Source organism: Tenrec ecaudatus, chromosome 1 (assembly GCF_050624435.1).
Source record: "Tenrec ecaudatus isolate mTenEca1 chromosome 1, mTenEca1.hap1, whole genome shotgun sequence".
NCBI classification, from domain to species: Eukaryota; Metazoa; Chordata; class Mammalia; order Afrosoricida; family Tenrecidae; genus Tenrec; species Tenrec ecaudatus.
This window is the reverse complement of record NC_134530.1, coordinates 47,294,949-47,355,896: the sequence shown is the minus strand read 5'-3', so window position 1 is coordinate 47,355,896 and position 60,948 is coordinate 47,294,949. Positions and strand designations below refer to the sequence as shown.

Here is a 60,948-nt window from a genome sequence, read left to right as displayed (position 1 = left end):
GGCCTCAGTCTCCCTCTCTGCCCCACTGATGAAAGAACCTCTGTCCCACATAGGGCAGCTGTTCTCAACCTGTGGTTTGCAACCCCTGTGGGGGTCAAAAGACCCTTTCACAGGGGTCACCCGATTCATCACAGTAGCAAAATGACAGTGATGAAGTAGCAACGAAAACAATTGTACGGTTGGGGGTCACTACCACATGAGGAACTATATGAGGAAGGTTGAGAACCACTGCCCTAGAGGGTGCTGGAGGGACCGCATGGGGAGCGATGGCAGGCGGAGGGGGGCTCACCATGCCCCTCGGCCCTGGCAGGTTCTCGTCCTTGTGGCCATGACTCTCCCTCACAGCCCTGGAAGCGCGGGGGAGCCCCGGCGACCCCAGACCATGGAGGTCTGCAGGGTGGAGCACCGCCTGGAGGAGGAGCAGTCGGAGCAGCGCCAGCAGAGCCTGCACATGGGCTCTTCCCTGCAGAGGAGGACCTTCCACAGCGGGTAGGTGTCAGGTAGGGACCCTAGCCCAGCCCTGCTCTGCCCCTGGGGCTCCGAATCCGAGACGGGCATGCAAGCTTGTACTCTGATGGCCCCAGTCTGAGGGGGGAGGCACGGCCCTGGCTAGCGCCCTGCGAGGGAGTGTCCGCATGCCGCTAGGCTTCTGGCGCCCAGAGAGCCGGCAGCCCTGCAGGAGCCGCTGGCTCACCCTCTTCTCCCGGAGCAGTGAAGAAGAGTATCAGTTCAGCGCTGCAGACTACTCCCTTGCTGCAGCCCTGGCTCTGACAGCCACCTCACAGATGTCTGGGTAAGTCAGGTAACCTTTCCAGAGAGCCCCTCCTCCCTGCTGGGCTCGCCAGAGTCACCCGCCCACAATGGCGTGCCTAGAATAAGGGGCTAGCATGATTCAGGCCCAGGGCTGAAGTAAAGCCCACCCTTGGTGCAGGCCCACGGGCAGTAGTGAGGGACCATATGCCCATAGGGAACTGGTGTGGTCCCCCAACTCACTAAGTGGCCTCATGTGTTGGGGAGGGGCCCGAAAAGTGGGAAGAAGGACAAATACTCAGGCCCAAGACCTTGGAAGATGCCGGCCGCTGGCTTTGGGCAGGGCCTTGGGCAAGGAGGCCTGCTGGAGGATGCAAGTCAGAGTGCCTCAGTCTTCCGCCCTGTAAAATGGGCACGGCGATGTCTGTGCACTTGGCTGTAGGGAAGCTGGACGGCAAAGGCTGGCAGTAGCCCTCTGCAAGCTGTTACCCCAGCCAAGTACTTGTAACATAGGCCTCTTTCTGGGGGTTTGGGGGCCCAGAGAGCATTCAGAGCTGCTCATGTCCTTAAGAAGCGGGCATTACTAGAGCTGGGCATGTGCCTCAGCCCCCAGGTCCTGCCCAGCCCCTAACGGCTTCTGTTGCCCACAGGGAGGCCTGGCTGAGGCGCCAGGTGTCCTCCGTGGAGCTGGAGGAGCGCGGGCAGAAGCGGGTGGGCTTCGACAATGGCTTGGAGAAGACAGAGATCGCCTTCCTGCAGACGCGCAGGCTGCTGCGCCAGAGACGGGACAGGAAGGCCCTGCAGCGGAGGGTGAGGGAGCCTGGCCCTGGGCTGGCTCCACGCCCCCACCTCTTCCCCACCCGCTTCTCAAGAGGCAGCTGGACATGTCTATGAGAGCCGGCCCAAGCCTGGGTTCCCTCAGCTGTAGAAATAGCGGGGTTTGGACCAAATCTGTGTGGAGGTGGGGATTCAAGGAGGTTGTGTTTGTCAAATCACCTCACGCTCACCCCACCCCCACCCAAGGCTCAGGACACAAAAGTCCCTCTGGCTCTGCTGTTCCTAACCACGTCAGGGAGCTGAGGGCCCTCTCCGTACCCTTCCCCAGCACAGGACCGAACCCCTGCCCCGGGGCTTACAGTACCCAGCCTGTGTTGAATGTTCTCCTGGCACTGACACACTGAGAGCCTCCCGGCAACTCCACAAGGGAGAGATAAAGAAACGGAGGCACGGCGTTATCAGGCAACCTGCTCTGGTCACACAGCAACTGGCTCCAACGCCCACCCCCTGCCCACTGAGCCACTCTGTCGCCCCATGGGCGGCAAAAGGGAGCTCCTGAGCCCGGGTAGCATCAGGTGGGCGAGGTGGCAGCATAGCTAGGGGAGAGGTGGTCCCTGACTCAGCGGAGTCACAGGCCACCTGGTGCTCCAGACAGAGGAGAAGATCCGCGAGGCCAAGGAGCTGAGGGCGCTGTGCTCGGGCCGGGGGCCCTGGTTCTGGATCCCCCTGCGCTCCCATGCCGTGTGGGAGCACACCACGGTCCTGCTCACCTGCACTGTCAAAGCTTCCCCGCCACCTCAGGTCACCTGGTAAGTGACAGTGCAGGAGGGAGAGGTCCTTACCTGGACTCCACCACTGGGGTCACGTGCCCCTTCTTGCGGGGCCCTTCCCTCTCCCCCTCCAGCATTCCTTCCCCAGGAGTGGGTAGCTGCAAACCCTCAGGAGCCTGCCCTCCCCCAGCTCAGCCCACTCCCACATGGAGCAGCAGCTGCTGAAGGGACTCAGGTCTGGTTATTCTTAGCCACCTCCCTGCTCCCGGGGCTGCAAGGCTGGGCCCTGGAGAGCCAGCGCTTGTTAAAGCTCAATCTGGTGGCCCTAGAAGGCAGCTGCTCTGAACATGTCCCCAGGGTTGGAGGATGCCAGGAGGCAGGAGGGGGGTGGGGGAGCAAGAGAAGAGGCAGGAGAGCCGGAGGCCTACAGAAAGAAGACGCTCAGGACTGGGGTGCGACCTCTACCCTCCCCTTCTAGCCCAGGGTATGGGCTCAGTCCTGCCTCGGTTTCCTTCTCTGTGAAATGGGTTGAACCAGCTTGGCCTTGGTGGAGATTTAGAGCCGCGGACACTTGGGCCCCTTGTAAAGGATGGGGAAGGGGGAGATGCTCCCTGGGCATGCAACCAAGGCAGAACCTCAGGGGCGAGGCCCTGCTGGCAAAGGGGAGCCTCCTGAAATGGCATGGGGGTGGGGGTGGGGGTGAGGAAGCGTACATTCATACAACTGATTCTCCCGGGTCTAAACCCCATGGGCAGGCACCTTGGCAGATGAGGTGGTGGAGGGGGGTGCAGCAGGTAGGCCAGAGCAGAACTGCCCCCCTCAGGTTTCCTGGGCTCTCGTCTTCCTGGGAGCAGGTCACCAGGTGTTTTCTACCACGGGACCTCTGGTGGGCTCGAGGTGTACCAAGCACTTAACCAACGTTCCCCCAGGGCGCCTTGGCAGGTCAGGAAGGGGTTTCTAAATAAGTTCTTACCAAGCACGCCCTCTGTCTTAGGCCCTGTGTAGGGGGGCACAGGGACAGTGCAGACTCAACCTCGCTCCCCAAGCAGCTCTCAGCGCAGAGAGGATGATATGCCGGTGACAGCTGAGACCAGGGACTAAGGGCAGAGAGGAGGCAGCAGCTTTCCGCTGAAAGGTCTGAGAAGAGAGCGTGACATGTGAGCCCAGGGTTGATGTCAAGAAGACAAACTCACTGAGCGCCCTGCCCTTGAAGGAGAAGCACTGTCTTCTCATGGAGTCCACCATACAGTGAGCTGTGAGGAGGCTCGAAACGTTGTAGTGAGTTTGGAGTTTGGTTTTCCAACAACGGACCAGAAGGCCTGGTGGTGCAGTGGGCCGTGTGGTGAGCTGCTAACCAGAAAGCCAACAGCAGCGCTGCACCTCAGAGGAACGAGGAGGCCGTCTGGTCTTGTGAAGATCAGTTCTGCCCTGTCCTCCTGGGCCACAGTGAGTCAAGATTGACTTGACACAGTGAGCGCACCCACCACTTCCTCACTGGGGTTCCAGATAGAGATGGAGTGCTCCTGTCTCACAGGGGCGACCATGAGGGCTCAGAGAGGCGGTGTGGTTTGTCTGGGGACGCACAGCCACTGGCAGGCTGGAGTCAGAGACCACAGGGCTGTTTAAAGAGCAGGGAGGCCAGGAGCAGGCGCCCGTCATCACCACTGGGTGCCAGGAACGGCGCTCAGCGCCAGGACTCCATTAGAGGGCTGCTCCTGGTGCCTGGCCCGGGCTAATTGAGGGCCAGCACCTCAGCTGTTCTGGCCCGAGCTGCCCTGGCGTCGAAAAGTCCAAAGCATTCCAAGAAGGCTGTGGGAGGGGCTCTTGTTTTCACCCTTGCCAACAAGGTTGCCACAACAGTGGCCCACACCAAGGCCAGCCCTGCTCTGGTCAGAGGGACTCAGGGGGCCTGGGTTTTCCTCCGGGGGTCCAACCTTGCAGCGCACGCTGGGCCCTTCCTGAATGTGTGGGCACTGAGAAGACGAAACTCACAGAGTGCCCCAGCTGCTCAGACTGCAGCGAGGTAGCCCGAGGCCCACGCATGACCCTGAACTGAGGGGCTCCAATTAGTGTCCCTGAGAGAGCTGGACAGTGGATTCCTGACTCAGCAACCCTATAGGACAGGGTGGAACTGCCCCGTGAGTCAGCTTCTGAGACTAACTCTGTGGGTTTCCTGTCTTTCTTCCTTGGCGCACCTGGTGGTTTTGAACTGCCAACCTTGCGAATCACAGCCAAAGGCATAACCACTACTCTCAACCAGGGCTCCTAGTGGAGAGGGCCGAGGAGGAGCTTATTCCTGTGGTGGGCAGGCTTCATGAAGGAGGAGGAGCCCTCAGGGGTCTGTCCAGGGCTCCAGGAGAGACAGGCAGGAGCGTGCTGGAACAGTGGATCAGGCTCAGATGGGGTGGCCCTGAGTGCCGAGCCAGGGAATCCTAGAGCTATGGACCCTCATGCAGGACTCCAAGGCCCAAGGCCCTTCCCTCCAGGGACAGGGGGGATGCGAGGGTGCTGCTGCATGCCCACTCGGGGAAACTGCTGAAGAAGGAGTGAGAAACCCAGTGTCCTGGCTTCTAGCTCGCTGGCCAACATCGGGGCAAATTCAGCACGGACCAACCTGGCCACAGAGTCACTAGCTGACGCAACTATTTAACGGATGTGCAGGCTGCTAACTGAAAGGTGGGAGGTTCAAAGAACCTTGAAGACTTGGTGATCTACTCCCAAAACATCCGTCTCTGGAAACGCAGTGCTGCTCTGAGAACTGACTGGACAGTGACTGCTGGGGGTGCCGACTGGCCCTGCCACAGCACAGCAACGGGTCCTGGGCATGAGTCTAACTCAGCTGTTCTCAACCTGTGGGTCGAGACCCCTTTGGGGGTGAAACGACCCCTTCACAGGAGTTGTCTGATTCATAGCAGTAGCAAAATGACAGTGATGAAGTAGCAATGAAAATAATATTATGGTTGGGGGTCACCACCACACAAGGAGCTGTGTTGAAAAGGTCCCCGCACGAGGAAGGTGGAGAACCAGATGCCAGTTAGGTGACTCTGTCAGGCCCAGCGTCCTTCAAAGCACCAAGAAATGTGACACGGGCGGCAGGGAGGTGTCTAGGAGACTTCTCTGAGTCAGACACTGGGCTGGGCTCACCTGGGTCGGTGCGTTTTTCTTTATTACTATCGGCTGCCACGTACCGCCAACAGCCAGTCACCCACGCAGCAGGCATCTCCACGGGCCTGTCTGGGGCCCAGAGAAAGGGCAGGATTGCACTGAGCTAGCTGCCCTGGTCACGTCCACAGCTGCTGCTGCTGCTGCTTTTTCTAGGAAGGGCAGAGGCTGGCCAGGCTGAGGGATCCGGAATATTCCTAGCAGGTGTGGGGTGGGGAGGAGCTGGAGAGCTTGGCCATTCAGAGGTGGGGGGCCACCCGCCCCCTGAGAAATTTTCAAAGAGGCTGCAGCCTGAGAGCTGGGGGGGAGGAGGGGAGGAGCATGGGCGTGGCTGTTTGGTAGCAGTGGAGACCAGCAGGGGTGGGGCGAGCCAGGTCTAAGGATTGAGGCTGGAGCGCCCTCTGTAGGCCCAGGTCTCCTCTCCACCCTCAGGCACACCTGGGGCAGAGAGAGCCCCATTTCCTTCCAGGGCTCCCATCCACGCCCTCCTGCTGGGGAGCGCAGAGGCGCCGGGAGGGGAGCAACTCACCAGGGTGGGCAGCACATAACCCAGGCCCGCTGCCTCCTTGGCCCTCCGGGACTCCCACCCACCTGCTGGCCTGGGGACAAGGACAGGACCACCTCACTGCCCAGTCTGCTCAGGAGGGAGGAGACTCAGTTTGTCAAAATCAAAGGGAGTGACCAGGGTCCCCTCTTCAGAAGCACGTGGTGGAGGTTCCTTAAATCCGGCTCCCTGGGACCCACCCCAGAGCTGACTGACTCTCCCTGGGAGGCAGCAGGACTGGACAGTTGAAGAGACTCCTCAGAGATTCGCAGGGAGCTGAGAGGGGAGCTGCTATCCTGAGGGGTCAGTACGGAAGGGGGCCGATTGGAAGCCATTCTCTGGCACCACCCCATAGCGAGAAGGGAAAAGCTGGGGCTTGATGTCCAGAGGACCCCAGGGATCGATTACCTGTGGGGGGTGGGGGATACTCAAATGATGAAACCCCCTTCTCTGTCCTGTTCAACATCCACAGAGTACAGAGCACCAGGGGGTGCGGCATTTGTACCCCATCTGTGGGCCGGGGCCACTACCACTCCCATTTTACAGATGAGGAAAACGGAGGTTCAGAGCCGTGACCGTGCAGCCCTGGCCCTCACAGGCTAGTGAACAGCACAAAGGGGAGGATAGAATCCAGGTCTTGGAAGAACCTTCCTCCTTCCCGCTCAGAACCGCCTCACCTGCCTGAGACCTCTGTCCCCACAGGTACAAAAATGACATGCACATCGACCCACGCCTCTTTCCCGCCGGGAAGTACCGAATCAAGAACAACTACGGGCTGCTGACCCTGGAGATTAGGAGGTGAGAAACAGGGACTCCGAGGCTCCCACTGAGTGAGGCGTGTGGAGGGAGGGTCTGATGGGGGAGAGAACGCATGAGCGTGTGGACACACAGACAAGCGTGTGCACAGAGACACAGGTGTGGCAGACACATGTGTGCACACAGATACATTTGTGTGCGTGCATGCAAGGAGAAGCAGGGAGGGGGGGTTCACTAAGGAGACAAAAACCCAGGCCCATTCTTGAGTCAATCCTAACTCATGATGACCTCATGGGTGACGGAGTAGAGACCTGCAGGGTTTTCTTGGCTGAATCTTTCAGTGAGCAGATCGCCAGGCCTTTCTTCCATGGCACTGCTAGTGGGTTTAACCACCAAGGAGCCCAGTGCAAACCATTTGCACCACCCCAGACTTCGCTGGGGGAGCTTCTGGGAACAACACTTGTTGCTGGAGTGGGTCAGAGTGGAACTGTGCTTTGTAGGGTTCTCAATGGCTGGCTTCTCCAAAGCGGGTCACCAGGCCTCCATCCAAGGTGTCCCTGGGCAAACTCCCACTTCGAACCTGCGGTGAGCAGCTAAGCCCGTGCTGTCTGCACCACCCTAGGCCTTGGAGGGTTGTGAGACAGGGCCTTCAGGAGAGCGTGCATCTTCACCATGGTTTCATAGGGTGCGTGGAGAGAGGTCAGATGAGAATATGAAAGTGTAACACTCCCGAAAGTGTGTGTTATTAATATAAACTGCCAGGTGCTGACTTCCTACCAGGTGCCACGCCCTGTGCTAGGTGCATTATGGGTAATCTCAATAATCCCCACCACTGACTGTACTTCCAGGGAAGTAGAAGTATGCCCTTGCTACAGGTGAGGAAACAGAGACTGCATTGGGGAACTCACAGAGCGAGGAAGCTAGTACAGGGCAGGGCCTGGGTGGGTCTGAGCCCCAGACACAGAGACGGGTCCTTTTTAAGATACCACGCCCTCTGTCTCAGCCACTTTGCCTTCAGAAATGCAAAGACGGGTGGGACATCGACCCTACCCTTCTGAAATAAAACGGGGTGCGTGGACATGCACACCTGACTGTACCAGGGTGGCGCTCCATGGGCTACACGGCCAGGAACAACTCAAGAACAGGGGGCCTGGCCCCGAACCACGAGTGACGCACCCACATTCGTAACAGCAGTGTCTGGTTATCTGGGTGATCCACCATCAAAGGAACGAATCTCGCATCCATATGAACCCACAGATGAGCTTTGGAAACATTATGCTCAGTGAAGTTAAAAACAAAAGCAAAACTCACTACCATCGAGTCAATGCCAACTTACAGGGACCCGCCAGGTGCGGGTGAAAGTACTTCTATAAGATTCAGAGACCAGAGCTCTTTACAGGAGCCCCTCCTTCCCTCCTGGGGAGCGACAAGCTGCAGGCCTTCTCAAAGTTAGCAGCCCAATGCATAACCACTAGGCCAGTGAAGTAAATCTGAGAGGAAGGGGTGAATAGGGTCCGTTCTCATGTCCAGGAAGGAGGGCAGTGGGGTGTGGGGAGAGTGGGGAGTCCCTGTTCACCGGCTGCAGCTTCTGTCGGACACACTTTGGACACAGATGGCGGTGATGTGTGAAAGTGCCGACATTGTGAAAGCGATTCATTCATGTGACTGCGCACTTGTAAAGATGACGGGGCCGATCCTTCATAGCATGTACTCGACATCAGTGAACACAAAGCAAGCAGACGAGCAAAGCAAGAGCTGTCCTCCCCCAGGGGCACCCTACCCCACAAGCTGCTCTCATCGTCACCTGGGGTAGGGTCTCCTTTTCTGCCATCCCATAGGCCCGTGGCACCCTGGAGATGGAGCCAGCCCCACCTCGACCTGGCTGGCGGTGAGACCCAAGCCTGAGAACAAGAACACCTGGGCAGCTGGCCCGGTTCCGCCACAGCCTGGCAGTGTACCTTGGGCACGCCCATGCCCTTGCACAGCTGTGAGAGCAGGAGGGTTCTGATTTGGAAGGCTGGAGGGGATAGGGGGCAGGGATTGTGCCTGGAAGCGGGCTCATCACCTGGAAGCAGACTAGAATTCAGTTGCTGTGGGATTCTGGGCAAGCACTTGACCCCTCTGATCCTGCAAGAGGCAGCAAGCGAAATGCATGGTGGGGCATCACACTGTCGGCCTGAAGAGGTTTGAGCTGGTGAGTCCCCAGGTCTTCAGAGAAGGAGCAGAGAGCAGAGAGAGGACAGTCTAAAGTCACCCAGCTCTTCAGGAGTGGGCCTGAGCCAGAGCCCTTGCCCACCTTTAGGCTTTGCTATCAGCCCCAGCCTTTTCCACCTTCAGCCGGGGACTTGAGTTTGCCACAGCACCAGCAATCTTGGGGAACCCCCACCCCCACCTCTCTCTCCTGATCAGATGCACCACAGAGGACTCAGCCACCTACACTGTAATGGTGAAGAATGCCTACGGCCAAGCCTCCTCCTACGCCAAAGTCCTCGTCCGCAGTGAGTCCTCCTGCCCCGGCCAGCCCAGGCCAGGCTAGTCACAGCACACCCAGGACAGGTCAGCAGTCAGGCTGCAGGAAGGGCCCTTGGCCTCAAGGGGTGGTTGGCCTGAGGTCAGGTGACCAGAGCAGCCAGCCGGGAAGACTCATTTTCTCCAGGGGCCTTTGGAGTGGGTGGGGTGACAGCCTACTCCCTCAGACTGGTGTGGCCACCAGCTTTGTGGGCCGACTCACGAAAGGAGGCCTGGTGGAGGAGGGATCACCAGGCCCTGTGGGTGGGCATCAGAGGAGAGGGAAAGGGGGACTGATGTTTTTGGCCATCTGCATATTTCATTTCATCATGAGCTAGCAAGGGGAAGGGTGTCACAAGCATAAGTGGCCACCGTGGGTAGACGGATGGATTTGAAAAAGGGCCCTTCCCTCCCGGCAGATGTAGGCTCTGTGACACAGTGTACAGCTTCACAGTGTACAGCTTCACAAACAGAAAACAGACCAGATGCCGGTTACCACTTATGCTCATGGGGCACAACTCACACCACTGTGCAAGGCAACCTTCCCTGCCTGCCCCCGGCACATACCATCAGGTGGAAGGCTCGGAGCCCCTGGGGAGCAGTCTGGCCCTGCCAGCCCTGCTGAGGGGTCTTCAGGGACCAACTCCCCACCCCGTCCCCACTGCCTCATTTATACTCTCTGCTCGATTGCCTTGTGGGTGTCTGGAATCACTGCGCCAGACGGGGAGCAGCTCCGGAGTCAGGGAGATGCCAGTCATGATGCAGATCAGGTGGAGTGTGGTAGGCTCTGAGGAAAGATTGACCCCTCCCCTTCTGGACAGCCAGGGTGGAGCACTTCCCAGGAGGTCACACCCCAGACACTACACCTTGCCCTTAACCTGGGAAAGGACAGACCCTACTCCCAGGCAGAGAGAAATCCTAGGGTGTAAGTGGGCACACACACACACGCTCCCCAAGCAGCTGTCCGGGGCAGCTGTCCTGGGCCCTGCCAAACCCTCCCTGCCTCTCATTAGACCTTGTTAAACTGTCCTTCACAGTGCAGTTCCTTGCCCTGTGCCCCAAATAACTTGGGAGGCAGTCTGGCCAGGACAGATCCTCAGTGTGGAAATGCGAGCTGTTCCATAGGCTGGGCCCACACTCAAGCCCAAGGTCAGGCATTAGCCCTGTCTCCTTCTCTCTTGCCACCCTTCCCATCGCTCTAGCCAGATGCCTACCCCTCCTGCCATCAACGCTGGCAACCCCACGACCTACCAGGCATCTTCTTGGCCACTGGGTTCCAGACAACTTCTTGTTGAGAGTACCTAGTCCCTGCCCCTGCCACCCACCCTCTGCCCTCATGTCCATAGTAACTTTGGTGGTACCAGTGGAAGGCCCTGGGGTGTGGCAAGGTCAGAGTTCTGCATCCTCATCCTGAGTCCTCCACAGATGCTCTGTGTGACCTTGGGCAGACACTGTCCCTCTCTGGACCTCATTCATGAGGGTCCTTTCCCTAGAGTCACGTTGTTGGGGTGTTAGTTGGTGGCCAGGCCTCAGTTTCCTCCTCTGCTGCAAGGAGAACAAAGTGCTGGCAGAGCTGGGACGAGGATCCCATGGGTGACCAGGAAGCACAGGGTCAGCACCCCTTGAGCAGTCGCTGACCTTGTCATCCCTGTGGCTCTGTGTCCGTCTTACCTGGGATTTTCCCTGCAGGCCTCCAGCCATTCACTGAGCACTGCGCACCCACCCCTCTACCCCCACTTCCTGCTCCCACCAGAAACCCAGGCAGCTCCAGGCTGAGCTTCTGGGTTGATAGCAAGTTTGAACAAAGGAAGGAAAACCGCCACCATTTATCGAGCTCCTGCTATGCACTGGGCTCCTGCTGCCGACTTCCTTCCTGTGGACCCATGTCATCTTACCCCACCACTGAGACAGGAACTGAGGCCCGAAGGGGGGGGAGGGGAAGGAACGCACCCAAAGCTGTAGCATGAAGCCCCAATAGGCCAGGATTTGACCCCTCCTACCCCAAGCCTGCGCCTCCAAAATCCATCGACCTGGGAACCTTCTCCAACTCCATGTGCTTTGAATTTTCAGCGTACCTGGGGAAGGAGGCCGGCTTTGATTCCGAGCTCTATAAACGTAAGGAGACTTGCTCACCGGAGCGGGGTGGGAGAGGGGAGGGGGAACAGAAGAGGGGCTTCTGGGGCTCCTTGTCCACGCCTCCCCTGACCACTTTAGAAGGCAGCCGTCTATAGCTCACGACGGTGCCCATCTGAGGGCGGCCCATCCACGGCCGGATTAAGCAAACTGCCTTCTGAGGGTCCCACAGCACCTACAGCTGCTCCCGGCTGCTGAGCAAACTGAGTCAGAAAGGCCAACCCATGGCCCCAGTGGCCTTCAGGAGTCTCCCCTGGGACCAGGGTCCTCTCCGGCCTGCCAAGCCCATCTCGGCCATGGGGGCTTAGAGGAATTGGGGTGACCCAGGCCTGATGTGCTCCAAAGACGTCTGCTCCCAGAAGTGTCGTCCTGTCATGTCGTCCTCCCAGGAGCAATGTTTGGCCCCACCGTGGATTTCACGTCGGTGCTGAAGCCTGTCTTTGCCCGAGAGAAGGACCCCTTTGCCCTGTCCTGCTCCTTTTCCGGTGATGTGGAAGACGTTGCGCTCGTCCAGTGGTTCCAAGGCGGTGAGGATCCCCACCCCCACCCCCAGTCCCTTAGCCAACTCAGAGTCAGAGAGGACCCAGAGCCCTGACCCCCCACCCAGAGCCCTAGAACCCCTGGTAAAGGGAGAGACCCGGATGTGACCCCGAACCTGAAGACAAATGGGTCCTGCGTGTGACGAGGCAGGAGCACAGCTGGGTGGGGGTCAGATCAAGTCACCCTTCAAGTGGCCACCCAATAGTATGGTGGCGTGGTAAGATGGGGAGACACAGCCCAGCCCTCCAGAGCAGGGGTCCTCAAACTTTTTTAAAAGGGGGCTAGTTCACTGTCTCTCAGATCCGTTGGAGGGCCAGACTATAGTTTAAGAAAAAACTATGAACAAATTCCTATGTACACTACACATATCTTATTTTGAAGTAAAAAAACAAACGGGGATAAAATACCGAGCGGGCCAGATAAATGTCCTCAGTGGGCCACATATGGCCCGCGGGCCCTAGTTTGAGGACCCCTGCTGCAGAGAGCCTCCGCCCAGAAGGAGAGAAGAGCTGGGGTGGAGCTGCTGCATATGGGTTGGCCCTGCTCAGCCCTCCTCCTGTATCCTCTGTGGGATCCTCCCTCAGACTTACACATGAGTTCTGGGAAACGAGAACTCAGAGGAAAAAACAGGGTGCGCAGGGCAGGCTGTGCCAGGCCCCCCGGGTTCTTTCAGATCCTGGCTAGAGGTGGTACGGGCATCAGTTCCGGGCCTGGGAGACCCCTGGGGATACAAGCGAGGCCTGGGGAGGCCCATCAGCTGACGCAGGAAGAGGTGGCTCAGCAAGCAAAGAGGAAAGCGGCTAGACGTCCGTGACCAGGCCCGCAGCCAAAGGACAGGGAGGACAGCCCAGTGCTGAGCCCGAGGGGGCTGCACCTGCTGCAAGGAGGAGCCAGGAGCCAGCAGAGCCCCGAGGAACAGCTGCAATGCCAAGACTGATGTTTCCCGAAAGCTGTAGATCTTCCAGAATAGGGGCTGCTGACAGGAGGGCCAGCAGGGTGACCTCAGGGCACAACTGCTCCCTGCGCCCCTGAGAATCTTTCTCTGTTCAGTCCCATCGCATCACTCAGCCCTCACACCCTTCATTAAATCCCACCCCGACCCCTTGCCAAGCTCCACCCCTCCATGAGCCCCACCCCCTCATTGAGACCCCATCGCTCACTGAGCCCCCACCCCTCACTAATTTCCACTCTCTCAGTAATCAAAGCCCTTTAGGTCACCACCCCAACCCGAACCCCACGCGCAGTGGGTCCTCAAGCTATGGCCTTGCCACCCCAACCACCTGCCTAGCCAGGCCTCCAGAACCCACGAGAGGGGATCCCCCTTCCCTCCGCAGGGAGCCTGCTGAGGTCCTCGGGGCGCCGGCAGATCCTGAATGCACACCGCCAGGCGTCGGTGAAGGTGTCTTGCGCCTACAAGGAGGATGAGGGGTTCTACACGATCCACGTCCCCTCGCCATTTGGGGCCCGGGAGCAGAGCACCTACGTGTTCGTCAGAGGTGAGACTGGGAAGGGGCAGGGGCGACCGGGCTCTGCCCTAGACTGGCAGCAGCGTGACCTGGTCTCCACTCTGCTTCTCTGCTCTACATGGGCTGCCGGCTCCGATCCTCTGAGAACCCCTATGGCTCCCTCTGACCGCCCAAAATGCAGAGCCAAGAACCTGGGGCGTGGGGTCTGGGAGGCAGGCTGAGCCTGTGCATGGAGCAGGATTCTGGTCCCTGGAGGAGGTCTGCCTCTTGATCTTTGAACCTGATCTGGGTTCAAGCCCTAGCTTTGTCACTTCTCTTGCTGGCTGACTTTGGGCAAGTCACGTCACCTTTTGAGGGCTTGATTTCCTCGTTGACACAAACAGGTGCTGCTCTGGGGCCCAGAGACTAGTGATGCTGGTTGTGTAGCTGCATGGAGTTGGGGGCCCCTAATAAATGGTACCCCGTTGCTATTTAGGGGCAGGGGGCTGTCCCTCAGGTCCTCCTCTAGAGAGGGGAGAGCTGTGGGAGAGGGGCTTGTTGCTGAGGGAACATTGAGTGACAGTCTCTCCCTTCCCCTGCTCCCCGCCCCCCCTGCTTTCAGATGCTGTGGCTGAGAAGCCAGGGGCCCCGGGCTCCCCACTCAACGTCCAGTGTTGGAATGTGAACCGAGACTGCCTCATCCTGACCTGGACCCCGCCTAGTGACACTCGGGGCAGCCCCATCACTGGCTACACCATCGAGCGGTGCGTGGGTCTCCTGAAGGGTGGAGTCCCCAGGCATAGGAAACAGGAAGCCCCCCCCCTGGCCTGGGAGACCCCCCTCCCCCCAGCTGCTTGAGAGAGGGCAGGGATAGCCTGTGTTGTATAGTGTGGGGACAACAGAAGGGCATCCACACCCCCAGCCCTGTCACACTGCCACCTGGAATTCCGCTGCTGGCACCCCCATGGCTTCTGGGTGCCTCAGCAGTAGGAGCTGACCCTGGGCAAGGGGGAACATGAGTAAGTGCTTGCAACCCGAGCCCTGGGCTCTTTTCCTCCCCAAGGACAGTAACAGGCCTGACCCCAGAGTGGGGAGGCCCCTGGGAAGGGAAGAAGGACCGGGGGAGGGAGAGAACAGCCCTGTCTCCTTTGTGGGGGTGCCCTGGCTGTCCTGACACTCTGGGCACGCTGCACCTCACTTAGTGCCCCCCACACCCCTATCAAAGGGAGGCCTCTTCCACGCCCCATTCTCACTCACTGCCCGCTCACGGTGACCCTGTGGGACAGAGGACTGCTCCTGTGAGTTCCCAGATTCCAGCTGGTTGCAGGAAGAGAAAGTCTAGTCTTTCTCCCAAGGAGCAGCAGGTGGGTTAGAACTGCTGACCTTGGGGTTTGCAGCCCAACGCAAGCCACGCTACCACCGGGGCTCCTCGGCCTCCTTCTGCAGAGGAGGAAACTGAGATTCATGGGGAGATGACTCTGCCCAGGGGTGCTGGCCCATTCGCAGCATAGCCAGAACTTGAGCCACGCATGTTCATGGCACCATCCAGCAGGCTGTATGCTGTCATACTGCTGAGGGGATCCATCTGGACGTGCACCCACTTAGGCATGCCCGGGCCTGAGGTGAACCCCTGACTCGGCCACTCACTTGCCATGTGACCTTGGGCAAGTCCCTTCTCTGTGCCGAGACCCCCCCTTTGCTGACAGCACACAGTCACAGCCTGCTCCTGAGTGGAAGGGCACCACTCAGCTCCACGCTCATGACAAAGGTCCAGAGAAGAAGACCCCAACCAACCCCATGCCCCAAGTCAGTTGCAGCTCCCGGCCACCCGACATGGGATTTTCCACACTGGAAATCGTTATGGGCATAAGAACAACAGCCTCTTTGTTCTTCTTGGGAGCAGCTGGTGGGTTTGAACGACCAATATTGTGGGTTAGCAGCCTGATGGCTAACCTATAGCACCGCCAGGGCTCCATCCAGAAAAGGAAGAAGCAGCTCTTTCCATTAGGATCACAGTCATGAGAGACAAAAGGGGCTCCTGGGGCCCTGAGGTTGGAGCCAAGCTCTTCAATGGAAGAGAAGAATTGTAATGGGGAGTGGGCAGGGCTTGGGGGAGATGTGGTGAGGCGGGATAGGTAGCAGCTGGGGTGTTGGGGAAAGTACACCTTGCCAAGGTACAAAGTGGAAGGCCTAAGTCATGACCTCTCGCCCACAGGTGCCAGGGTGGGTCTGGGGATTGGGTGCCCTGCCACAAGGCACCCGGAGGGACCTGTCGGTGCCCAATCCAGGGCCTTGTGGAAGGCCAGAGCTATCAGTTCCGGGTGAGAGCCATCAACCGAGCAGGAAGCAGCGTCCCTTCCAAGGCTTCTGAGCTGGTTGTCATGGGAGAACTTGCGGAAGCCCAGCGGAAGACAGGTGGGCGCAGAGGGAGGCCCTGAGAGATATTCCTGAGTTTCCCTCAGGCATGTGGCTCCCCCATCCAGACGCAGAAACGCCTAGTGTGATGGGGAAGACAGCCCTGTCCTGAGGATCCTGCCTAAGGAGGCATGTGCATTCTGTCCTAGGCTGGTGGAGGAGACACAGATCTGAGGGGGGCATAAAACCTGCTTGGGATGAACTTCCTCTGCTAGGGAGAAACATCCCTGCCCATGGGGTCCCCAGCCTGACAGTGGGGTGCAACCTTCTAATGCCCTTAGAACTCACCCAGACTTTGAGTTTCCCCTGAGACTCATCGAGGATCCCCAGTGGCCTCCAGATAGCCCACTCCCTCCCTGTACCCATTTGTCCCAAGAGTACACAGCAGCATCCACTGGACCCCCGAGGAACAGGCCAAGGCCACACAGGCTGTAGACATACCGAGGGCCACACTTCAAGGGGCCACAGGGCCAGGACCGGGAACCGTGGGCTGTTCAGAACCCCAGTAGGGCGAGTCCTGCCTTGACTCCTGCTCTTGATCCAGCACCCCTTTCCTGCCCACCCCCCACCCTCTGACTACCCTTCCCCATGTGTTTCTCTCTGACTCTAGAGATCCCCTTCGATCTGGGAAACAAGATCACAGTCAACAGAGATGATTTTGAAGGTGTGTGAAATCTTCTGAACATTTCTCCCTTGAGATTCCAGCATCTCTATGGTCTGGAAACCCCAACCCAAGCCAGCAAAGAGGCAGACTCTGTCCATGTGCATGGTGGTCAGGGCCTACCTGGAGAGGGCCAGGGTTCCCAAGGCGGCTGTGGCTCATCTCCCTGAGCCCCCCATGGAGGAGGTAGCGTGCTGGGGAAAGTCCTGGGCAGGGTGACAGGGTGACCTAGACTCTGGCCCCCGGTCTGCCCTGCCTTGCTGGGTGACCTGAAGCTAATCCCTGGCCCTCATCAGGCCCCAGTTTCCTCCTCCATGCAATGAGGGGCTGAGATGAAGGCTCGGAGACCCCCCATCTTGGCCTCGCAACAACTCTGATTCCAGACTTCGTCACCATCCCTTCGGCCCCAACCAATGTCCACGCCATGGAGATCCGAGAGAACTATGTGGTTCTGGGCTGGGAGGAGCCCAGCCCCCGAGGCAAAGCCCCGCTGGCATATGCCCTGGAAAAGGTATGGAGACACCAAGGGCCCCCTGCAAGGTTGTCTGAGAAATAGGCATGCCGGGACACTTGGGTTTGGGAGGGCTGGGAAATGCTGAGAGAACCCAGGCCAGGTCCCCTGCAGGGGGGTTGCGGGTCGGGGGTGGGCTTCAGAGAATAAAAGAGAATGCCCACCTGAAAGGACCTAAGTGTCTCCCTGCCACAGGGCTGGGGTCACCTCCAGCCAAGTATGAACAGGGACTGGACTCAGTAGCAGTCAGCAACAGAGAGCCTAATGGGTAAACCTCAGAGTCAGCCTGTTCGTGTTCAAATCCTGTCTCTGCGGCTTATTAGCCATGCATCTTGGGCAAGCTAGCCAGCTTCTCTGCTCTCTTTGAGGCAGTCATAGGACACATCTTGTAAAGTGGCTGTAAGGGGTAATTTCATTGAAGCACACAAACCCTTGGCACGGGGCCTGGCACACAGCAGGTGCTCCTTGACTTGTACATTGAAGGCCGCTGACAGTCAGGTGGGCTTGGGAGAGAGTGGACAGGGAGGGCAGGGCCAGTGCATCTCTCCCCCCCCCCCCCCCCCCGTGTGTCTAGGTCCTAGCTCCCACACTCAGACTCAGCAGAAATAGTCTCTGGGAGCCCGGGTGGCTTCTGTTCCCCTTGGCCCTTCATCCACTCTCCCCCAGAGTACCAGAATTGACTGCTGCCATTTGCACCCCTGGCACTATGGAGAGTGGGCAGTTTGGGGGCACCCGTGCCTGTGCTCTGCCAGACTTCAGAGCCATGACCTCCGGCCTCTTTCCTCATCAGTCGGTGAAACAGGCAAATCTTGGCCTCTCAGAACTGCCCATTGGGAAGTCCATTCGCTAGTGGCCGGTGCTCTGGAGAAGGGTCACCGAGAATGGACAGGGCCGTGTAGGGCCAGGGAGGAGCTGTGTTAGTCTGGGTGGACTAGAGAAACAAACCCATGGACACACATATGTGTATAAGAAAGAGCTTTATATACAAGAGCAATTGAACATTGAGACTACATCTCAGCCCAGTCCAGATCAAGTCCATAGGTCTGATATTAGCCCATATGTCCGATACCAATCTATAAAGTCCTCTTCAGACTCACGAAACACATGCAATGACGCCTAATGCAGAAGATCACAGGCCAGTGGGTAGAAAGTCTTTGGATCCAGTGTCATTGGAAACATCTCAGCGCTGGCGGGGGTCTCTCTGTGGCTTCTCCGGCTTCTCCAGTTTCCAAGGTCTGGTTGCGTCCATGTGGCTTGTCTTCTGCAATGTCTCCCAGGGAGTAGCAGAGAGAGAGAGAGAGAGAGGTGTCTTCCACCTCCAAGGAGGAAGTCCCAGATTTCCCAGAATTCTCAGGAGAAGGCCATGCCCACATAGAAGTATCCTTGGCTATCTCCAGATTGACAGCCTAGACTCCACCCCTACACTCTTAAATTGACACCAGATTCGGTGACGCCCACAGGAGCCGCTTACATTTTACCTGGGGTGGCCCAGAAATGTCTCCTTGAAAAAGTGAGTTTTAAGGAAAGAGTTGAGGAAGTAAAGCCATGAAGAACCAGTCAAGAGATTTGGGGGGGAAGGCCGTTCCAGGCAGAGGGACCCACACATTCAAAGGCAGAGGTGGTGTGGCCCTGGCAGCGCCGGGGAAGAGCTCGGAAGCGCTGAGACGTGGTGTGGGCAAAGCAAGAGGTGAAACTCGGTTAGAGAGGAAGCAGGGTCAGGTCACCGAGAGGCTTGTTGGCCTGAGAGAGGAGGGCAGCGTGGGCGGCTCCAGGCAGAGGACGCACATGACCTGGCTTGTGTTTGGAAAGGACCCTGTGACTGCCATTTTCAGAAGAGACTGTAGGTGGTAAAGGTAAAAACCAGTCAAGGGGCCATTACAGACATTGAGGTGGCCGGTGGGGTGGCTCTAATCAGTGTGGGAGAGCAGAAGGCATGGCTGGGTTCTGCACTAAGTTTGAAGGGAGTGCCAACTGGATTGTCGCAGGACCGCGGGCGGAGTGTGAGGGAAAGAGAGATGTCAAGCAAGGCTCTGTGTCGTGAGCCAAGCAAGAAAGATGGGTGTCATTAGCTCCAGGTAGGTGGTACATCCCAGAGGTGAGTGCTGGACCGCTGAACGTACGATGCCTATCGGACACCCAGGTGGAGTTAGAGAGGAGCAAGGAGATCTATCGCTCCAGCGAGCTGGAGATAGAAGTTACTAGAACATGTATGCAGAGTGCCCAGCACAAAGTGCAGTCCATGCAGCTGAGTGGCCAACCGAGCTTCTCCCCTTTGGTACAGTCCGTCATCGGGAGCGGCACCTGGGAGGCCATCGGCTCGGAGACCCCTGTGAAGTCCCCACAGTTCGCCCTCTTGGATCTGGAGAAAGGAAAGTCCTATGTCTTCAGGGTGCGAGCCATGAACCAATACGGCATGAGCGACCCCTCGGAGCCCAGCGAGCCCATCGCCTTGGGGCGTCAACCAGGTACCTGTGTGGGTGGGGAGATGGGGATGGGCAGGCCAGGCCAGGCTGCCAATACCCACACACAAATCCACGCCCCTTTCCTTGCCTCTGACCCGTCTATCTGTGGTGAAGAAAAAGAATGCGTTGTCGGGCTTATGAAGTTGAGGACACCAGAGATTCCAGTTCTGTGGGCAGGGGGCTTGTGGGAGGTCAGACGATTCTTCCGGATCAACTGTTCATAGGCTAGGAGGCTAGGTGGGTCCAGCGCAAGGGCCGACTGTGAGAGGTGACCCCTCAGTTCTAAAGGTCTCTTACCAGCCCTCCAGATCCTGCCTCCTGTCACCAGGCCTTCTGAAGGAGCATGCCTTCCCAGCAGGCCCCCTGGCCCCTCCCTGGTTCTGGCTGAGCCCTGGCTTGGGCAAGTCATTCCCAGGCTACGGGAGGGGTGAGCAAATGGCAAGGGGGCCATATCTGCCCTCCGAGGGTTCCACACGGAGGAGGAGACTCCGACTCCAACTCCTCCTCAGTCTACTGCCACGAGGAGGAGGAGGTCGGGCATGCCTGCCCCTCCATCCTCTGATCCCACCCCACCCTCCCATGGCACCCTGCTTCTCGGCTGGTTTGGTCATCCATTGCATTGGCCTACACAACTCACAGGAAGGGATTGAATTGGAGAAGTTACCAGGTTACTAAGCAGTAAGGATACACTCATTGATCCCCAGCAGCACCTCTTCTCGGCCAGCAGCCAAGTGTCCGCCGCTCGAGTCCTGAAGCCTCTAAGCCATACTGGACCCTTGGCCTCTGCCGCCGTGGGCCAAGAAGCCAGGCCGAGTCTCTGCCCCAGTCTCAGTCTCAGCCTGCTCCTCCGCTCTGTCTCGGGGCCTCCTTGCCGCCACCTCTGGTGCCCTTGTGGCATGGTCTTTGCCTCTGCCCCTTCACGCTGGGGGTCTCCAACATGCTCCCCCGGGGGCTCTTCTTCCATGCTGGTCCCTGGATTTCTCTCTGCTTCCACACGATGGTTCTTGTACACAGAGGAGTGGCTTGGATGGAGGGGTGCTTTATGTGGTGACTCGATTTTACACCCTCTCGTAAGGGGGAGGCTCAGCAGATATTCCTCCTGACTCCTGTTCGTTAGCATACTGAGAATGCCCGTCAAATGGCTAGGTAACCACAGGCACAGAGGCAGCTTTTAGCGTCCACGCCATAGGGGACGATGGCTAGAAGGGCCTTATTAGTCAACGTCTCAGGTGGGGGTCTCATCTGCCCAATGCACTCGTTGGGGACAGGCCCTGGTGAATGCCCCTCCTTCTTCTCCTTCCCAAGTCTCCACCCTGGGCCCTCATTCCCAGGGCCCACCCTCTCTCCTCAGGCCTTAGAATCCTGGGGCTGTTTCTTCAGTCACCCCTACATAGCCTTTCTAAGAGCCCCGGCTACAGGGCTGCCCAGCCTAGGTAACGTCTGGCGTGGTGGGGGTCCCGTGTGGAGAAGATGCCAAAGGCCCAGGAGAGTGGCTGGGCCTCGTTACTGTGGGGGGGGGAGGGGGATGAGGGGGCTTGTCCTCATGGCACCAATGAATGGGTCAGTGATGGTCCAGGTACCCCTTGGGCTTTGTTCAGGGACCGGCCGGTGAGTGGATTGGGACTGAGGGGGAGACAGTGCTGGGCCCCAAGTCCGTCTCTGGGCAAGGTTTAGCTGGAGTTCTGAGAGTACCTTTATGTATTTATTTACTCTCTATATAAATGTGTTGTATAAAATGGGAAGATATTTGTAAAAGAACTATTTTAGCAGCAAAAAGGAAGGAGAATAAGGAGGGAGGACGGGGAAAAAAACCCTGGCCCCTCCGAGCCCACCGCCCAGGGATGGCCACTGTGAGCATTTGGGTGCCTGACTTTCTGTACTTTTAACCACGCCCAGGAGGGCATCCAGTTGAAAGTACAATCTATGTGGAGCCTTGTCTTTTACTTTTAAAACGTAGCCTTCTGTCACCACCATTGCCTCGGGTGGTAAAAGCCACCTTGAAAATCACACCTCCTGGATCAGAGACTGCTTAGCTTGTCTGGGCTAGAATCTGGTTCTCTTGGGCACCTGGCATCTCCCACCATCCTGCCTGCACCCACCACCACACTGCCGTGAGTCTTTGAGGGTGAAGGAGCTGGCAGGACATTCCTGTTTCTCAGCACCCACCCTGGGCCCCGGCTGGCCCAGAGTAAACACTAGTGGATGTTTACTGGATTCATGCTGGCCGGATGCTGAGGTGGATCCCACTCCCCCTCCCCAACCATTGATTTCGGGAGACCACACAAAAGCCCGGGCAGCTGTCCACAGGGCAGTAGAAGGTGGAGCACTGGGACGCAGGAGAGCGAGCAGGGCTGGAGATGAGGCCCCTGCAGGGAGATGGAAGCATGGGAATAAGCAAGGCCCCACAGATGAGAGGAGGGGGGGAAGTGGAGCAAGCTGAGGAATAGAAGCGCAGAGGAGTCACTCGTGTGTGGACAGAGAGAGATGAGGAGCCCAAAGGCTGTGTAAGGAGCTTAAGACGTAAAAGGAAAGGCCGGCAGGTTCTCAGGGTCACTGGGGGCAGGGCCAGGGCATGAACTGAACCCCTGCACTGCTGTGGGCTGACACCAAAATGACCCAGTGTCTGTGGTAGAGGCGTCAGCAGGCTAGTCATGCGCTGCAGAGGGAGAGGTGGCCCAGGCAGGGGCCTCAAAAGACACTTGGTGTCACCAGTCACCCAGAATGGTAGCTGGCCTTATCCTTTCGCTCCCCCATCACCTATCAGTCAGGCTACAGGCGGGAGGGACCTCGAAGCACCTGCAATTGGGCAGACAGGAGAATCTCCACTTTGGCCAATGGGAAGGAGCTGGGGGAACTGGAAGGGCGGGGCCTGGAGGGGTGTGCCTTACCACAGTGCTCAGGAATGGGGCCAGGTCACTGTCTCCACTAGTGGATGGTTTGTTAGCAGACCAACCAATCTGTCTCTCTGCTTATCCATCTGTCTGTCCATCCAACCATACATAGTCCATCCATTCAGCCATCTGACCATTCATCAAGCCATCTATATCTCTGTCTACCTATCCATCCATCTACCCATCTGTCCCTTTGGTCCTCTGTCCAAACATCCATCTGTCCATCTATCCATCCATTCATCCATTTGTCCATCTGTCTATCTATGTGTCCCTCTGTCTATCCATCCCTCTGTCCTTCTGTTCATCTATCTGCCCATCTTTCTTCTATCCTCCCTTCATCTAGTCTCTGTCCATTCATTCAACCCTTTACACAGCCGTCCATTTAACAAATCATGGCAGTCCCATATCAAGGAGCTTAGTCTCGGGGAGTCATGACAAACAGAAATAGCATTTTCTAGAGCTTGAAGAAAAGAGTTATGTTGTTGGGCTGCTAACCCCAAGGTCAGCAGTTTGAACCCACCAAACACTGTGAGGCTGTCTGCTCCCATCAAGATGTACAGCCTCAGAAACACAAAGGGGCAGTTCTGCTCAGAGTCAGCTCAATGACAGCGAGTTGGGTTTTTTGTTTTATTAGCGATTGAAGATAAGTATTTCGGAAGGCTGTCTGACTTGGCGGCTTCTGCTGAGAGGTCCACTTGTAAGGATGAATAAATGGACGGGGCTCCCAGTGAGGAAGCAGAGCTTTCCAGTGTAGAAATAAAGACGGAGAGAAGTGGTGGCACCAGAGTCGGGGCGCACCTCTGCCCCAGGACATGCCTGGCAGCCAACTCCCGGCTTTGGAGGCCCCCCTGTCTCTCCCCGCTCCTCCCCCCACCCCCCAGAGCCTGTCACGCTCAGCTCAGCATCCTCACTCAGCCTGCCTCTCTGGGTTTTAGCTACTCTGCCCCCTCCCACTCAAGTTCAAGCTTTCCGAGACACGAAGACCTCCGTCTCCCTGACCTGGGATCCCGTGAAAGGTGGCCCAGAGCTCCTGGGCTACTACATCTACTCCAGGAAGGTGGGGTCTTCGGAGTGGCAAACGGTCAACAACAAGCCCATCCAGGACCACCGGTAAGTAGCTCCCGCCCCTTCCTAAACCAGGACCTCCTCGGCTCTCTCCGTATGCACTCAGCTCTTTTCATAGGTAAAGTCATTCACTCCGCACGGCAGCCGTGTGGAGCCCCCGGATGGTGCACACACTTAAGCACTCAACAAGTTGAACCCACCCAGAGGTGCCTCAGAAGAACGGCCTGGTGATCTGCTTCCAAAAGGAACCCCCGGGCAGCCGCAGGTGTGGTGTTTGGTGAGGGTTCTCTGTTCAAGGTCAGAGGTCAAAGCCCGGCACCAAGCCAGTCAGTGGCCACCTTCCCCAGCCTGTTTGCATTGTCATGGTGAGCGCCAGAAGAACACACGCGCACACACACACACACACACACACACACACACACACACAATTGGCATCCGGTCAGTCCCCACTGGGCAGCCCTGAGTGTGGCAGGGCCGAGCGGCTCCATATGGTGTGTTCTTTGCTGCTAGTCCTTCCGTGGCGCTGCAGGCTCTATGCAAGCCACCCACCTTCCAGTCAGTGACCGAGCACACTTCGATTCCTCCTTGAGAACTTCAGGAGGGGCTCCTCCAGGCTGGCACTGCAGGCGCCTTTATTAAAGGTCTTCAATCCTTTTAGACCAAAAACCAGCCCAGAGCCCTCACTGTCTCCAGGCACGCTGGTGGCCGCGTGTCCCACAGGGTCGGAATGTCCCTATGGGTGTGGAGTGACCCTTAAGGACTGCCTCCATCCCTCCCAGGTTCACGGTTCCCGGCCTGGTGACGGGGAAGGACTACGAGTTTTGTGTCAGTTCAGTCAGCGAGGCGGGGGTAGGTGAGAAGTCAGCAGCCACCAAGCCCACCAGGGTCAAGCAGGCTCTGGGTAAGTTCAAGGACAAGCCTCTGGGGCTTCCCTGTGGCAGAGGTCACAGCCTGGGAGCTATTCCCAGAGGCCCAAGGGGCCAACACCCACTGAGGAGCATGAGGGCGGACTTCCCTTTCCACTGGGGAGGGCAGCAGTGGCCTGAGGCTATGGACGATGCGTGGCCAGCTCTGGGGTGAAGAGCCCGGGTGTCCCCCAGGGGGCAGTCAGGGTTAACGCAGACCCTACTGGCTGAGCAAGGAGCCCCCCCACCCCCACCCCAAGCAATCTGCAGCCTCCTGGAGGGAACAGCCACCCTCACTTCCTGACCTCCCCATAGCGCCCCCCTCTGCCCCCTACGATTTCACCCTGCTGAACTGCGGGAGGAACGACATGGTCATTGGGTGGAAAGCCCCCAAGCGTGGCGGAGGCGGCAAGATCCTGGGCTACTACCTGGACCAGCACGACTCAGACGAGCTGGATTGGCATCCCGTCAACCAGCAGCCCGTGCCAGCCCGGGTCTGCAAGGTAAGGTGGAGTGGGCCAGCACCTTCAGGGCTGGTGCAGGGGGAGACCCTGGGAGGCCCTGAGGCTGGAGGGGGCTCATTTTCAAGCCCGGGCACACCGACCCCGCCTTCCTGCCCTGCACTCTGGGCCACACCTCCTCCCCTGCCCCGCCCAGCCGCCACCTCCAAGGCGTGTGCTTCTGCCCTTCCAGATCAGCAACCTCCAAGAGGGCCACTTCTATGAGTTCCGGGCCCGCGCAGCCAACTGGGCAGGGGTCGGCGAGCTGTCAGCACCCAGCAGCCTGTTTGAGTGCAAAGAGTGGACGATGCCCCAACCAGGTGAGAGGCCTAGAGCCCTGGCGTCCAGCGCCTGCTCTTGCTCCCACCCAGCAAGTCGAGCCAAGGGCTTCACAATGCAAAGCCCTGCATGCATTCAAGCTGGCTCTGCAGGTCCCTGTCCCAGGCCCCAGCCCCCATAAACGGGCACTGACTGAGTCGTCACCCTGCCTTAGAGGGCCTCGACCTTGGCCCCAGACTAACTCTATACCCTCCACACAAACTAGCCCCCACGTGACACACCATCTGAGCTGTGGTTCTGACCACGGAGAGACCTTGAACTCCAAAGTCTAAGGTGAACACCTCCCAGTTGACCCCAGGACTTTCCCAGCTTTTTACCGAAAGCCCCACTTCGCAGAAATCCCCCCCAGTTCTAGACAAACAGGGATGGTTGCTCTCCCTACATGCCGCCCCTCTAACCCCATTCGCTTTCTCACAATGAGACCCTCACCTCCACCCAGGTGAGCCCTCACCACAGACCCCATCACCTGCATGTGTCCGCCTCCAGCATGTCACGCTGCTCTGCTCCATCCCATTTTCTGGACAAAACCTTTTCCTCAACGGCGGCTCGTTACAGTGTGGAAGCTTGCGCAGCTCCCATCGGGATAACAACTGCTCTGTGCTCTTAGTAGGTATTCACCCTGTGTCAGACCAGACAGACAGAGCCCATTGACACGGAATAGCACTGCCCCAAGGAGTGGCCAAGCCTGTCAATCATCATGGAAGCAGACTGCCACATCCTTCTCCCTTGGCGCAGCCAGTGGGATCAAACCACTAACCTCTCAGTTAGCAGGCAAATATGCAACTGCCACCACAAAAGACCCCTGTGTTTCAGACATCCCCTAAATGAGCTCATTCAAGTTCACAATAGCATTATATGAACTCTTATTCTGCCCAGTTTTCAGCAAAGGAGGCAAGCATACAGGGATAAGTCATGTGCCAGTGCAGCTGGGACCTGACCCCTGGCCTTCTGGCTCCAGAGATCGCCCCTTACCCCACACATTGAATACAGAAATGACAAGGACATCAGGAGAATTAGCTGCCTGGGATGGGGCTGGCAAGGCTCAGAGAAGTTCTGGAAGAAGGTGATACTGAGTGCATTTAGAGAATTAACCCTACCCTAGGCCCAGAGCCAAGCTTTGACACGAAGCCAAGACCAGCCAGGTCCCCACTGTGCCCAGAGCAGGTGCTCTGAGGCCTGGCTGTGACTGACAGATTGACAGTCTCATCGACTGACCATCCAGCTCAGTGCCCAGTTGGCTGGCTGGCTGGCTGCCAGCCTTCCTGACTCCCTCTCTGCTCCATCTCCCACAGGCCCCCCCTACAATGTGCGGGCATCCGAGGTGCAGGCCTCCTCCCTAATGTTGCAGTGGGAGCCCCCGCTGTACACGGGCGCTGGACCAGTCACAGGCTTCTGCATCAGTTACCAGGAGGAAGGCTCTGAGCAATGGAAGCCAGTCACCCCAGACCCCATCTCTGGCACCCATCTAAGGGTGAGTCCCTGCTCCTTTGTCCCCTCACTGATCCAAAATATTCCCTGCCACTGGGCAGAGCAGGACCATAGACATCAGAATGGAATGACCCTCAGAGGTCCCTGCCTTCACTCATGGCAGCAGAGGCCCAGAGAGGCTAAGTCATTTACCCCAGTCACACAGCCAGCTGGCAGCCAGTGGGGCCCAGGCCTCCTGGCTCTGACAGGGTGTCCCATGCTGGTCTGGCTCCTCCCTAAAAATTCACTTGATTATCAGACTCTAACATGTAGTGCAAAGAATAAGGTAGCTCAAGGAGGGAGTTAATAAGGAGTAGCAATAGTTGACAATGTACAGAATGAGGTAAATCTGTATGCGTGCATTGGCATGAAAATATAACCATTGTTGTGAAGAAAGAAAAAGCAGGATGTTTATGTTAGAATATCATATGTACGTGTGTGGGTGGATGTTCATATATGTATATGCATATAGCTACCAAACCAAACCAAACTCACTGCCATCGAGTTGATGCCAACTCACAGTGACCTTTAGGACAGTGTAGAACCGCCTTTTTGGGTCTCCAAGACGGCAACTCTTTCAGAGAAGAAAGCACTGTCTTTCTTTTGCATATAAACTATACTACTAGGCCGTTTCAAAAAAGTTCATGGGAAATGGAATGAAACAATAGTGTCATTTTCCCATGAACTTTATGAAGCCCCTCTTCCAGTTGCCATCCATTTGAGCCTGACTCATGGCGCCCCATGTGTGTCGGAGTAGAAGTGCGCTCCATGGGGCTTCCAATGGCTGATTTTTGAAGTAGATCGCTCACCAGCCTTCTTCAGAGGCACCTGTGGGTTGACTTGAACCGTTACCCTTTCCTTTCGTAGCCCCATCTGTTTGTTAACAGTTTGCACCTGTCCCCACACATAGACATTTTATTGTTTGTCTTAATAAGAAGCAAGCTGCAAGCCCTTTGGATAAATAAGAACCCTAACAGAATCATTGGTTTTAATCATTTGTGGCGGTGGTGATTTAGCTCACACACACACACACACACACACACACACACACACACACACACGGAAAAACAGGAAGTGAAAACCATCTGCATCAGGTAGGACAAAGACAACTCACAAAGACTGATCCATTTCCTCCAACAAGGCCGCCCACCAAAGCATCCTGAGTAGATACAAATTACCAACGTAAACTGCATCGCCAGAGGCCGCTCCCACCACCTCAGCGGCCATCGCTGGAGCCAGTGGGCCCCCTGTGGGCCAGTCACGTCTGCAAGGGCAGCTCTGTGGGGCAGGTTAGGAAGTTCCTCGGGGTGTCTGTCGCCAGCAGGCAGGAGGTGCACCGTTCTGCAGACCACACCTGAGCATGCCCTGAGTTAGCCCAGAAGAAACGAAGACAGAGGCAGGAACCCAGAACTCCAGTACAGAAAGCCGGGGAGAGACCACCAATGCACATGCCGAGACGTGCCCACAGCTGGGGTCCATGTAAATTCAACGGAGGGGTGGGGCGGGAAAGGAGGGAAGGAAGGACCCCAGTCGGCATGAAGCTCTAACCTTCTGCGGTTCTCCACCCACCGCCCAACTCCCCACAAGGTCTGCAAGGATTTCACAGGCTCCCCAGACACAAACAGGGCCCGGGCCTACGCTTGTTTTTAAGTCGCATGTGGTTGACATAAGTCAGGACACTTGGCTTTGGTTTGTGTCTAATGGCAGTGAGTCAGCGCATCGTGTATGATGTACTTTTCTATGCGTAAGAATTAAAGACACACTGAAATGCCTTGAACGCAATGCTACAATAATAATAATGTTTGATACGCATCACAGATTAGCACTGGTTTGGTAGTCCTCCAATGGTTTGTATAAAGGGCTTCACAGGGTTGATGGGTCTGTAACTATGGGTTGCACATAGTTAGACTCCCCAGGGACTGCGTGTACTAACAGACAGTATAGACATGTCACTTGTCTACATGCTTTGTGCGCTTACAAAGTCTCGATTGCTCTTTCTGAGCCTCTCTGGGGATGGCACTGCAGGGGTGCAGGGGTCCAGCCCCCACAGCCCAATGGATCCAAGGGGTGGTTGTGTGATTGAAGGGCAAATTAAAGGAACAACGCAGTTGCTAACTTTGAGGTGAGGCATGTAACTGCGCCCTCTTCCACGGCAACGGGAGCCGGGATGCGGCAGTGGTGTGTTCTTTAACAAGCTTCTATCATCTCGGGCACGCAGGTCCTGGTAAGTGCGGGCAGAACAGGAAGGGGTCGGATGGGAGGCATACAACAAGCAGGATGGAGGCAAGCTCGGGGTAGACACGCAATAGGAAAGGGGGGTGCTCGAGGCTTGTATATAACAAGATGGGCGGGTTCTGGGGTTAAGATGGCGGCCCAACCTTGTTCTTCTCTGAGCTGGCTTGACCTTGAGTGTCCCTGAGCTCTTCTTCTCCAGGGAAACCATCAAGGATCCTTATCGGAAGGGCGTGGGCGGTACTTAGGATTAGATGGTCTGGCTGACAGACAGCCTTTAGACAGATAGCCTTCAAGATTATAGCAGGCAACCCCGTGTTTGCAAGTAGCACCTTAAAATTGCCATTATTTCAGGGAACGTCGTAGGAATAGTTTTACTCAGGAGAATGTGAGTGGGACTCATCTCCAACCCAGAAGGTCCCCCTCCACAGGAGCCTTGGCCTCCCAGACTCTTACTGGTTCTCAGTTTCCTACACAGGGGGATATTAATCCTCCCATTTCAATCTGTTTCTATGCTTTAAATCATTCCCCCAAGCCATGTATTTCTTGTACGCAATTTGGCATGGTTTCATTTGGAATAAAATAAAAGACGGATTAGAGAGGAGCAGCCTTCGCCAGCAAAGGACACTGAGATTCTCCATCTTCTGGATCCACGGGCCTGGAAGCCCCACAATAGAGTCAGCCAGTGCTGGACAGCTGCCCAAGAGAGCCACAGCCCATAGATGGTCCCTCCACCTCCCCACACAGGCTCACGGTTGGCCCAGGCCAGGCCAGTACAGACGTCAGGGACTTGGCACCAGTTTCTGCACCTGGCTGTCATTCACTCAGTCATTCATTTATAAAATGCTTCTTGACACCTGCGTGGTGCCAAGTCTGGAACCAGGGCCTAGACATAAAAAGCTAATTAAGTCATGGTTGTTGACCTCAGAAATTCATGACCTGGTGAAAGAGAGAGACGGGCAAAGGCAATAACAACACTATTTGATGACTGCTACCACCGACGAGAGCTCAAGGAATACTGGGAATTCAGAGGAGGAAAATCAGAGAATCTCCCGGAAGCCTGCATGTTTGCTCAAGATGAGTGGTGAAGGGTGAATTGGAGTTAGCCAAGTAAAGAGTGGAGGGCCTAGCCAACAGAGAGCTCAGTAAGGGCAACGGGAAAGAGATGTGAGATGACATGATGAACTCAGAGACCTTAAAGGAGACGTTTAAGGAGAATGAGGACAGAGGCTAAGCCCAGACTGGAAAGCCTGTAGATACCAAGCATGGGCCGTGAACGGTTTAGGCATAGTGAGATTGGCGTCTCGGAGAGCTTGGCAGAGGGCAAGAGAGGCTGCGGAGGAAGGGTCTAGGGATGGAGGAGATGCCCTTTCGGAAACTGTTGGAGTAGTGTAGGGTGAGACAAGATAATAGTCTCCATCCAGGGCATGAGGGGACATGGGTGAAAGATGCCACGTCTCAGCATTAAGGAAATAAAATGAGCAGGGCGTGGTGGTTAAGTGAGGAGGGTTCCTGAAAGGGATGCACACATGGCTCCCAGGCTTCTCTCTGGTTCTTGTTGTTAGGCTTCCATCGAGTTGGTTCTGACCCATAGCGAGCCTGTGCACAATGCGCGGTCCTTCGCCATTGGTCCTAAACAATCGCTCCCATGCCTGAGCCCAGTGCTGCAGCCCCAGTATCAATCCATCTCATTTGGCCTTCCTCTCTTTCACTACCTCTCCACTTCTCCAAGCAGGATGGCCTTCTCCAGGGACTGCTCTCTCCGGACAACACGTCCACAACGTGTGAGACTGAGTCTTGCCGTCCTTGCCTCTAAGGAGCACTCCAGCCTTACTTCTTCCAGCACAGATCAGTCTGTCCTTTTAGCAGTCTGTGGTATTTTCAACATTCTTCTCCAGTTCCACAGTTCAAATACATCGATTCTTCTGCAGTCTTTCTTATTCAACGTCCCACTTTCACACGCACAGGAGGTGATGAAACATACCATGGTTTGGGTCAGGCACAGCCAGTCCTCAGCGTATCACCCTTGCTTCCCAATACTCTCAAAACGTCTGTGCAGCACGCTTACCCAATGCAGCTCGCCTTTTGCTCTCCTGACTGCTGCTTCCATGAGCACTGATTGTGGATCCGAGCCAGACAAACTCCTTGATAAAGTTCTTCAGCCTTTCTCCATTTAGCATGATGGTACCTATCGATCCAGTTGTAGGAGTTCGGTCTTCTTCACACTGAGTTGTCATCCAGGCTGAAGGCTGCTGCCATCCTTGATCTTCACCAGCCAGCCCTTCAAGTCCTCCTCGCGATCAGCAAGCAAGGTTGCGCATCGGTATTAAGCAGGCTGTTCATAAGCCTGCCTCCGATCCTGAGGCCACATTCTTCACATTAGCCAGCTCTCTGCTGATTCGCTCATCGTATAGATTGAGCAAGTATGGAGAGAGGATACAACCCTGATATATACGCCTCTCCTGATTTTAGACCATGCAGTATGTCCTTGTCCTGTGTGCACAACGGCCTCTTGCTCCATGTGCAGGTTCCCCATGAGTACAATGAAGTGTTCTGGGATCCCCATTCTCCTCAAGGTCATGCGCAGTTCATTATAATGCACACAGTTGAATGCCTTGGCATAGTCAATAAAGCACATGTCTGTCTGGCAGTCTCTGCTTTGAGCCAAGATTCATCTGACATCAGCAATGATATCTCTTGTTCCACATTCTCTTCTGAATCCAGTCTGAGTCTCTGGCAGTTCCTTATCAATGTACTACTGCAACCATTGTTGGAGGATCGTCAGCAAACATTTATTTGAGTGCAATATCAAAGATGTGATTTTACAGCTAAGTATTCTGTTGAGTCCCCTCTCTTTAGAGTGGGCACATATCCCTTCCAGTCAGCCAGTCAAGTAGTTAAGTTTCAAATTTCCTGGCAGAGACAAGTGAGTGCTTCCAGCGCTTCATCAGCTTGTTGAGAATTTTCTATTGATATTCCATCAACTCCGAGATCCTTGTTTTTGGCTAATGCATTAAAGTCAGCTTCAACTACTTCCGTCAGCACCATTGGTTCTTTCTAATATGCTACCTCCTGAAGTGGTGGACTCTCAGCTAGCTCTTTTTGATACAGTGACTCTGGGTTTTCTTTCCATCTTCACTTGGTGCTTCCTGCATCGTTCAATATTTTGCCCATCGAATCTTTCAGGATTGCAACCGAAGGCTTGACTTTTTTCTTGAGTTCTTCCAGTTTCAGATGTGCCAAGTGTGTTGTTCCCTTTTTATTTTCCAGATCTAGGTCCTTGCACGTTTCATTATAATATTTTACTTTGTCTTTTGAAATTTTCTATTCAGCTCCTTGACTTCATCCTTTCTTCCATGTGCTTTAGTTACTCTTATGATTGAGAGCAAGTTTCAGCATCCCTTCTGACATCCACGTTGATCTTTTCTTTCTCTCCCTATGTTTTTAATGACCTCTTGCTTTCTTCATGAATGATAGTCCTCCCACAGCTCATTGGTCTCCTGTCATTAGTGTTCAGTGAGTCAAATCTGTTCTTGAGATGTTATCTAAATCCAAGTGGGATAGACTCAAGGCTGTATTTTGACTCCCATGGATTTTTTCCCTTCAGCTCTATCCTGAACTTACATATGAACATTGATAGTCTGTTCCACAGTCACCTGGGTCTGGTTTTAGTTGCTGATAATAAGCTTCTCCATCATGTCTTTCCACATATGTTGTTACTCTGGATTCCATCTGGAGAAGCTCACGTGTGTAATCGCCATTTGTGTTGTTTGAAAAAGGCATTTACAATGAACAAGTTGGTGGTCTTCCAAAAGTATATCGAGATCTTCCAGCTTCATTTCTATCACTCAGTCCATATTTCCCAACTATTTACCTTTCTCTTTGTTTCCAACTTTTGCTTTCCAATCACCAGTAATTATCATTGCATCTCAATTTCCACCTGAAGTCATGGGTAGAATTCTTCAATTTCATCATCACTAGCTTTTGTGATTGCTGCGTACATTTTAATAATAGTTGTATGGATCGGATTTCCTTGGAGGTAGACAGATGTACTCCGATCACAGACAGCCTTGTACTTCATGATGGATTTTGCGATGTCTTTTCTAGCCATGAGTGCCAGGCCATTCCTCTTGATTGTGTTATTCCCAGCACAGTAAATCATATGATTTACTGACTCAAGATAGCCAATGCCCGTCCATTTCAGCTCACTAATGCCTCCAACATCTATCTGTGTGCATTCCAGCTCCTTGTGGATGACTTCCACTCTTCCTGGATTCAGACGTGGCACAGTCCAAGTTCAGCATGAGTAGTTTTGCAGCTGTTTCTCCTTTCCTTCAGTCGCGCCCCATCAGCAAATGAAGATCCCAAATGTTCTGCTCCCACAGGCTTGAACCTGACTCACATCCACATGGCCAACTCCACTCCGAGCACTCAGTTCTCCTCGATCAAAATTCGAGTGCCTTTGGACCTCACGGCCCCGTTTTCCCACCCTGTCTCAAGGTTCTGTTTCCATCTGTTAGGCCTTCCGTGTCTGACAATGTTTCGAAGCTGGGCATAAGGTTTTCGGCAGTTCTTTCCTTCAAAGGGACGCTGGGTCCTTCTCAGTCTGGAAGCTCTGTTCCTGTTGGGGACCCTGCTGGCATTTGAAATACCAGTGACATAGCTTCCAGCATCACAGCGACACACAAGCCACCACAGTGTGATAGGCTGACAGACAAATGCGGCAAGTAGCCCCTTAAAACAGGGAGGACGGGGGAGGGAGGGGAAAAAGGAGGAGCTGATAGCAAGGGCCCAAGTAGAAAGAAAACGCTTTGAAAATGATGATGGCAATAAATGTACAAATGTGCTTGACATGATGGATGAATGTATGGATTGTGAGAAGAGCCCCCAATAAAAGTATTTAATTAAAAAATCCAGCTTGAAAATGATTAGGGCAAAGAATGTACGGATGTGCTTTATACAATTGATGCATGTATATGTATGGATTGTGATAAGAGTTGTATGAGCCCCTAATAAAATGTTTTAAATAAATAAATAATCCAGCTTAGGGCACTAATCTCTCCAATAGCTGCTAGCCCCTCATCTTTCTATCCTCCCTCCCTGGAAATAACTGCTCACATGTCACTCTTGGGTGACAGAATAGATGGAGGCAAGGCGATAGGAAGAGAAAAGGTCTTCTTATTGGCAGATTATAAGTTAAGTTCCAACAGTAAATTTCTGTTTATGTGGTGAACAGATTTGGCAATGAAGCTGGTGGTGGCTGCGCAATGTGGTTGATGTGATGAATGTAATGTGTTACATCACGGAGTCAACTCCGACTCACAGGACTGCGCACAACAGAACCAAGCACCGGTACCCAGGCCCGCACCATCCTCACACCCGGTGTTCTGTTTCAGCTCGTTGTTGCATCCACTGTATCGATCTATCGCTTTTTAAATTTTATTTTACATATCATTTTATTGGGGACTCTTACAACTCTTGTTACAATTCACACATTGATTGTATCAGGCATGTTTGTACATATGTTGCTGTCATTCATTTCTAGACATTTACTTACTATTGAGCCCTTGGCATCAGCTCCTCTTTTTTTTCCCCTCCCTGCCACCCTCATAACCCCTTGATGGATTACAAATTATTATTATTGTTTTCATATCTTACACCGACTGCTGTTTCCCTTCCCCTGTGTTTTCTGTGGTTCTTCCCCCTGGAGAGGGGTGTATGGTTATGTGTTCATCACTGTAATCAGTTTTCCCTCTTTCTCCCTTCCTCTCCCCTGCTTCTCCCTACCCTTCTGGTATTGCTATTCCCACTCCTGTTCCTGGATTCCGTGTGTCGTGAGCCCCCATCTCTTTTCTATACCTGTGTACAAACTCCGGTCTACTCTTAATTGAGAAGCAGCACTGGGGGCATGATAGTGGGGGGCGAGTAAGCTTCAAGGAACCAGAGGAGCATTGTGTGTTTCATCCATGCTTTACTGCATCCTGGTTGACTCATCCTTTCCCTGTGGCTCCTCTGTTGGGGGATTGTTCCATTGTCTACAGATGGGCTTTGGGTCTCTGCTCCGCCCCCCTCATTCTCAACAATATGTTTTTGTTTGTTTGTTATGTGTCCGCTGATGCCTATCACCTGGTCCCGATGACACCTCAGGCTCCCACTGGCAGTGCGCTCCTTCCATGTGGACTTGTTGCTTCTGTACTGAATGGCCTCTGGTTTAACTTCAAGCCTTTAAGACCCCAGACGCTGTATCTTTTTATAACTGGCCACCATCCACCTTATTCTCCACATTTGCTTATGCACCCGTTTGTCTTCAGCGATTATCTCGAGAGGGTGAACATCTCAGACTGAGGGTTGGCTAGAGCAAAGTGTTCTTGTATTGAGGGAGGGGTTGAGCAGAGGCCCGAAGTCCATCCACGACCTCAGTGTATTGCCATAAAAATATATGTACATAGGCCAGTACCCCTATTTTTGTGGATTAATGCATTTGTATCCGTATACACCTATGCTTATACCTCTACCCATTCCTTTGCTTCCTAAATCCTTCCTGTTTCCTTTTACCTTCCTCCTGCCCCAACATCACTTTCCCCCTATTTCCTCCTCTTCGAACTTCCTTAGCTAGATTGCGGTTGCTTCGACACCTCCAGGATCCCTGTTTCCTCCTTGTTGTTGACTCTAATTCCCTAGTTGTTCCCCTGTCTATGGCGCTGCCTGCTCACCACACCCTTTCCCTGTCACCCTCTCCCTCCAAGTGCCTTTGGGACCATTGGTCCCACTGCTTTCTCCTCGGGCTTGCTTCCCATGCCTGTCTTACATAAGTAGGCAAACCGACTGTGACATAGACCAAACAAAAAGAAAACAAAAGATTTAAAGAAGAAAAGGAGAGAAAAAAACATACATAATTCCAGGTCTGTTGACTGACCTTCATGACTATCTCCCCACAGGTCCGAGGGGATCTCTGGGAGCTGTCCCTCCCAGCCTGAAGTCCATTTTGGGGCCTCTTCAGGGGTGTTGTAGCTTTGCTTTACTCCAGTTGCTGATCTGTTATGTTCCTTTCTTGGTTTGCCCCAATGTGGGGGGTTCAGACCATACTACCTCCCCGCCTTGTGACCCCAGAATTGTCCTCTGTTGCAGTCTGCTCCATCGAGGGGACAACATGACACAAGCTGCTGGTGGCCCCACAGTCCCCTCTGTGTCCCAGCCACTCCCCACAGGAATGTTGCTTTCTGGGCCTGGTGTGCCAGTATGGGGCCCAGACCGACCATCCCTTTCTCTTCTTCTTTCCTGATCTGCTTCCGTGTGGGCATGGCATGCTGGCCCCTCTCCCCAACCTGTAGGTTTAGTGTTGTTCACTGTCACCCTTATTTCTAGGGAGGGGTCAGATGGACTCTGTTTGGGGCCAGCCCTGTAGCCGTCTCTCTTCATGCATGCCTCCACGCGGCCACATTGCCCTCATGGTTTGGTGCCCCGTGGTGGGGTCTGCATGGCCACTCCCAATTCTGTGGAGACAAAACCAGTACTCTCCCCCTGGGTGGGTTAGTGTCCTTCCCACCCCCATCATCGTCTCACTTTCATGCCCCCTTTTCTCTCTCCCTCCCCTCCCCACATTCCCCTTCTTTGGGTTAAACCTACATGTACTTCCTTGGATTTGGTCTAACCTCCTCCCGACTCCCAAATAGTGTGATATAGGTGGCTTCTCTCTACACCTACTGTGCTGCCAATCTGCTCTCGAAGAGTCTTCTTTTTCAAGGACTCTCTGTGACCGAGCGTGATGTCCTTCTCAGCAACTGGTCCCTCCTGGTAGCCTGTGCACAGTACCTGAGATGAAGCCTCGTCGCTCTCAGCTCTAAGAAGCATCCTGGCTGTGCCTCGTGAAAGCAAGGGTTGCTTTTCCTCCCACAAGGCCAGGGCAGAGTGACTATTCATTGCCAACATCATAATTCAAAGGCATCTTCAGTCTTAGTCACCATCCTGCCTTCACATTCACGCGAGTAGTGGGAAATGCCACAGATTGGGTCTGGTCGGACACCGTAGTCTTCAAAGTTACATCTTTGCTTTTTAACACTTTCCAAAGATATTTTTGCAGCAGATGTACCCAATGTACCCCATTGTTGTTCCACGGATAGCGGCTCTAAGTAAAACGAGTTGCTTGACCATGTCGATATTTTCCCGTTTGTGATGGCGCTGCTTTTCAGTGCCGTGGCGAGGATGCTTGCTTTCTTTGTGTAGAGGCAGGGCCCATGACGAGGCGATAGTCTTTGGTCTTCAACAAATGCTCCACGTCCACTTCCGTTTCAGCAAACAAGGTCATGTTATATGCAGCTCACAGATTGCTTGTCAATCTCCCTCCTAACCTGATGTTGCATTTATCATCCGAAGTTTCTGGGATGATTTGCTCCGCATGCAGATTGAATACGTATGATAAAAGGATCCAACGCTGACGCACTGTCCTGACTTTAACCAGGTGGCATTCCCCTGTCCTACTCCAACAACCGCCTTCGTCTTGCAACATTCTGTCCTAAAGTCTTGCAGGTCATCGATTTATCACTCAGGCCATGTTGTCCAACTGCTGAGCATTCTTCATTGTTTCCAAAAAAGCTAGAAAAATGGGTTCCATTTCTTCAACTTTGCCATCAGTGGTTGGTGTGTAAATGTTAATCACCGTCATATTAGCTGGTCTTTCTTGTAGGCATGTGGACATCATCCAGTTACTGGCAGTGTTGTACTTCTGAACAGATCTTGGAATGTCCTTGATCCTGAATGTGCCCATTCTTCTTCAGTGTGTCGTTTCCAGCACAGGAAACCATCCAGTAGCCCAATCAATCTGGCCAATCCCAGTTCAGCTCAGCTCACTAATGCCTCGGATATTGATCTTCAGGGGTTCCATTGAGTTTCCCAGCTTCCATTGTCTGTAGAGTCATACTGCGCAAACTCTATGTCTGATCATTATTGGATTTCTGCAGCAGTTTCAACTGACTTTGATCCGGACCATGTCACCACATGGTGGCCCTAAAGCTTGGCTCGATCCATACGGTCAACTCTGCTTTGAGGAGGTGTCTATCGCCATATTTTGAGTGGCTTCAACCTGGGCGGTTCTCCGCGACGCTGGATCAGACAATGTTCCACCACTATTCACGGTCGCTTGGCAAGTAGACAGCCATGCCCTGCTTCAGTGGCAACTTTGCTGAACCCTGCTCACCACGGGTGACCCTGCTGGTATTGGAAATGTCAGTGGCATCCCTTGGAGTACCCCGGCAATGTAGTAGGACAAGCTTACACGCAGTGCTATAATCGGTTACTGCCATTAATGAAATTGGTGTCACCAAATTGTACACACGAAGAATGATGAATCCGCGGATGTTATGTTACATGTGTGTTTTGTACAACTCGAGAATGGAAGGAAGAGAGAGACGAACGAGAAAAGAGAGGGAGGAACGATCTTTGAGACAAGGAATGACAGGTGTCACACCTGGGAAATGATCCAGGTGGAGAGGTCATTAGGAAACTAGAACTCAGGCTCTGGAACCCAGGACAGCAGCATGCCCTGCTTGCTCTTACCCCTCCGGGCAGCCTGAGATCCCTGCACCTGTGGCAGGGAGGGTGCATCCTCCCTTGTGCTCAGTGCTCACTCTCATCCCCCGCCTCCCTCAGGTGTCTGACTTGCAGCCAGGGAAGAGTTATGCATTCCGGGTACAGGCTGTGAATTCAGCTGGTTTGGGGCAACCGTCAATGCCTACCGACCCTGTGCTCCTGGAGGACAAGCCAGGTAGGATGGGTTGGGACGGGGGATGGGGAGAGTATCATGTGCCTCTGCCCAACAGAGGACCAGGTAGACCTTAGAGCAGTGGTTCTCAACCTGTGGGTCGCGACCCCAGTGGGGGGGTCAAACGACCCTTTCACAGGGGTCACCTGATTCATCACAGTAGCAAAATACAGTGATGAAGTAGCAATGAAAATAATTTTATAGTTGGGGGGTCACCACCATATGAGGAACTGTATGAAAGGGTCGCGGCCTGAGGAAGATTGAGAACCACTGCCTTAGAGGGAGCTGGGTAAGGAGCTGCAGGTCAGGACTTCAAGCGTGCTGAGGACCCTCCTTCCACTGGCCCCTCCACCTCTTGCCTGCTTTCTCCCCCGGTGCCCCTGCAGTTATTTTGGTGGGACCCCTAGACACGAGCATGTCTTCGCTGGTTGGTTGGATGGTCCCTCCCATGTTTTCCACAGAGCATCACCACTCCTCCTGGCTGTTTGTCTGTCCTGCAGTCACCACAGCTGGGCTCTCCTCCTGCTCTACCCACCAGGCAGCACTGAGTCCTCACGGCCTCTCCTTTCCCAGCAAGCCTGGAGTGAGGGACCATGGCCCTCCTTTTAGAATCCACTCAGAGATCACAAGTGAACAGGTCACCGAGCTAATGTATGATGACCAAACTACTTGGCTCTCTGAACTACACAACATGCTCTCTACTCTGCGAGCTATCCATTCCTGCACCAACCACCGGGCGGTGCCACTTTGCACACAGCAAGCAGTGGGAAAGGGAGGTCAAAGCCCCGGTATGCGTGGGCAGGGGAGGGAGCAGGTGAATGAATGCTTCAAGAAGAGTTTGCAATGGCGACAGGTGTTGCCAAGGAACTACAAGTGTGTGGTGTGTTTGGATGGGGATGACCGTAGCCGGGTGGTCAGAGCGGGCTTTCTGGAGGAGAGGGCATTTGAAATGAGAAAGAACCACCGTGAGAGGAGTAGTTTGTTTCTGTTTTTTGTCCAAGTGGCTTGTTGTTTATGAATGCCTGCTCCTTCCATTGGCTCCTACCCTAAGATGCCCGGAACATTGAAGTTGGCGTGGATGAAGAGGGCTCCATCTATTTGGCCTTTGAAGCCCCCGAGGCCCCTGAACCCTCCGAGTTCCAGTGGTCCAAGGACTACAAGGGCCCTCCAGACCCGCAGAGAGTTACAATTGAGGATAAAGCTGACAAGTAAGAGAAGGCGCAACTGCTGGGCAGGTACTATGGTTGGTGAGTTGGCAGCTCCAAAGAGAGTCAGTGGCGGGGACTCACCATAATGGGCTCAAAGGGAACTTCTGCGGGACCTTACAAGGATGTGACTGGAGCCTTAGGGAGACCCGAGGGGGGTGCATTGATGGGCCTGAAAGGCAACATTCATTTGGAGATGATTTTTCTCTAAAGCACTGCGTGTTCCCCTGCCTCGGAGCATCTGAGAAAACAAATGCTCAGGACCGCCACTTGATGTCTGGCCCAGCTTCTTTCTACCAGGCTCTTTGGGATCAGTTTTCTCATCTGTAAAACAGGAGCATGGAACCAGATGACCACAGAGGGCCCTGTCAAAATGCCCCCATCCCTCACTCCTCTCCCAGCAGCTCGCTCAGCCTCAAGCCCTCAGAAGAGAGGGCAGGGCAGTATATCATCCAGCAGACCTTGTGCCAGAGACGCCGGCTACTGGGGGACATAGAAGGTTCCAGGCCAGAGCTTCCCAGGGCAGAGGGCCCCATGGTGCCCAGGGCCTGAGGGTTGGATGCAGGGGCTCTGGGGCCAACAGAGTCTCCCTGGCCTGCACCACACAAACCTCCACCCTCCTCCCTCTGCCAGGTCCAAGATCATCCTGAAGGAACCCAGCCTTGAGGATCTGGGCATCTACTCAGTGGTGGTCGCCGATGCTGATGAAGATATCTCAGCAAGCCACACCCTGACCGAGGAAGGTAATCCCGGGGGTTAGCACTGGGGCTCAGAAAGCAGTCGCCCAGAGAGGTCTGGGAGGTGTTAGTCACCTATCAGAGGAGGGCAGTCATGTACTCCCCACTGCACTGTGTGGGGACCAGGGGGACAGTGCAGAGGTGGCACGTGGGTGCTTCTGAGGAGGTGGGACTAGATCTAGGCCTGAGCAAGAATAAGCCATCCCCGCGTGCCCAGCAGCAGCCCCACTCCCTCGGTGACCCAGGGCCAGCATTGCCAGTGATCATTGTGTACACCTGTGTAGCCATGTGACCGCCAGCAAGGAAGGGAAGATCTTAGGGCATCAGGGGAGGGTCTTTCACCCAGCACAGAGCCCAGGCAAGGCTCCCAAGAGCCTTACTAGCCCCAAGAATTCATTCTCTCTGGTTTCTTCCATGTTCCTTCCTGTCCCAGAGCTGGACAAGCTGAAGAAGTTGAGTCACGAGATTAAAAACCCAGGTAAGCAACCCAGCCTGGGGCTGCTCCCACAGGGCCGTGCAGGGCGGAGCACAGGGAGGAGGCAAAGGGAGAGGGTCAGGAGAGAGGAGGAACCAGATCTTGGGAGGGGCCAAGGCCAGCAGTCTGCTGCAGTGAAAGGGAAAGGGGCAGACATCAGGCTAGACCTTGGGAGAGAAGGAAACGTGGATGGTCCCTTCTTCTCGGCCCTGTTGTTGGCTCTTTTCTCCTTCGGATTCTGGATCATCGCACCTTGGCTTCCCTCTGCCAGCAAAGGCAGCGTGTAGTCCCTAAGCAGGCCTGGGCGCTTTAAGTGGACGTAAGCAAAGAACCGTGACTGGTTCCAGCAGACCCTGCAGGACCCAAAGGCAGCCAGGTCCAGGAAGCCTCTGCCCGAGACCTGGAGGGTCTTGGCTGAGATAAAGTCCAAGGGTCCTGGCGGCATCCCTCCTCGGGCTGCTCCGGGCTGGTCCCCTTCCAGCACTCCAAAAAGCTTGCCTGAGCAGAAGACAACGAGGGAAGGCAGAGTGGAGACCCAAAGCCCATCTGTGGACAACTGGACCTCCCCTTACAGAAGGGTCTCAGGGAGGAGACGAGCCAGTCAGGGTGCAGTGTCGCACTGACAAACATACAACGTTCCTCTAGTTGTTTAATGCTTCCTCCCCCCCCCCAATATTATGACCTCAATTCTACCTTACAAATCCAACTAGATCAGAGGATGTACATGGGTACAGATAAGAGCTGGAAACACAGGCAATCCAGGACAGATTAAACCCCTCAGGACCAATAATGAGAGTAGTGATACCAGGAGGGGAAGGAGAAGGTGGGGGAAGAAGGGGGAGAAAGAAACTGATCACAATGATCGGTGTACATCCCCACCCCCACCCCAGGGGACGAACAACAGAAATGCGGGTGAAGGGAGACAGTGGACGGTGTAAAATATGAAAAATTAAAATAATTTATTATTTATTAAGGGTTCACCAGGGTGGGAGAGTGGAGGAGGGAGGGGAAAAAAGAGGAGCTGATACCAAGGGCTCAAGTAGAAAGAAAATGTCTTGGAAATGATGATGTCAATATTCGTACAAACGTGCTGGATACAATTGATTGTTATAAGAGCTGTAAGAGCTCCCAGTAAAAATGAGTTATTAAAATTAAAACCAAAAACAAGCTTGCCTGCTGGAAATGGGAGGCCAAGGGTCAGGGGGTAGAATGTCACATTTCCTGACCGGTGCCCGCAGTGATCAAGCTGATCTCCGGCTGGAACGTGGAGGTGCTGGAGCGCGGAGAGGTGCGCCTGTGGCTGGAAGTGGAGAAGCTGTCTCCTGCCGCCGAGTTACACCTCATCTTCAACGAGAAGGAGATCTTCAGCTCCCCGGTACTGCACGCTCCGAGCGGGGGTTTCGGGTCCCAGGGCTAGCCTCTCGGGCAGTGGGGCTCCAGGGCCAGTACCGCCCCTGGCCAGCCCTGCAGGTGCAGCGAAGGTGCGCAGGCTGCCACAGGGACCGGGTGGAGACACGTTAGATGTCACCCCGCGTAGGACCCTCCAACAATTTCCCACGCGTGCCTCCAGCTTCTGATTTTCCAGTCAGACAATCTTTATTAGGATGATTATTTGTTACGGCGACAGTACGCACATCGAAACGCTCGCCAGCCCGCATTTACAGCTCAGTGGCGCGCGCTACAATGTCCGCGTCATAAATGCAGGTGGTAAAGTGAGCATCAGAAAGCGTGTGCTGTTGAGGATCAGTGTGGCCTGGCAGTCGGGGGAAAGGGCTAGCGTTAATACCCAGCCCCTGTCAGTGATGTGAACACAGGAAGGGTTCTTCGTCTCGCTGTGCCTCGGCTTCTGCGTCTGTGTAGTGGGGATCGCCGTCCCTGGATCAATGGGAACAAATGAGGAAATACACGTGAAAGTTCTGTGTGAATAGTAAGCATGACCTTAGCACGACACAGAGTTTGCGTGACGAAGGATGAGCTCTAGTCACAGAGCCGGGACGGGTGGTGGCCGCTACACAAAGTACCATGGCTCCTTCCAATCATCCCTAAAATAAAACTAGCAGGAGTCCGGGCCTACCTGTGGACAATGACACGTTTCAAACGGCTAGAAGGACAGACAGGAACAGCGTGCTACAGGGCTTGTTCTGAAGCCGACACAGAAGGTCGGTAACATTGACCACACCAAACATCTTCGAGACATGAGCATTTTTGGAAAGTCCCCAGGCGTTCCAAGAAACAGCCAGTTTGAGGACCACTGCCCAAGAGTGAAGTGGATTTTAAAGAAAGGAATTGACTGGAAAAAGACAAAGATACAAAGACAGCAGGCTGCCTATTTCGGAACTCCACATCAGCTCTATGCCCTAAAAGAACATCGGAAGATCTGTCCCAGCTGTCCCTGCAGCTATGTTTGTAGTAGCAAGAAATGAACAGGCATCCTGTAAATATCCATCTTAGGGAATTGGTTAAACAAATACAGAGTTGTAAAATGGAATTATTATTCTGTGATGCAAACTGGATGGATTGCATTTCTACACTTCAACAGCATCATGTTTGAGAGAAAAAAGCAAGTTAAAAAAGAAATCATAAGACTCTCTTTACAGCGATCATAAAAGATGTAGGAAGGCATGCATATCTTGTTTATGGATCCTGTGTTTGTCCTAAGAATAAATACACGAGTCAGGTGCTCACCAAGAGGGGTTGCTCCTTGGGATGAGACAAAGGAACAATAGTGGAGAGAAGGGGAAATTCAGGACTTCCACTGGATCTACCAACTTCTCCCCCTCCCCCCTCCCCTCCCCCTCCTCTCCCTTTCCCCCTCCTCCCCCTCTCCCTCCCCTTCCTCCTCTCCCTCCTCCTCCTCTCCCTTCTCCCCCCCCACCCCATGGAGTTGATTGGACTCACAGAGACCCCATGGGGTAGAGCAGAGAACTAACTGCCCCTGTGGGTTCTGAGACTGTAACTCTCCTGGAGTAGAAAACTTGGAAGCCTTTTTTCCCCCAAAAGGAAATCTGAAGCAAATATGAGGGGATATGTTTTTAAATATTCATGGAAAACAAAATGGAAAGATAATGGATTTTTTTCCCACAAACTTTTTGAAGCCCCCTCCAGTGAGAAAAATAAAAAGTTAAGAAGTCAATGGGTGTTGGCTTGGGAGAGCAAGTACACAAACTTTCTATGTCATCCTTTAGCTTTCTATGAGAGTTGGGTTTTTCTCTATTAATTTTTAAAGAAGTAGGAAATAATAAAGTGCAGCACAGCAGGTACTGGCAGCAGTGTTCATTGTAACTGGTGGTGAGCTCTCCTGGCGGGAGTTGGGGTGCGGTGGGAGGGTAATTCCGGTCTCTGTAAGCAGTGGCGGGGCACCCAGGGCCCCTCCCCAGCCTCTGAGGGTTGGGAACGGTCCTCCGCCCCCACTAGGCCCTGATTCGTGCTCCACAGCAAAGGCCCTGAAAACAGGAAACAAGAAAAGCTTTCTGGATGTTTTCCTCTCCAGAGTCGCAAAATCAACTTCGAGCGGGAGAAGGGCCTGGTGGAAGTGATCATTGAGAACTTGTCTGAGGAAGACAAAGGGTCCTACACGGCTCAGCTCCAGGATGGAAAAGCCAAAAACCAGATCACCCTGGCGCTGGTGGATGACGGTCAGCGGCCGGCTCTGCACCCCACCTCCCTGAGGGCTCCCTGCCTCTGGTCTGGGGGTGCTGCTGAGCATGCCCCCCCCCCGCCCCGTGGGCTTTCACCCGCCTTGATGCCCCTTCCCTGGGCCTGCGCTCCTCCTCCCGACTCATGTCAGCCCCTCCTTGTGTCCACAGAGTTTGACAAACTTCTGCGGAAGGCAGATGCTCAGAGAAGAGACTGGAAGAGAAAGCAAGGTCAGAGCTGGGGGGGGGGGGGGGCAGGGGTTGTTCCCGTGTGGTCAGTGGAGGGAAACTAGATAGCGAGTGCCTGGCACAGAGTGAGACCCTCCTTAGATCATGCGCCCAAGGTACCTCCCTTGCCTCCCCCGAGCCCCTGCCCTCCCCTGCCCTCCCCTGCCTCTTCTCACAAGCTGCCCTCATGGAGTCCTGTAGTGGCTTACACGTGGCACAGCGAGTCACAGGGTCAGCAGTTTGAAACCACCAGCTGCCCCTGGGAGGAGATATGAGGCTTTCTGCCCCCATAAAGATTGACAGTCTTGGAAACCCACAGGGGCAGCTCCTCTGCTCTGCTCCACGGAGTCCCTAGCATTTGGGGTGGGCTGACTTCCCCTATCCCACCGCCAGGTGGCCCCCTGCCCCAGCAGGGTGCTCTAAGCAGGTGGGCGCATCTGTGTGTGCCTCCACAGGTCCCTACTTCGAGGAGTTCCTGCAGTGGAAGGTCACCGAGGATTGTCAAGTGCTGCTGACCTGCAAGGCAAATCCCTGCCCTGCCCCCGCTCCTGCTCCTGCTCCCCGAGCCCTGTGCCCACCCCTGCCCGGCCCCAAATTCTATACTCATTTGAAAGTAGCCCTGCATTAGACACCGCCCCCCCCACCCCCCGCCAAAAAAAAAAAGGAAGGTCCTCCTGGCGAGCCCCAAAGCCTATTTAAGTTATGTCATCTTTACACTAGATTCCCGGCTGCTCTCTACAGGGCTTCTGTGGGGTAGGAAGTGGGGGCTGTGAGTGAGGGGGATTACCAGTCCTACCAAACCAAACTCGCTGCCATTGGCAGGCAGAGCAGCCCTAGGGGACCCTATAGGTGAAGAGCTGGCCCTGCAGTCAGGAGCCACTCCACGGAGCCTGAAGGGGAGGTGGGGAGGGGCAGTCACCCACAATCAACCAGCAGACTCAGGGCACCACCTGGCCCCAGGCACGCGGGGATGGACGGGTGTCTCTTTAGACCCTCAGGAGACCATATTCCAGGGCAGGCTCTTTGGGGAGCCAGAAGCAGCACCCTCATGCTGTGATAGAGACATGTGCAGGGATTTAATCCAACCCAGCTACAAAGAGGCACTCAGAGTAGGCATGTGGGGGCGGGGAGGGGGAGGAAGGCCCAAGAGGCCGAGGGAGCACTGGTACCAGAACTCCAGGGTCCAGCGGTCATCAGAAGAGACCGTGGTGTGGGAAGGCGTCCATCCAGAGGGCCCCGGAGTATGTGTCTGGGGAGCAGGGAGCATGCGAGGGCGTCATGTGCTGTAAGCCGGAAGGTCTGATGAGCTGAGCTTTGTCTCAAAGGAGGAGCCTGATGGCCGCTTCTCTTTCGCCACCGCCCTCAGGTCACCAACACCAAGAAGGAGACCTGCTTTCAGTGGTTCTTCCAGAAGAAAGAGAGGCCGGATGCTCAGTTTGACCCACAGACGGGAGCAGGGCGTCTCTACATCAAAGAGGTCAGTGTAGTGGCCGGGGCTCGGCCTGCCAGCCATGAGCAGGGCAGCCCAGAGCTGTGGGCCCGGAGTCAGCTGCCAAACCAGGACTAGCACGAGGCCAGGGGACCCCTCACTCAGGCAGGGGCGCAATTTAAGGAGGCACCAAAATCACTTAGTCATCAAGATAGAGACTATTCTATTGCGGGATTAGGGACACTTTCAAAATTACAAATGCCACAAAGAAACACGTGCCAGCATTTTAAATAAAGACAGAATTGGCACTACTGGTTTTGCCCTTCAGTCTCGTTCCATTATGGCTCCACACAGAGCCAGACTTGGCACCGGTACTGACTCTCTGTGGGGCCTCGGGCTAGGGTCTGCCCCACGGTGCCCTCTGCTTCCTCTGCAGCGTGAGCAGGTCAGAGAGGGGCTCTCTTGAAGAGTCTGCCCCACTTGGGAGTCCACTACAGGACAGGGAGTTACGCCTCTCTGCCAGGCAGGTCTGGGTGGGACAAAGTAGTGCCTGGCGCCTAATGCTGGCCAGGACTTGGGGAGAGTGTGGTCCGTTAAGAGAGGAATGCAAGGCTTATTCTTAAAACGTCAGCGACTTTCTGCCCGACACTGGTTTCTGAATACCAGGCAGGTCTGCAGCAAATGAGATTTCACGGTCTTCTCCCACATCCTGGCCAGGACGGTGAAAGGCCGGGGTTTTCCCACCATGGAAGCTTGGTATCAAGCAGACGCTACATGCATTGATGGATGGACCAGTCTTGCCATCTTCTATCCCCCTGATACCAAACTTTCTGGTTTCCAGAGGATTCCCCCCCCCCACCCCCCATTGATCTTCGCAGTCCCTTGGTAGGGCAAGGGTTAGGTCACCATTTTTCAGATGAGCAGATTGAGGCTCAGAAGGTTCAAGTGCAAAGACACAAAGCAAGAGAGCCAAGTCCGAAATCCCTCTCATCGCCTGTCTCTGGCCTTGGCTGGGACTGTTGGGGCTCAGCTCCTGGAGCTCTGGGTTCAGGGCTGACTCTGCCTTGGATCCTGGGCAGGGAATGTGGTGGGCTTTGCGGGCACCCAGAGGCCAATCTTATTCCTGGGCCTGCAGAAGGAACCACATAAGGAGGACCAAAGGGCCTCCAGGCTTTGTTTGAAAAACACTCGCCCATCTTTCCTTTGCTGAGTGGTGGCTCAGGATCCATCGATCTGACAAGCGCCGTGCCAGAGAGGAGCCCATGTCCTGGGTGAAAGAAAGCACAATGCTTCTGGGGACGTGCAGGGGCGTCCCGTCCACCAGGACCAGAGTGCAGGGCAGCTCCGGCTGCATGTGGGGCCTGCTCCCGGGGGTGGCCGAGGAGAGCTGGACTTGGAGCAGCTGCTGGAATCAGTCCCCTCTCCTCCCCGACAGCCCCCGGCACAGGCTCAGCCCCAGTCCCAGCCCCAGGCTTAGGTCCAGGCCCAGCCAGGTTCTGAGCTTGAATCCAAGCACCCTGGAGCTAGAGAGAGCTCCAGAGACCATCCAGCCCGGCCCCTCTCACCACAGTGGGGAAACTGAGGCCCAGAGGGTCTCTGGGGACTTGCTCCTTATGGAAGCCTTGCTAACGCCCCCATCTCTCATCCCTCTTGCCAGTTCTGCAAAGAGGACAAAGGAGTGTACAGGGCGGTGGTTTCGGATGATCGAGGGGAAGACGACACCATCCTGGACCTCACCAGTGAAGGTGGGAGCTGGCAATGTTAGAGACCGGCCGAGGGGCACAGGGGGCACATGGGTAACAGAGACAGATGTGTCTGCTCAGGTCAAATGTATAGGGGCCTCATGCCACTTAGGGAAACTGAGACACAGAGAAGGTAAATGCCTGGGCCTGGTTAGCCAGTGCCTGGTCTTTGTGGCCCTGAGGTCCATATTCACTGCATAGACCGCAGTGAGCCCCGAAGTCTGATCTTACTCAGAAGGCCATGGCCCCAAGTCCTCATCAGAGGGCTCAGCGCAGCCTTCTAGGCCGCGTTCCGGTTGACCTATCTGTCCTCCACCCATGGTGCTCCTGCGCCAGACCAGTCACGGAGTGCCTGGATGTCCCCCCACGCCCATCACCCACTGACAAACCAGAGTCAGCCTGCAGAGCCATTATACCCCAAAGTGGCACATGCGCTCCACACGGTCCCAGTGTGTCCTTGCAGCCCCACCTACTGACCTTTCCCTGTCCCCTTCCAGCTCTGGATGCCGTCTTCACCGAGCTGGGCCGGATTGCGGGTAAGCAAGCTTGCCTCTTTTCTCAGCCCTGCCCTGGTCCAGACAACCTCTGGAGAGACCCCCAACCAGTCTCATTACCAGGAGATGTGGGTACGGTTTCCAACGTCAAAGGCCGGGAGAAGCTCCTGCCTCCCCATAACCCTACATCCCCCCCCAAGCCCAACCCCCAGAGTAGGTCGGTCCTAAACCACGCAGCCAAAAGGGCCTGGGAGGAGACATACCCTTCTCCTCTGCCCCCCAGCCCTCTCTGCAGACCCACTGAAAATCCAGGGGACGGAGGAGGGAATCCGGATCTTCAGCAAGGTCAAGTACTACAACATGGACTACATGAAAACCACCTGGTTCCACAAGTAGGTCCGCCTCGCCCTGGAGCCCCGGCCAGCTTTCCTCTCCACCCACTCAGGCCCTCTGACAGGGCACAGGCCCACGGGTTGGCCCATGTAAGCGTTCCCTGCTGGCCCCTGTCCACAGAAGGAGGCAGGCAGAGGGAGCAGCAGTCTGGGAGCAGGAAGGCCGCATCCTGATCCTTGTCTCAGAGCAGTGTCTGAGACATGGGGCAGGGATGGAGGAGGATGGTCAGGTGAGTCATGGTAGGTCTCTGTAGCCATAGCAAATTCAGGTAGCCAGACACTACCTGAGTTCAGAGGAAGGATGAAGGTGGAAGGAATCTATGAAGCCAGGAACTCGCTGGCAGTTAAAGCTTGAAACCAGGATACGGAGCTTCTTCCCATGTGCATGCTTCAGCCTCGTGGGGCAAACATTACTGCCTCCATTCTCTCAAGAATTCCGTTTGAGGTGGTCAAGCATCCGTGAGTGAGAGCCAAGAGCAGATTGAATTCCAGCAACAGGCCTTCCTTGAGAGTGCCTCTGTGTCCTGTGACTTAAGCCGGAGGTGGCACTTCCGCAGCACAGCACAGGACCTGGGCCGGGGGTCTTGAGGAAGGAAACTAGGAAAGAACTTCACCTCATTACCTGGTTCTTCCTGATGAGGTGCAGCAGGAGGTGGCAGGGGAGCTGGTAGTCACTGGGCTGAGTATGCAGGGTGCCTCAGAGTGCCCACTCTGAGCTGACACAGCGGATGTACCACACAACTGAGTGAAGGAGTGATCCGGTGATGAATGAGTGAAGGAGTGATCCAGTGATGAATGAGTGAAGGAATGGTTCAGTGATAATGAGTGAAGAAGTGATCCAGTGAGGAGTGAGTGAAGGAATGGTTCTGTGTCAGTCAGTGAAGGAATGAATCAGTAATGAATGAGTGAAGGAATGATCCAGTGATGAAAGTGTGAATGAATGGTTCAGTGTAAGCGAGTGAAGGAATGATCCAGTGATGAATGAGTGAATGAACAGTTCAGTGATGAGTGAATGAAGGAATGGGTGCATGATGAATGAGTGGATGGATATTTCCCGAATGTCTCCTGGACGGTCAGGTGTCTGGAAAGAAACCCCAGGAGAGGCAGTAGAGGCAGGAGGCATCTCCCCGAAGCACTGAGCAGGGCTGGACCATGCCAACCCCTGCCATGCCCTCCCATCCAGAGAGAAGCGCCTGGAGAGCAGTGACCGGGTGAGGGCGGGCACCACCCTCAATGAGATCTGGCTCCACATCCTGGACCCCAAGGACTCGGACAAGGGCAAATACATCCTGGAACTAGCCGCTGGGAAAGAGGTGCGGGAGCTCTCAGCTGACCTCTCGGGGCAAGGTGAGCTGTCCACCTGTCTGTCCATAGAGGAGACCCATTCCAGCATCCCACGGTGGTTTGTGGGGCCCAGCTCCCCCTGAGGATGTGGAATGGTACCCCAGGCTCTGTACCTGGGGCTCGCGTGGGCAGCACCCTCATCCACCCCCTCCCTTCTCCCTTCTTTCAGCTTTTGACGACGCCCTGGCTGAACACCAGCGACTGAAGTAAGTCTGTTCCGGTTCTCAGCATGACACCTGGGTCCTGGCGGGTGGGGACCGGGGGGGTGGGGGTGGGCATGAACTGTGCAGAGTGCTTGCCTCCCTGAGAGCCCTGGCCAGCTGCACGTCCCCCTGTCCTCCTCACCCCGCCTGGTCAGGCTTGCCCCTGAGCAAACGGAACCTGTCATTTTTGTCTTTCAGAGCTGCAGCCATCATCGAGAAGAGTAAGCACACCAACGTTCTGCTTCTTGATTCTGGGCTTGGGGCGTGTCCCCGGTGGAGTCTGTCCATGCTCTGAGCTCTGAAGGAGCTGCTCTGGGAGTTGTGGGTAGGGCCGGGTGAAGGCCTGTGGGCATGGAAGTGCCCAGGAGGGCCTGGGACCTCACAGGGAGGGGATGGGGAGGAAGGGGCTGGCCAGGATGCAGCCCGGACCCAGAGGTCTCTGAGTCCCACTGGTGATGCACCGGGAGCCCCTGGTCTGTGGGTCTCCCTCCGTCAGTTCCACACACCCTGGTGCCTGAGGAGTCGGGCCTTCTGATCCCACTGACTCCGAAGACCAGCAGTTGAAGTTTCAATGGCCACAGAGCAAAGCCGCCTGACAGCAAGGATGAAACAGACCAGAGACTGGAAAGCCATGACCTGCAGCCACCTTTCAGTGCCGGCTTCTGTGATGTAATGATGCTGAACAGACTGAAGAAAGGCCTGGTGATCTGTTCCCCAAATCAGTCAGTGAAAGCCTGAGCTCCAGCCAACCACGGGGGTGCCACAGGACCAGGCTGGGTTTCATTCTGCTGTGCGTGGGCCACATGACGACAGCTGAGAGCAGGAGCAGCAGCAGATTTGCCCTGCTGCCCCTGACAGGGGCAATCGAGAGAGCTTATGGCCATGCACACAGGAGGCCTGGCAGGGGAGGGACCACCCAGAGCCCATCCCAGACGGGCTAGGGCTTGGCCAGTGGTTCACACCAGGGTCCTCGCTGTGCCTCTGGACAGGATGTCCCACCCAGGCCCAAGGAATGTGCACCACTTCCCCCCAGCCCGCAGGGGGCAGGCTGGTGTACAATCTCTGCCCTACGACTGTGTCTTCCTCTGGGGCCCTGTCCTCCCAGCTCAGGGCCCGGCTCTCCTTACGTGCCTTGTCCAAGTAGCTTCACGCTCTTTGTTCTTCCCGTGCCACAGATCGAGGGCCCGGGCTGGCCCCTCCCTTCTGTCCTCATAGCCCCAATTGCGGTCTAAGGAATATACTGATTTTCCACTTAGTAATTGACAACCACATTCTTTCTGCCCACCCTGGCATGGCCACCAGGATCCTTCCCGGACCAGAGTGAAGTATCTCAAAATGTTCTGCCCCACATTTCCAGGCCCCTCCTGGGACACACCCTTAGCACGTCCATCACAGCCCATGTGTCTGGGTTTGGTTCATCTAAGACTCAGAGCAATCTAGTTGACCATCTCCCAGTTCTTGCGGGAGGGGCACCTTGCTGTCACCTCCAGGTCCCACCACTTTTATCAATAAGCTGTCATCAGTGACAAAGCCATCCTTGTAAAAAATGGCATGGTCGAGGCGCCTGATCTCCTCTCGCTTCATGAGGGGAGAGGGAGTCCCTATAGCCTCAGCCCAGAGGTCAGACCTGCCCCCTCTCTTCAACCAGCCCTCCCTCCCACCACACTTCCACTCTACTGCTGGGGCTGATGCTTTGTTGCAATGGTCACACAGAACTCACAGACAGTACTCATGACTCCAGGGCCTTATCAGGGCAGTGGAGCCCAGGTGGCATGGTGGTTATGCATTGGGTTTCCAACTGCAAGGTCAGTAGTTCAAAACCACCAGCTGTTCCTTGGGTGAAAGACAAGGTTTTCTCCTTCAGTAAAGAATGCAGTCTTACAAACTCATAGGGGCGATATGAGTTGGCATTGACTTCATGGCACTGAGTTTGTTTTAGGTATTAGGGAAGTAACCAGTTACAATTCAGGATCAGACATCACTCAGAATACAGTTCTTTGATCAGGATAGCTTCCTCTCAGCCACACCCTGGCTCTGAGCCTCTTGGTCTCTCAGTCCCCTTGGGCCAGCCAGGTCTCCGGCCTGCTCAAGCAAGTGTTACAAAACCCTTTGGCTCTGCCATTACGTGTCCTGAGGCAATCTGCTCTGCCAGCAAACCTCTTGCTCAAAGGCATTCAGCTCTCTTGCTGCATCCCCTGCTGGTCTCCTGATCCGGTTGCTGCTTGCTGTCTCTGGTGTGACAACGCTGTCTCCTGGGTCTCAGAAGTACCTGGTGCAAGGAATCCAAGCCAAAGGACGCATGCTGCTGCTACCTTGGCTTTTCAAAAAACTTTTTATTGTGAATTTGGTCAAAGTTTTACAGAGCAGATCATCAGTTTTACATTCAACAATTCATACACTTGTTTCCTCCTACCTCTTGCTCTTGGTGATATTCACATCTTCCCTTTCCACCTCTGCGGTCGCATATTTTAAGCCTCATTGGGTGGAAACACTGACCAATGATTTTGTGAGGATTCTGTAGGCCATGTTTGCTCGGTCCCACCCCACATGGGTTCCATGCACCTTATATAATTATTAGCAAGCTGTCCAATCCCTTTGTGGGCCACTAGCACCTTATTTGCATAGTCCCACCCAATGATTTGGTGGGTATTACAAGATTAGGAAGAAAAAGGCTCTCTAAAACCAACCCATCACACCACAATAGTATATCCCATAGCTTCTATTTTGAAGGCAAAGAACCATCTTTAAATCTTAGACGTTTCTATCCAAAACGATAACATCATTTTAAAAAGCGTAGCTTAAAAGTAAATCTCAACCCTGTGAAACCCTGATTCTGTAAAGTGTCCAGCAAGCAAAGATTCACCCCCGGGCCCTCTTTTCTTCCCAGATCGTGCCAAAGTCGTGAGGGGCCTGCCGGACGTGGCCACGATTATGGAGGACAAGGTACAGACCTTTCTGTTTCCTTCTGTATTGATCAAAGAGCACGAGCCAGGTAGCATTCTGGAGTTAAGAGCCCTAAAAGTGACCAGTTGGACAAAGGGGCTGGACCTTCCATTTCTGGCCAAAAGTGACCACCCCTTGCTGGCTGTAGGTAGAACCTGGGAAAGACCCTGAGCCCGAGCCTGAGGCAGCCCCTCGCAGTCCTGTCTCAGCTCTTCCCCTATCATGCTAGATGCCCCTGGGCATCATTTCTGCCCCTGTACTTCAGTTTCCACAGCATTTGGAAGGGACGGTCCCTGAAAGCCCACTCTGGGCTGAAATTCTATGTTCTGGAAAGTGCCTGCTGACATATCTGCATGGGGTTTACTTTGCACCAGGCTAGCTCCCCTACAGGGTGCATATTTAGCTTATTTAGTCACCAAGACACAAGCCCAGAATAACTCCCTGAAGTTCTCTTAAAAACCTCAGAATAGTTTCGCTTAAGGAGTAGGAATGCCTGCCTTGAGCACCATGCCCTTTTCAGAGCTGTCTGCAGAGGAGCAGTGATGACAGCCTCTCCAAAGGTTGGATGGGAACAGTGGGGGCGGCGAGGCAAGGCCAACGGAAGGGGACGGCGGGCATCATCAATGTCACTAAGTGGTTTCTGTAAAACCTGCTGTACAGACGGCCGTCTATGCTCAGCATCAAAAATGTCGTTTTCAGTCATCAAGGCAACCACGTGAAACGGGGTGATTACAAGCCCCGTGAGAAAACTGAGGCCCAGAGAGGCTAACCGCCTTGCCTGAGGCCACACAGCCGAGTGGTCAGAAGTGGGACTCACACCTACAACCTCTGACCGTGACACTACGCAATAGACCTGGCCCTAGAAGTTTCTAACTCAATTCATAGAATCTTTTTATTAAAGCAATAGGACGTCATGTGCATAGCAAAATCATAATGATGGATATCTAAAAAACATTAATTCCACGGTAAGTAATAACAAAGGCAAGAATGGCTTGAAATTCCAGCCAGTCATTTATATCTACACATAGGTGGAAGGGCTGCGGACGGGGGCCGTGGAGTTAATAGAAGGTCTCTCCTTTAAATGCGTCCGCTCTGTGGGTTACACTGCAATGAATTTATCACCAGGAGCAGCTCGTCCGGGGGACTTTCTGGGGGAAGGAAGGTGAATTGTGACCGGTGATTGTGACCCCAGCCGAAACTGAGTGTTCTCCTTCCCGCCCTTCCTTTGTAACAGACGCTGTGCCTGACTTGCGTCATCTCAGGCGACCCCACCCCTGAAATCTCTTGGCTGAAGAATGACCAGCCCGTGGCCTTCCTTGACCGTTACCGCATGGAGGTGAAGGGGACAGAGGTCACCATCACCATCCAAATGGTCAAAAGCGAGGACAGCGGGCGCTACGGTGTCTTCGTCAAGAACAAATATGGCTCTGAGACCGGCCAGGTCACCATCAGTGTCTTCAAGCACGGGGAGGAGCCCAAGGAGCTGAAGAAGATGTGATGGGGCACGTTCAGGGGCAGCCTGACGTCCAGTCTGCATGGACCAGGTGGGCCCAGGCCACAGAGAGAAGATAGGGTGGAACCCAGAATGGGGGAGGGGGGGAGTGGAGGTAGGACAGATGGACCAGCGTGGGGCAGCCAAGACCTTGCTGGGACAGGCGGGGGGAGGCCTGCAGAGGCATCAGAAACAGCGAGGCAAGCCCTGGACTTGGAGGAGACTTACATCCAAGGATTCCCTTCTGAACTTGCCATGAGCCTATATTTTCCTGTCTTTCACGTGGGACTCCCTAGTCCCAGAGACCGTTGGGAAAGCTCCCTGTCAACCACAGACAAGTGGTCCTCAGATGAAGGCCGCTGTGCTGGACATTGGGAAGGCCCACATTTCTGTCACCACAGAGGCGTTCTACTGTCATGCCGAGTAGAGCCAAGGGATTCTGCCAAATAGCCTACAATGCTCAGGACAGCTGCCGGCGACAGAAGTGCGATCCCAAAGGCCGGTTTGGTGCTGCGGCTGAGAACGCCCACTGTGAGCTGGCCCAAGGCAGCAGCCCTCTTTTTGGATGCTGAAGTCCCACATCCGTTCACTGGGAATCGCACACATGCCAGGCTGAAGGCGGCACGGGGAATGCAACTACGTAAGACCGAGGCCTGCCTTCAAGGGCCCTCCCCCCAGTCGCAGAGGCAGCCCGAGTGGGAATGGTACCAGGCCATGGCAGAATATGATAAGGTTTATTTTAAATTTTTTTTTAATTTTTAAGGCTCAAATAAGGGCTATCAGAGGTCCTAAAAAGATGCTCATCCCAATTGGGGGAGATGGGTTTTCAAACACCTTCACGGAAGGGGCAGGGTTGCTGCTGAATCCAGAGAAGTGAGTCCAGTTGATGTGGGAGAAGAATGGGAGTGGGGCATGGTGTGAGCAAAGACAATGAGGTGGAGTCAGGTTGCCTAGGAGACCATGGGTACCAGGCGAGGGGAAGTTTAATAACCTGAGATTCCTTCTGGGGAGTCCTTCGCTCCCGCCCCCCCACCAGCCCTGGTTGACCTTGTTTGCTGAGTCTCAATGCAGAGCTGGGCATGGTGCTGCCCTTGAGTTTCCTTCTATTTTAGAAAATACTTTTTGGAGATTATAAACATTAGAGATGTGAAAAAAATTTTTTGAAAAAAATAAGGAGACAATAAAAACAAATGACCAACACCAGGAGGTAATGCCTGGCTCTGGCTTCTGATATGACTTCTGAACTTGGGGTATAATGAAACACACCTACAGTCACCACCAACCCCCTGGCCAAGGTCCTGGGGTGGGGTGGGGGGGAGAGGAGCAAGCAGAATGGTGTCTTCCACTGGCTCGTGTCTGAGGCTTCTTGATTCAAGCAGGTCCACTCTCCTGGGTGGCCTTTACAGAATGGGTGCCTGGGAGCGCAGTGCGAGGGAACCAGTATCTGTCTGAGATAAACCTGCCTGGGCTTGAAGCCCGTCTCCGCCACGCACTCAGCACATGACCTCGGCCATTCTTTTCCATCCTCTAGCCTTGGGTTCCCGTCTGTAAATGGTGCGCTGAAAGCCCTTTGCGGAGGGCTCTTCCAGTGGGTGCTAGATTGTTACACTTCCCTGAACTTGCTTCTCTCTCCCCATTCGCTGCCTCTGAGAGGCGGAGTGGAGGAGACCTGGCTGTGCCTACCCATGCCCTCCCACCCTGCAGATGTTGAGGACTGGTTTTCCTCAAAGTGCCCGTGGAAAATGCCCCGCGGGTCACTGAAGCCCAGCATCCACCCACTTTATTCTCTAACCAAGCACAGCTTACAGCTCCATACGAACTCCGTTCCCTTCTCCTCCTGCCCGTGATCCCGTGGCAACGACAAGAAAGCAAGGTGAGGAAGCAGCCTTGCATCGCAGGGCTCACTCAGACCAAAGGGGACAGCACACACGGCCCCATTTTGACAGCGAGAGCGGCATGGCAGCCAAGGTGAGAGCCGGGCCTGAGGCCTGGTCAGAAGACAGGCTCTTTCTGAGTTACGCAGAAGGCATGGAGTCGAGCGGTGACCGTGCCTAGGTTCTAATAAACACACGACAACAACCAAAGTTGTCAATAAGCCAGTGGCTAGATGAGGAGCGTGGCTACTTGGCCCCGGTCCCCAGGAGGGTAGAATCTTCCCCCTCCCCGGGGTACCACCTTGTCATCAGGTTATCGCTCCCGTGGGCTTGATGGGATCGGGTATCCGTGGCCCCTGTGGGGGCAGGGTGGGTCTGCGCTCTAAGAAGAAGCGCACAAGCACTGCATCGCGGACTGGAGATGCTCTGCGCTGCGTGACTCAGTGACAAGCCAGGAGCTGACATGGGAAGTTTCCCCATGTCTGGTCTCTTTGGAAAGGGCGCCTGCCTCCATCCTCCAAGGGCTTCCAGAAGACTAGGATTCTTCTGGCTCCCAGAACCTAAGCCCAGCCCATCTCTCCACCGGGGTCCCACCTGTGGACAGTGGGACTGGGGGGGGGGGGGTCACTGAAACCTGTGATTACGTCTCTCCCATCTCTTCCCGTTACTCCCAATACTCCCAATGAAACCGCAAGGACTTCTGGGGTGAGAGAGAGAGAGTGTGTGTGTGTGTGTGTGTGTGTGTGTGTGTGTGTGTGTGTGAGTGTGTGTGTGAGTATGTGTGTGTGTGTGTGTGTGTGTGTGTGTGTTGGAGGGAAGCATTTGGCTAAAGGATATGAATCAACCACCTCCCCAAGGGGTCGTGTCCACCTTCACCGTGAGCCTAAGGTGACACGCCATCGTGTCAGCCCCAATTCATCCAAATTCCACACCTGAGACGCTGATCTGAGCCTGATCCACCGTCCCTCTCGCTGTGCCGCTCTGTTTGCTCCTCAACGGCTTGTCTTTGTCCTGTTCTTTTCCTGGTTAAATCTGGGAGACACCTCAGTGACCCAGCTCGAGCACTGGTACCTTTTGGGAGACCCGAGAAGTCAAGCACGTCGCCTCCCTCATCTGGCAGAATCCATGCACAAACACACACCGACAGCCTTCTCCGGACGCTCTGGGGATCTCCCAGCCTGCGGGCTTTCTGGAGAACCCAGGCAGGAAGTAGAGATTGAAGGAAGAACAGGTAGCCAGTCAGTCCCCGATGCCTACCTCTACTTAGCACACATCTGCCACCCCTCCCCGACACCTATCCCAGCTACCATCTTCGGCCAAAATGGCATTGAACAGGAGAGCCTAAGGGGGCAAGAACCGGGTGGGGAATGGCTGGCCTGGCTGACAATCTACGTCTGCGTCTGGGCCTCTAGTCCCAGCACTGGCAGATAGGCAGGTGCTTTCCAGGCTGAAGTTTCCGACGCATCCTGAGTGGTCTTTTCACAGCAAAACTCGTTCCCGAAGCAGCACGCTCCAGATGTCTCTGGCTGGCGGAAGCCCGATAGTTGATTGTTCAGTGTTAGAGAGACGCATCCATCCTGAGGCGGAGGAAGTGGGGGGAAGTAGGGCTCCCTGGGGGAGCCAGGCGGCCAGAAACCCAGGCGCGGGCAGCGTCTCACGTCACCCTTCCCGTGGGAGCAGATGTAAGATATGAGAAACCCAAATCCACGCAAAAGCCCTTTCATTCCAGTGATAGAAACAAACCTTCATGGCGAAGGGTCCTTGAGTAACCTCACAATGTCTCAGTTATCTTAAAAAGGGGAAGGACTGGAGAGAAAGAAAAACAGCCAGCAAGACATTATCATTTCTGATGATGGGTGCATACAGGCTCTGGCGACCTGGTCTCTACTTGGGCATGTGCTTGAAATGTTTATACTATGCATTTTTAGGAAAGACTCATGGGAAAGCCTTCCTCAGCTCTCTCTTCCTCTGATGTTGTCGTTGTGGTTGTTGTGTTGTTGTGCTGTGGAGATTCCTACTGGCAGTGACCTCAGGGGACGGAGCACAACTGCCCCGCCCGGTTTTTGTGGCTGGGATCTTTATGGAAGCAGATGGCCTCCTGTAGAACCGCGCGCGACGTGGATTCGAACTGCCAACCCTTCAGTAAGGAGCAAGCACTGAGCACTGCACCACCCAGACTCTTCCATGAGCTATTGACATCCAACAGCTAGTCCAGGGCAGTAGATATAAACCAGGAAATGGATGGAGCCTGCTGTTTTCCAATTGCACGAATTAAAATGAATATCAACATAAATAATTGTCTGGTAGCCACTGTAGTTTAAAACACACACACACACATCCAAGTGACTCATCAACTCCACATTCATTCTAAACCCAAAACTAAACCCAATGCCATCAAGTTGACGCCAACGCGTGACAGCCCCATCTGTTGCAGTAGAGAACTGCTCCATGGGTTTTTTGGTTTTTTTTGGCTTGTCATCCTTCTGGAAGAAAATGGCCAGGTCTCTCTTCCAAGGAGACTCTGGAGGGACCCTCAGCCAATCTCCAACAGCCTATGCCACCAGGGACCTCTTCTGCCTTCATCTGAGCTTGCTTTATTTTTGAGCTTGCTTCGGGACAGGAACATTCCAAGGTAAAGCCTGAGGTCCGGCTGCATGACTTGCTAAGTTAGCTCACCTTTCTGTGTCTCCTCTGGAAAGAGTGCAGCAGTCAGAACCACTGGGTTGCCTAGCACAGGGCCTGACCAAGGCAGAAACTAAACAAATGCTAAATTTCCCCACCCGCCCACCTCTCCACCCCCATTCCCGGAAACAGAGCCTGCGGAGGAAGCCCGACCTGGCCATCCAACTCCCCCAGATTTCTACAGTTCCTTCTGCACATGTGTGATGGATGGGTGACGGTGCAAATGCTTGCAGGGAGGGGGAACACGCCGCCTCACAAGAGATGGCTCAAGAAGCCGCTGGGACACGTTTGTTCAGTTATAGGCTTGAGTTCTAAGTGCTTGAGGTAGAAAACGCAGGCAAGACAGAGAGGTATAAAGAAGAATCAAAGCATTCCCAAACCCACACCCCAGAAAGAAGCCCCTCCGTGGTGCTGCCTCCGTCATCAAGACGGAGGAGCTAAGTACCCAATTTCTCAGGCTCCCTTGTCATTAACGGTGGCTGTGGGACCAGTGGGGTCTCTAAGGGGAGGCCAGGGATTAGCAAGGGGTGCAGAGAGAACTAAGTGGCAAGGGGGTGATACAGAAATAATTGTCTAAAATTCTTTTGCGCAGGGTTTCAGCAGAAGGCACTCTTTTAAAGAAAATATCCCTACAGTTAGTTATAACAACAAAACATTTTCATAAGTTCTCACTGCCATTGAGTCCATGCTGACTCCCAGTGACCCTCTGTGGGCTTTGAAGACTATAACTGTTTACTGGAATAGAAAACTCAGTCTTGGCCCTGCAGAGTTGCTGGTGGTTTCAAACTGCCAACCTGTGGATCCCACAGCCCAAGCTAGTAACTACTACCCCCACTGGGGCTCCCTTTGCATCAGCTCAGTGGACATGGATCAATATACCGCAAGGCTAACATTCTGTGCCAATCTACTCGTTGGAGCCTTCTCGTGTGCTCCACATAGAGCTATCATTATTACCCAACGACCCCCTTGTCTGTCAGTTTGTCCTACTGTGGTGCTGTGATGCTGGAAATGATGTCACCAGTATTCCAAAGGCCAGCAGGGTCACCCAAGCGAACACATTTCATCAGAGCTTCCAGACCGAGAACAAACTACAAAGAAGGAATAAGCTGCTCACTTCAGAGACCTCGGCCACTGGAAACCCTACGGATGGCATCAGAACATTGTCAGTTGTTGAAAATGTCATGATTACAAGCAGAACAGTGACAGAGACCATTCCAGAAGATGAGCCCCTCAGATCAGAAGGCCCTCAAAATATGACTGAAGAAGAGCTACCCTCTCAAAGTAGAGTCGACCATAAAGGAGTGGGGTGGTGGGGGAGGCGGTGGGAGGAGGGGGAGTAAAACTTTCAGGTCTTTCATTTGCTGATGGAGCACACTCAGAATGAGAAAAATTGCCTGTAAATATCTAATAACTGGAACTTTGAATGTAAAAAGTATGAAGCTAAGAAAATTGGAAGTCATTAAAAATGAAGTGAAACTAATAA

General features: G+C 54.6%; 1 protein-coding gene across 1 annotated transcript; it reads left to right on the top strand.

Moving 5' to 3' along the window:
* Window positions 1-328: 328 nt before the first annotated feature.
* MYOM3 (myomesin 3) lies at window positions 329-54,915 on the top strand. The gene is made up of 36 exons (XM_075538486.1): window positions 329-489; window positions 713-793; window positions 1,401-1,560; window positions 2,179-2,336; window positions 6,706-6,801; window positions 9,169-9,257; window positions 11,338-11,382; window positions 11,790-11,927; window positions 13,275-13,436; window positions 14,008-14,149; window positions 15,601-15,800; window positions 16,411-16,464; window positions 16,845-16,972; window positions 19,254-19,437; window positions 23,261-23,435; window positions 24,170-24,291; window positions 24,611-24,803; window positions 24,994-25,115; window positions 26,427-26,605; window positions 38,479-38,593; window positions 39,642-39,798; window positions 40,429-40,538; window positions 40,966-41,010; window positions 42,246-42,382; window positions 44,498-44,642; window positions 44,814-44,873; window positions 45,326-45,393; window positions 46,237-46,347; window positions 47,957-48,044; window positions 48,539-48,577; window positions 48,819-48,927; window positions 50,111-50,274; window positions 50,441-50,477; window positions 50,673-50,695; window positions 53,362-53,417; window positions 54,652-54,915. Exons 1-36 carry the CDS (start codon window positions 329-331, stop codon window positions 54,913-54,915), a joined length of 4,317 nt encoding a protein of 1,438 aa, XP_075394601.1.
* The last annotated feature ends 6,033 nt before the right edge of the window (window positions 54,916-60,948 follow it).

What these genes read in the sequence shown, in the direction of transcription:
- MYOM3 (XM_075538486.1), top strand. Translation starts at nt 329, where the DNA reads ATGACTCTCCCTCACAGCCCTGGAAGCGCGGGGGAGCCCCGGCGACCC. An exon ending in GCCCGGGTCTGCAAGGTAAG is followed by an intron (nt 24,804 to 24,993) that starts GTGGAGTGGGCC and finishes CTTCCAGATCAG; the next exon opens with CAACCTCCAAGAGGGCCACT. An exon ending in GCTGAACACCAGCGACTGAA is followed by an intron (nt 50,478 to 50,672) that starts GTAAGTCTGTTC and finishes TTTGTCTTTCAG; the next exon opens with AGCTGCAGCCATCATCGAGA.